The sequence below is a fragment of the Microcebus murinus genome, chromosome 7 (assembly GCF_040939455.1).
Source record: "Microcebus murinus isolate Inina chromosome 7, M.murinus_Inina_mat1.0, whole genome shotgun sequence".
Classification (NCBI taxonomy): Eukaryota; Metazoa; Chordata; class Mammalia; order Primates; family Cheirogaleidae; genus Microcebus; species Microcebus murinus.
This window is the reverse complement of record NC_134110.1, coordinates 53,898,264-53,970,352: the sequence shown is the minus strand read 5'-3', so window position 1 is coordinate 53,970,352 and position 72,089 is coordinate 53,898,264.

Sequence of the window (72,089 nt, the reverse complement as noted above, 5' to 3'; positions counted from 1 at the left end):
AATACATTGACTGATTTCTTAATAGCAAACCAATCTTATTTTACTGTGTTAAACTCTACTTGATCATGATGCATTTTTCTTTTTATATATTGGTGGATTTGATTTGCTTCCTCACACTCCCAGCTCTGTTTAACTCTGGATGAATGCCAAGTTTAAGGGTTTTCCCTTCTTGTACAGATTCTGCAAACTCTCTCAAGGCTGTTATCTGGAGTCTATCTCATTTATTTCCTATCTTTCATGGATCACAGAAAAGGGATGCAAAAATCTTATGGAGAATGGAAATATTCTACATTATGATTGTGATGGTGGTGTAGGAAAAATGTGAAAGATTTTAAATGGATCAGAAGATTTACTGAGGATTTTCAGTAGAAAGCTATACATTGTTTAGAGGGCATTATGCTGAGTTGTTTGATTACGTGGGGGTTGTGTCTTTCATTTTCTTTGAGCTATTTTTCAACTCTAAGTTGTAAATAACTAATAGGAAGATAAATAATTCTTGTCTATAGAAATGAACATTTGCCTGGTGAAAAGCAATTGATTATTGCCCTGTAGATATTTACAGTTTTATCATTTTTGCATGTATTAGCACATTCATTTCAGCATTACTGATGGGCTCATATATATGTCTGGTCTTTCTATTCTCCTTTGAATTGATATAATATCTTTCTGCTTCTCTCATTAATTACTGAGGTAAACAAAATCTTTGAGAAATGTTCATTTTGTATCTGTATGAGAGTCATGAATTTACCATTTAAAAAGTTATCTTTTAATAGCAGTTTACATGATTATACAATTGCCAAACACATCAGATTTGTACATTTAAAATGGCTGAATTTTATTTTATGTAGCCTATATCCCAATTAAAGCTGGAAACATTTTATCTTCAAAGAAATCTTATAGGAAAATAAATTACTAAGGACCTGTCTTACCATCTCTCTGGAATTTGATGGCTATTTAAAGAGCTAGCTTTCATGACATTGTCTCCCTTCCAATATTTCTCTTTAAATCTCTGAACATTCCTTATTAATAGTCTCTTCATGGGACTTGATTTTCAGCATCAATTCATTAAATATTGGAATGATTCAAACATTTCTCTTAGATTATTAATATTTTCTTTCTCTAGGGACTTTCCCTTGATGATCCCATCCCTTCTTCAAAATACAGAAGTTGACTACTCTTAAAGTGAAATAAGTTTCATCCTGATAATAATTAGCACTGTTTCTTATATTTCTTGTATCTTTCTGTGAATATTGTGGCATTAACTCACTAAGTTCTCACGGTAACCCAGAGGCACTTTTATAATCGCCACCACTTTATAGGTGAAGGGTCAACGACTTAGAATTTTTGTGTTATAGATCATACCGTAAATAACTGACAGAGGTGAGATATAAATTCAGATGGTTTCATTCCAGTGGCCAGATGGTTAACCACTATATAATGCTATCTCCCTTCACCTTTCCTGCAATTCCAATCCTAATTTTTTACTCTCTTCAAGTATATTTTTAAAAAATGCCTTTAATTGCTGGTTTCCTGTATTATGTCCTATTCCAAAATGGTTAATATTTCTTGAGTTCAAGCTTCAGCTCTGCCACTAACTGGCTGAGTGAACTTAAGTATGTCACTTGCCTTCTTTGGGCCTCAGTTGTTTTTATTTTTAGTTTTGAAATATTTAATTGGCAAAGATTGTATTAATATATATTCAAGGTATAAGATGTGATGATTTGATATACCTAAACATTGTGTAATAGCTATCAAAATAAAATTTATTAGCATAAACATTACTACCCATGCCGTACACTAGATCCCCCAAATTTGTTCATCTTACAGCTGGAAGTTTGTACCTCTTCGATCACCTTTAACATATTTATTATCATGGTTTTATCCAAATTTGACTACATTAGTCAATTACAGAAATGCAAAACTGCTTTAATATTTCCCAATTGTGTCTATTTTTCTAGTGAAAATTTTTACCTGAGGATAGGTTTAATTTATTTCCATGGCAACAGATTTTTTAAAGGGCAGAAATAAACTATCAAACTAAGTTTTTGATCTAAATTTACTCTCTTTCATCTGTAGAAAATAACTTACCAGAATACAATCATTATGGTTAAAGAAATGTCAGTTACACTGACCTCAATTTCAATCATGTTTTGTTCCTTAATCCAACAAGATGATTGAAGAAAGCATAACTCTTATGGCAATGAAGATTTTATGAACTGTTACTAATTGACTCAGAAGTTCGTGATGCATCATAATTTCCAGTGAAATACAACTCAAACCCTACTATTTAGCATTTTACAATGTGGTATGATAATACCTTTTATAACTTTCAGAAGTTGCATGTTGCCTAGGGGATAGTGAGTGACTCAGTGCCATCTGTTGAGGTTTTGCTGAATTGGGCTTTTTAGGTCAGAATTGGGGGGAAAGTCCAGGTTCTGCCATTTTCTTGCCCCAGGATGGAGGCACATTATTTAATCTCTCTTAGTTTAGTGCCATGAACTATTACATAGGAAGACTATCTTTAAAAAAAAATTCAGTAGAGTTATTAGGAGCAAATTACATAGTGGATAGGAAAACTACAAAGGGCTGCCATTAACTTAGGTATTAGAACCACTCTTCTCTGCTTTTTCAAAAAAATGAATGTGAGACTAATAAACTATTGATTAATAAATAGGGACCATTTTTATATATCATACAACTACAAATTATTGAGACAACAAATACTGATGTTTTACTCTGCCAATTCTTCTTTTGCTTTGGTGTTTCATACATGCTCTCTCATTTATACCTTACAAAAGCTTTTTAAAAAAATGTAATTAATTTTGAACTCTGAAAGAGACGATGTAGAGTAATGTTGAACATGTAGACTCTGGTATCATCCTTCCTGAGCTCAAATCCTTGATCTTCCATGTCTAGCTATGTGACCTTAGCCAAGTTAGTACTCTCTCTTTGCCTCAGATTCTTCTCCTGTGAGATTTTTAATAGTTATTTAACTTAAAGTTTTTTATGGGAATCAAATGTGTTAATACATGAAAGTGCTTAGAATGGTGCCTGGCATGAAGTACTCAATAAAAGTCATCCATTTATTATTATTATTATTATTAATGAATACATTGTATCACAGAGAGGTAAACTGACTTACCTAAGGACATCTTGGTAGTATTTGGTGAAAACATCTTAAATCCAAGTTAATTGACTCCAATTCTGCATTATTTCCTCATTATGTTATAAGATAATTTATCATGTTACTTTATGACATTCTTTACTACATATAGTATAATATAGCATAATGAGAGGAAAATATAGAAATGGATGTATTAGTTTTTAGTATTACCCTTTTACTGTCCCTAAATAATGTGTTAGAACACAGTTATCCATGTAAATATTTTATGTAAATATGTATGTATTTATTTCATGCAAATATGCATGTAAATATTTCATGGGCTGATATAAGTAGAAAATACTGATCATAAAGATAAATTTCTACTGTGCTAAGAACAGGTGATGTGACTGAATGACTTTTTATAAGATGTAAATCATGAGATGCAGAGATGAAATTTAATCATAGTTATCTTATGTGCTCTACAGCAGGGAACATGTTTGCTGCAAACTTTGACTAAATAAAAAGCATATGAAAAACCCAGAAGACATGGTTAGTGGGATTCCTCAACTCACAGTAGTGATGATTCATTCAGATTCTGCATCCTAGTACTTTCTCCTGAAACAATACATTTCTCTTTCTGTAACATGCTGTGTATCCAGGGAAATCATTTTTCTTAGTAAGAGAAGGGCATAACTGGAGGCAAGAATTATATAGGCCAAGAACTGACTGTCTGTTCTTGGCTACCCTCTGAGGTAGTGTGAATAGAAAACTGTCATTGATGCCTGAATGTTGGGGGAAAATAGGAGTGGCAAGGAAACATGAGGGAAGAAAACTTAAATTAATAACAAAGATATTATCTGTTATAATAACATACTGCACATCAAAGTCTGCTTATAGGGATAAATATAAGACAGAATTCTCACAGCAATTTCAACAGGGAATAGAGATATGACTTCTTTTTTATTTTTAATTTTTTTTTTTTAATTTCAGGATATTATGAGAGTACATTTTGGTTATAAGTAATGACTTTGCTTCGCCCAAGGCAGGGCTGGAGGTGTGCCCTTCCCTGACACAGAGTGCATCCCATCCTTTAGTTGTGGGTTTACCCAGCCCCCAATCCTCCTCCCACCTGACCAGTACCCAATGAATATTACTTCCATGTCAATACCTAAGTGTTGATCAGTTAGTACCAATTAGATGGCGTGTATATGTGGTGTTTATTTTTCCATTCCTTTGATACCTCACTTTGAAGGATGCACTCAAGCTCTATCCAGGATAATATAAGAGGTGCTAGATCATGATTGACTTTTGTAATTGAGTAGTATTCCATAGGATACATATACCATATTTTATTAATCCATTCATGGATTGAAGGGCACCTGGGTTGTTTCCATGTCCTTGCAATAGCGAATTGTGCTGCCATAAACATTTGAGTGCAGATGTCTTTATTATAGAGTGTCTTTTGTTCCTTTGGGTAGATGCCTCGTAGTGGGATTGCTGAATCAAATGGTATCCTATTTTTAGCTCTTTGAGATATGTCCGAATTATTTTCCACAGGTTTTTAATTAATCTCTAGTCCCACCAGCAGTGTAAGAGTGTTTCAATCTTTCCACGTCCACACCAGCATTTGTTATTTTGGGACTTTTTGATAAAAGCCATTGTTACTGCAGTTAGGTGATATTCCATTGCAGTTTTGAATTGCATTTCCCTAATGATTAGAGATGTTGAGAATTTTTTAATATGTTTGCTGGCCATTATTCTGTCTTCTTTTGAAAATTTTCTGTTCATGTCCTTTGCCCATTTATTTATGGGGTTGTTTGATTTTTTTTGTTGATTTTTTAAAGTTCTATAAAGATTCTTGTTGTCAGCTCTTTATCTGATATGTAGAAAACAAATATTTTCTCCCATTCTGTAGTTTATCTATTCATTCTAATGATAGTTTCCTTGGCTGTGCAGAAGCTTCTTAATTTGATCAGGTCCCATTTATTTATTTTGATTGCTGCTGTGATATGACTTCTAAGAGTAGTACATCTTGTTAGTTTTCAAATTTGTTTCCAAGCAAAATGGATAATTTACAATGTAAGCAATTCCTTGTCATAATTTCTGTGTACAATTTCTTGGATCTATTTCTTCTCCAGCTTAGCATCACAAATGAAATTTTCTGCAGGAAGACAGGTGACATTTAGTTACTCAAAATGAGCCTGAGTGATTAGAAGTCATTTCTTCATAGGGTGGGCCATGGATGTAACAGGTGATTGGACTTTGCACATTTCAAGTGGCTTCAGGATAATAATTATCTCTTGTTGATCCACTGAAGATCTTCTGGTACATATTATTGGACATGACATTTAGATGATTTTATCAAAATACAAGAGAGCTCTCAATCCAAATAATATGGCCAGCTGCCAACTTAACTTCAAAGACTTTGTCTTCAATAATGAGATTTTTAATGAAAGGTTGATGCTTCACATACAACTGGATGCTTGCATCATCAAATCTAATGCCCATTTAAATATTTGACTTGCAAAACACATTGGAGGAATTCTTTGCAGCCTCACTGAATAATCATAGTTTAGAACTGAGCTTGCAGGGATTCTGTTTCTCTAGTCATTGCCAATGATTCCCTCTCTGGACTACAAGACATTGATCCAACTTAGGTTAAGTCTGTGCCTTTACTATTTCAGATATAGCCAAAGTCAAGAGAGGAATTTATTTTGGGAAGTGTTTGTATGTCTTTGTAGAATAGATTCATTTGTAATATGAAAAATTCCAATCTATTTCTCAAACCCCTTCACCCAAGCTTTAATTTTTACCGAATATGTAAATGCTTGAAGTTTAAGTTGTCATATAGTTCTATTAATATACTATTAGATACAGAAAGCAGAAATTCCCTGCTGCTCTTTTTTCCTATTTTCTTTCCCTAAAGTGATTACACTCACCTAATTTTAATGGGATTTAAGAGGTAAGGTCTTTGTGTGAAATGGCTACTACAATTCTGTTGCTATTTAAAGGTAGATAAGATTAAAGGATTGTTCCTAGAAAATAAATGGGTAGGTAAAGAACCCAGTGAAAGCTAGCATCAACAAGATTTATTTAACTTACAATTGTTAGGCATTTCAGTTCAAATATTTTACTATTATAAGTAATGTTACAATAAATATCCTTGTAAATATAACTATACATTTATGTACATCATTGTTGAGGATAAATTTCAAAAATTAAAATACTAAGTCAAATGGAATGCACATTTTACAATTTTATAGTGATAAAGTATAGACTCATTTATGTTGCCATTAGTAGTGAATAAATGTGAATGCAGGTGTTTTTCTGCAAACTCACCAATACTTAGCATTATTAATTTATTTTAAGTCTTTGCCTATCTAATTTGTCAATGTATTTTGGTAAAGGTAAAATGTATTTTGTTTTAATATAGTTTATATTAGCAATTAAACATTATGAAGTTTATGTATTGCAATGCTCAAATAGGATCTCCCAATATAAAAGTATTGAAGGCAGCCCCACCCTTTCTTCATTTCTCTTCCGGACTCTAGTGACTTTAGCCTACCCTTGCTAAGACTAAGTTTTCAAAGGAAACCATAATTGATTCCTAATTTGAAATGCTTACACATTAAACATGTAGTCAGTCTCTCTTCTCTCAGAGTTTCTCCTGCTTTGAATCCCTTATATCTATCCTTTTCATTAATTTGTTTACTCCTTTTAAGACATGAATTGTATCTCATTCATCCTTTTTTTTAAAAAAAATGAAACACTGTTTTTTTTGGTTTTTTTTCTGTCCTAGTACTTCTGCTATGTACAGAAGCTTAAAAAAATATTTTCCTAGTCAAAGTTGACAGGAATTTGGCTTTGTGATTTTTGTCATTGCCTTTATATACAAAAGTCCTTTCCATTCATAGATCAGGGAAATTTCACTTGGTTATTTCTTCTAAATGTTAAATACTACATTTAAACCTTTAATTTACCTGCAATTTATGTCATGGTATGGTTGCAGAAAAGGATCTACCTTTACTTTCAATTTTACCTGGTTGTATCAGTACCATTTTTAAATAACTCATGCATTTTTTATTTGTTAGTTAGATCTGAGCACCTGTGGGTGGTTTTTCCATTGCACGTGGGCAGTTCACAGCATGGCAACAGGTTCTGAAAATAAGCACCTTGGGAGCAAACACTGTAAGAGGCCAAGGCGGAAGCTGCATGAATTCATAAGATTGAAACCTAGTTATGGAAATCCCAGAATTTCACTTTCACTACCTTTTATATGATAAACAAGTCCCAAAGGCCAGATCAGTCACTAAGGGAAGGAAATTAAGCTTTATCTCTCCATAGAAAGAGTAGAAAAGAATGTTTGGACATCTTTATCACAGCCTGTACACTTGCCACAAATTATTTAATATTCAGTATAGACTCATCCCTTCCTAAGAACCTCAGAATGGAATGAAATTCTTATTCATCTGTATATCTTTCCGAAACCCAGTGTCTAACACGATACTCAATACACATTTGTTATGTAAGTTGATTGCCTATATGGCTTAATCCAGTGAACAAACATTCAGTAGATTTGGGTTTTTAGCCTGGGCATTAAAACCTAACTGAATGTCAGGCAAGTGCTTTTTCTCTGGACCACAATTTTGCAATACATACAATCAGGGAGTTCAAATACATAATCACTAATACTTTGCCTTTTTTACCAAAAGTGAACAATTTATATATATATTATAAATAAAATGTAAATAATACGTTGCCTAATTGCAAATTTCCATCTAACAAATCTACAAAATGTTTTGTTTTTTTTTGAAATGTGGCATTACTTAGCAAAATGGAATATTTTAGTTAGTTGTTACCTCTGCAGTGTGTTAGCCCCATCTAGTGAATGATTAATGAATTCTCAAATACCAATAGCATATGAACATTTTTAAAGCTATTGCTGAATCATATGTCATCTTGTTGGCAGACTCTGGGCCTTTGCTATTTCAGATACAGCCAAGATTGAAAGAGGAATTTATTGTCTCGTTAGTTTGGGAAATGTTTGAATGCCTTTGTAGACTGGATTTACTAATGAAGAGTTGTAATTTATTTCTCAAATCCCTCCCCATAATTTTTATTTTTACTAAACATATAAATGCACATAGCTGAAATAGTAATATAACTGTCTAAGATTAGATACAGAAAGCAGAAATCCCCTGCTATTCTTTTCCCCTATTTTCTTTCCCTACAGACAATTACACTCACCTAGTTTTAGTTGATTATTTTAAATATTTACCTCCATGCCTTAAATAGCATACTGATTGCCATTCCTTGATATTTTTTTTCAGAATTAGGCATTACAAAAGAAGAGGAGTTAACTCTTATTTCATTCTTTCCCGAGGATACATCATATATACCGAGACACATCAACTTACATGACTTTCCTTTTCTGCTTATCTTCTTCCCTGTCCAAGAAGGTGTCATGTTTAATCAGTTGCTTAGTTTTCTATGTATTTATCACTAACTCAGCCTCAAATTGTTTATTTCTTAAAATGAAAGCTGCAGACACTTCAGGTGTGCTATGTATTCCACTTTTCTGAAGAAGTCATTTTGAAAGCCTTCTCACCTGCCCGCCTTGCCTGGGACGCAGCTGTTATCCTGAGTAGACCTCTCACTGTCCGCCATGTTAGGTCTCCTATTTCCTGTTTATATGTTATTATTGTTTCTTTATTCCTATTTTGATGAAATATAATCTCCAGAAACTTCCAGAGAAAGAATTCTTGGGAACTACATTTTTGAGACTTTGTGTGGTAGATATAGTGAATTGTCATTAAGCATCAATTCCAAACTTCTTCTTGTGTATAGTCTGCTAAAAACTATATATATATTAGACTCCACACAGTAGGGTTCTAATAGTGCTATAATTTGTGCCAATGAGATGTACTCACTCACACAAAATATAAATGTGTAAATGAGGAAGATAACGAGGTTTGATGAGAAGCACTGCTGTGGATAGGTCTATTTTGATCATGGAGACTCCCTGAATGTTATGGCTTCTGGTAGAAGAGGAGGCAGTAGTTTCCTTGGTGGCTTGATTTGGCAGCAAAGTTTTTAAAGTCATTCCTGAAAGCCCAACCTAAAGTCTACTGATACTTGCCATACCGAACCTTGAATGGTAAATCTTCTACGTGCAAGCTTAGTTAGATACAGAATTCTAAATTTGAAATAATTTTTGTATACATTTCTAGTGTTCTGTTTATGAAATATAAAGCCATACTAGTCCCTGATCCAATGTGTGTGACTTTTTCTCCCCCTTTCCTGGAGGCTCTGGGGAGCTAGTCTTTGTCCCTAGTGTTCTGAAGACTAGAGATGATGTGCCTGAGTTTGTCTGTTTTCATCCATCATGCCTGGCACTTGGTGAGTCCTGTCAATGTGGAAACTCATGTCCTTATTTGCTGGAAGACCTCTTTATTGCTTCAGAGATTATTTCTTTTCCCCATTTATCTCTGTTATTTTATTTGGAAGCTGCTGTTTTTTGCTATTGGACTTTGTGGACTGGTCTGCCAATTCAGTTTTATCCTTTCTCTCTTATTTTCCATCCCTTTAAAAAGTTTCTTTTTCAATAGATATCCTAAATTTACCTTTTAACCCTTATATTAATATTTAAAAACTTGTTGCTATTTATTTTTTTAATTTTTAAGAGCACTTCTTTTTTAAATATCTTACTGTTTCACTTTTGTAGTATCTTGGTCTAATTTTATTATTATACATTTTTTAAATGTATGTATATTAATGCTGCATAGTCTCTGTTTCCTTTAATTTGCTTTTTTTCTGCTTTTTGATTTGGCCTCGATCTTTTAATAGAGGTTTTCCTCAAGTGGCTGATAATCTTTGATGACTGCTCATTAGTAACAGTGAGGAACTTAAAGGCTGACCGGAAACTCTGAGATTATGATTGGGTTTATCCACTGTGAGCTTCACTATAAGATGTTCTGACAGGGCTGTATAGCCATATTGTGTGTATTCCTCAAAGTAGGGGTTACCTAGTTTGTTTCTGTTTTTGTTTTTGGAGGGCAAACATCTAGATGCCAGTCAGCCTTTTGGGATAGAGAAGTTAAATGGGTCACAGTGCCAGCATCTTGTAGGCAATATGAAATAGGGGGGTTTAGAAGGGTATCCTTCTGCTCTGGAGGGTCCCATTTATTTTCCAATACATAGGAATTTTCTCTTTTACTATTGCAAGGAGTAAAACTTTAGTTTTGCCAGTATGAAGGAGAGCACCTGGAGATGTAACTGTGTTTTAAACTTTCAATTAATCCTCCTTATTAATATTAAATAGCTTATTAATAAGAAGTGGCTCTTTTCACTCCAATCTACAGAAAGACTGGAAGCTGCCAATTCCAGAGCACTTAGGTAATTCTCCATGATAAACTGATTGCTTCTTGGAATTCCTCATTGCAATTTAATATTTTACTTTTTCAAATGCTTTTTAACGTCTAAAACTTTGTTCCTGTTTTATCCCTGTTCTCTCTTTCCTTGTGGATTTTCCATTTAAAACAATTTCCCTTTTTGAGGTATGGAGGTTTGGAAAATAGGACAAACAGATATATGTTTTCAATACTACATAATCCATTTTTAGCTTTGAATTTGATTTAATTTATACTAACATAATTCTTGAGAAAATACATAATTTCATAAATGAATACACATGTATAATATATGTGTGCAGTGCACATATATTTCTATTTGACTTAGGTGAAAACCATAATCATGATGTCAGTGAATATAGAAAAGGAAAGTAATTTGAAAGGAAGGGTTTGTGATGCTTATTAGTGACAATGAAGTAAAAATTAGGGAACAAAAGGAAATTTACCTCTTGTCTAACCCACTCCCTGTTAGGGGCTTAGGCACTTTTGGAAGAAGTTGCCTTTTGTTTTCATTGCCACAAGGGTATGCTTTGGGAAATTAGCCCTTAAAGTGTATAAGTACCAAACCTATGAAAATTTACTGAAAGTAATTTACTAAATAATACTTGAAAGTCAGTATAGCTTCTTAGATCATAGCTAGACAGAAAGGAGAATCTACTACAGAGAAACTTACATTTAGGTAGAAAAAGTAAGAAAGTTATTACCATTTAATCTGGTCACCAAAGTATTTTCATATTCACCATATAAATAAGAACCTGTTGATGTAGGGAAAAAGTAGAATTAGGTAAGACAAATAATATGGCCACAGTAGGGTAAGAGCATAATTTATTTATCCTCCCCTGTATTTGACAAATGCATATTGACACTTAATACTAAACAGGGGAGATACAGCAGCAAACTGCACTCTAAAAAATTTATGTTCTAGAGAGTCACAACAAGCAACAAGCACAAAATTATACAGGAATTGCAAAAGTAAAGAAGGTACCTAACAGACTCGTCTGGTGTTGGTGACTGTGTTTACTTAGAAATCTCAAAGGGATGTGGAAGGAATCCATGCAGATATATGGGGGAAGGGGATTCAGGGGAAAAGACACTTTTTTGATAAGTCGACAAACTAGCTCCAACAAAACAAAACAAAGACGTGGAAACAACCCAAGTGTCCATCAATACATGAGTGGATTAATAAGATGTGGTATATGTATACCATGGAGTTCTACTCAGCCACAAAAACAATGGTGATCTAGCACCTCTTGTATTATCCTGGATAGAGCTGGAGCCCATTCTACTAAGTAAAGTATCACAAAAATGGAAAAACAAGCACCACATGTACTCACCATCAAATTGGTATTAACTGATCAACACTTGTGCACATACAGTAGTAACATTCATGGGGTGTCAGGAAGGTGGGAGGGGAAAGAAAGGGATGGGTATATTCACACCTAATGGATGTGATGTGTACCATCTGGGGGATGGACACGCTTAAAGCTCTGACTTGGGTGGGGCAAAGGCAATATATATAACCTAAACATTTGTACTCCCGTAATATGCTGAAATAAAAAACAAAACAAAACAAACAAACAAAAAGCAAACAAACCAAAACTGGAAGCCTGCTCAAAAGTTGGAAACCCAAAGCTTAAGTGTGCTATAGCTAAAAGGGGTACACTGATGTTATCAGATACCCACCCACTACCTCTAACTCTTTTTCTCAGCTCTGTTTTCTCTATACTGTTTTCTTTCTTGGGCAGGATCTCTCCTTGTGGCGATAAGATGATCCCCTGCAGATCAATATGTATATCATCCTCACATCTAGTGATTCTAGAGAAGAAGAACACAACCCTCCTTAGACCACAATCTATGTCAACCCCCCAAAAAGATGATAGTTAGCCTTGTTTAGGTCCTATGCCCATCCCAGTGCCAGTTATGTTCCACACACAGTAATGTACTCTGACTTGCTAGCCTGGGTCACCTGCATATTTTGTAATATAGAACAGTGGGGGCCATATGATTGACAGCTAAGATCTGTTAGAGTTGAGGAGGAGCCATTCTTAAAATTCCCAAAGTTAAGAAATGCAAAGAAGGCACACACACATACACACACACACACACACACACACACACACACACACACACAGAATACAATTTAAGTATGGAAATTTCTTTGGAAGGAAATTATTGGTGGGGTGGATTAAGTTTATTTTCGTTATATTTACTTAAAAAATAATTGTCTGCTAGCAGAGTAATTAAAACAAGACTGAATGCATTGTTATCTTAGGAAGTGACTTCAGTCCTAGGGGTAATGCTTGGAAAGGGTTACACTCTGGAAAATAACATAATATAAAAAAGGGCTGCTGGAACTTGGTTCTGGCCTTAATTTCAAGGGAGATGGGGAAAGGGGTGGTTGTAAGGCTTTTACCATGTGAAGCCTACCTTTCTATATTAAGACTTGTGGCAGAGGCCCTAGGAAAGAATTGAAAGTTCACTTGGCTTGAGTAGGCCCAGTCAGGATAGGCTAGATTATGTTACAGAAAAAAACAGCCCAGTTATCATTAGCTTAAAACAAGGAAGACTTCTGATTTCTTTGTATCTCAAGCTACATGCTCATCAAAGGTCAGCTGGTGGGCTCTGCTCTTAATGGTCACTCAGAGACCCAGGCAGACAGGGTAGCCACTATTTTGAAAGTTTTTAATCACCATGGCAGAAATAAAGATAGCTCTAGCTGGTTTCACCTATGTAATTACATGCTTTGACTTATGAGGGACACATGTCACTTTTGCTTATAACTCATTGCCCAGAAATAGTCATATGACCTTATCCTTTCTCAAAGGAATCAGGCAGTGCAATCCTACTGTCTAGAAGCATAAGACCTGAAGGTTTTGGTAAATATCGTGAATAACTAACAGAAATCTTTATGCATTGTATTCATTGTAAGCCATGTCAACAGATTATGGGATAGAAGCATGGTTTTAGCAGAGAGAAGAAACTACCTTGATAGCCAGTATAATCAATGGGATGGAACAAAACTTGTAAAAATTATTAAAGGTATCATGGTATGCAAGGCACAGGAATATCAATGCTAACACTTTTCTTAAATTAAATTCTAAAATATTTAGGAATTATTCAAACCAGATATTAGAAATTATGTATGCAAGGGTAAACATATATATTATACTTTGGAGAAGATTTATCTACACAAATTTGATTTGTGATAAATAGCTCTTGGACTCTGGACTGAATCCATCCATCTTCCAGATTGTCAAATCAATGAATGAAATATAATTCAGTATAAAACATTTCAGAATATTCTTAGACTGAATAAATGCTAATTAATATGTTAATTTTAAGTTTTATTGGCTTATAAAGTAGATAAATTGGAATAATGTCAGTTATAACATACAGAGACTTCTGCAGTTTCCTTTCTGTAGCATTTCATATTTTTTAATAAGATTACATTCTTATCACCTTAAACCACTATTGCCATTGACTTTAGTAGGGATTAAAAACAAGTGAATGACAGGCAATTTGCTCTAAGGTGTACAGCTTTGTGGTAATGTGGGATAGAGCACATCTCTGTGAACACCTGATATTTGCTGACCACAATAGATCCAGGGCATTTCTTGAGCCTATTTCTGCAAAATTCTATCTGGTTCAGTGTGCCAGGAACTCATCTCATATGGAGAGAGGAATGGATAAGGATAAATTTTCAGGAGGGTCCAGCATTAGGTCTGGATAGGTGAAGTGTTCACAATTGTGTTCTAATTGTCTCTATAATCATTTAAAATAATTCAGTATAAATAATGTATTGCAGGTGTGTAAAGTTAAGTAAATTTTCTAGTGGAGGAGCAGTTATTTAATATTTGAAGAACGCTAAACAAAAATCAATCTTTTGGTGCTCATAACTTGGACTTCTTGAAATCTATTTCACAGGGCATATATTATCATAAGGGATAATAGACTGTTTTTAATCAATAAAACAGATGGCATTTAAGATAGGATTAGGAAGATGGATCGAGAAGATTGTACAGGTCTCACTCCCTTGCATGAGTAGTTTATATGAACTGGGCAAACCTAGCAATAGCAGTATCATTTTAGTGCTTTAGATTTCTGTTTATTCTATATCCCTCCACATCACAGAGAATTTTGTCAACTGACCTTAGTACGACCTGGCTGTTTTTGCTATCAATGCCTTCTTGCATCTACCTAAGAATGGTCTTTTCATGCAAAGTGCTTAAAGGTGATGCCTGAAGAAGAGTGGGATTCCCTCGACAGGTTATGTGACTGTGTGCTTGTTCTCTCAATGTTTAGATGAATTGCAGAATTTGACCTGAGAAATTATTTCAGTGTAACATATATGGTGGGGGTCACTATGAGGTGGCCATATACATCACCGTCACTTACCAGTGACTACAGCTGATATTCAGTTGGTACATGCCATTTGGCAACACAATACCATTATTAAACTATTGAAATGCTTCCATACCTGTTGGTAAATACCCATGACCTTGAATTCTCCCAATCCTCTCACCCTAAGCCCTATCTGCCTTTCTTCTCATCTTCCTATAATCCAGCAATTAAAAAGTTAACTAACACTTTTCAAGCTCAGTCCACAAGGTAAGCAATGTGACAAACTAATCCAGGTAGTATAATTCCCATTTTTGTAATCCTAAATTCCAATAATTTAAACACTCTATCCAAGGTCATACTTTGCAATGGAGACAGGATTTAAACTTAGAACTCTCTGGTCTCAAAGGTTTTGAGCTTAATTATCATTGTTTATGACTCCTTATGGGGAAAAAATGCTTTCTCTATCACTAGATCACTAGAATAAATGTATTGACTAACCCAGAGGGAACATAAACTTGAAGGGTCAAGAGGCCCAAGTCTCAGCATTAAGAAACTCCCACTCTGAAATCCTTTTCCTTGTCTTCTAATCTGATGTAAGTGTCTCTCACTTAAGAAGTCCATTCCACTGTCTGCTGAACACCCATTATCTTAGTTTTAATTAGGAAATGTAAAAAATGTAGGTGCCTTTAATCCATCTCTAATGAAGAGAAAAAAACCCCAAATAAATAGTCTTTAAAAATTCATGATCCTTGTCTTCAATGTCTTTTCAATTTGAGAAGAGATGGTACAGAGCTAAGGCATGTTATTTTATAATGGCAAGGAACATTAGAGCTTATCTCATATAATGATTCTCAAACATTTTGGTCTCAGGAACCACTCTTCAAAATGATTGAGAGCCCAAAGAGCTTTGAATTTTTTGATTTATATGTGTCTATATTGACTATATTCTAAATTAAAACAGAAAATTTAACGATATTTAATTATTTAATTATTAATAAAAAATCCATTACATGTTAAAATAAATAACATGTTTTATTTACAATGACTCTATCTTTAAAAACAAAAAATTGCAGATATCTTAAATAAAATACATATTCTATTACTCTCATTTGTGCTTATGCATTCAATATGTTCTGATATGTGGTTTTGATTGAAGTCTGTGAAGAAAATATGTCCTCACATAGATATATAGTTGGAAAAGTGTGGACCTCATCGATCCTGGAGTAGATCTCAGATACCAACGCCACCACACACACACACTTGAGGGGACCTCAGGCATGCTTTGCAAAACTTACCCAATAAAACACTGACTTAAAGCAGTTTATTTGGGTCTCAATCACACAGTAATACAAGTTAACTGCTAATTAACTATAAATTAACATAAATTATTCTAAGGAAGAGTGTGACAGCATCATACTTGTTGCTGTAAAGAAGAGCAATTGACTCAAGTGGCACAGGGGTGGAAGCTAAAGGCATTATGAGGACTCTTGTGTGGAGAGTTTGCTTTTATAGGAGAGAGGGAATAGCAAGGTACTCTCGAAGATGAGTGGACAATGTTCCCACTTAAGCTAAGGTTCCACTTCTGTGTAGGGTACTGTCTTCTGCTATTGGCACAAGACACTGGTCCTGAAACTTTCCCTCTCTACTTAAAACAATTTCTCCCATGTTTCTGGATCATCCCATCACCATGGAAACTGTTTATAATATTGTCCATTAAAAAATTGTGCTTTGACCTTATTTCTCTGCTTCCTTTTAGAAGAAAACTATCCAAAATTGTTGTCTGTGCTTGTCTATACCTCCTCACCTACTATTCTCTTTCATTCATTCTAGTCAGGACTTTATCTTATTACTCTACTGAAACTGTTCTTGTCAAGATCAATAGTTACCTTGATGTAATGGTCAGTTCTCAGTCTGCACCTCACCAGGGTTCTAAGCAGCTTTCAGGGAAGTTACTCATCATCTCCTTGAAACCCTTTCTTCACTTGGCTTGCCTGCCACCACAGCTTTATGTTTTAAATTTGTGTTATGATTTTTGTTTTGGCTTGTAACTCACAGGCTGTTCCTTCTCAGTCTCTTTTGCTGACATTCCTTTCCCTGACCTCCATATTTTTGGAGTGTTCAAGGACTCTGTGCTTGGATCTCCTCTCTGAAGTGATCTTATTTAAGCCCATAACTTAAAAACAAAAAGCACTCACATTTCTGTCCTATTGTCCCCATCAAACTCCAGGAGTCTCCAAATGCTGTCAATGTGAATGTATTAGTTCTGCTTGCCTAATAAAGTAAGCACTTCAAACTTAACCTATCTAAAACATAATTTTAATTTCTTGCTTCTTCCTCAAAATTATGGTATTCACTTATAGTCTTTCTCATTATTCAGCTCAGCACCAGAACTTTGAGTCATCTTTAATTCTCTTTTTTTGCTTACATTATACATCAAATCTATCAGTAAATCTTTAGTTTTTTATTTGAAATTGATATTGAGACTACCATTGCCATTACTGCCAGCCTTACTGAAGCCATTTTGCTTGACTTACTGCAATGCAACTCCTTTTCTGGCAATAACTTCCCTTCTCTACTCTTAGTCTACCTGAGTCTATCATCAATTCTTATAGCAGCAAGAATAATATAGTCAGTCCTCTGCTTGATCAAACATATTTGCAATATATCCTGAGCCCTGCCAACTTATATTTTATGTAAATAAAAAGCACAACCACATACAAGTATATTTGACAAGGAATGATATACCTAACACATCATAGTGGATGACTGTGGTGGGGAAGGGAATGCAAATGAGGAGTGAGGTTGAAAGAGAAATGTGAAACAGAAGTGGGATTTTATATGGACCCACAAGGAAAATGTTACATGACTTAAGAAATATGGTTAATCAATTTTTTTGAATTTAATATTCAAAAGAATAAAATAAATAAGTAAATATAATAAATATTGTGCTTTTTAAAAGCTGAATAGTCTGTGACATTTAACATTTTGCTTGAAAATATTACACTTAAATAAGCATCTGTTAATTTTGCTATTATTTTTCTTTTACCTCCAGTCTGTTTTAGTCCATTCTGGTTGCTATAACAAAATATCATAAACTGCGTAGCTTTTAAACAACAGAAATTTATTTCTCCCAGTTTTGGGGGCTAGAAAGTTTAAGATTAAGGTGCTGGCAGATTTGTGTGGGGTGAGGGCTTTCTGGTTCATAGATAACTGGAATCTTCTTTGCACATGGTGCAAAGGGTAAGACAGACCCCTGGATCCTTTCTTATAAGGGTGCTAATCCCATTCATGAGGCAGCCCTCATGACTTAATCACACCAGTGATTAGTTTCAATACATGAATTCTGGTGGCCAGGAGAGGTCAAACATTTTGACCATAGCACTATAGTCTAATTGTTGTCATTTAAACCAGATATTTATTGATAGAGTAAACCAGTGGAGAGTATATATTACCAACTCTTTCTTCAATATTAAAGCAATTGGAATCTCAAATCTGAGATATGTGCCAGATTTAGAAGCTCACCATTCCCCATTCTATTTTTGCTTAAATAATAAAATTTTCAAAAGGCAGAATGTAATTTTAGTACACTAAAGTATAACAGTGAATGTGACATTGAACAAATAAAAATTAATTATACTTAAAAGCTTGGTACGTACAGCTTTGAAGAAATTATAGGCATGGAATGAAACAACAGAGAATACTATATACAAGTTCTATATGAGTTAATCCAAGTTAAAAAAAGACACATTTGTAGTAAATACCATGTATGTAAAAAATACAACAAGCTAGATTCTTTAATTCTGCCATATAAATGTATAAAATGTTTAGCCTATATATTTAGGGAAGGGAAAGCTACAGTTTAGGCATTTTAAAAGTTGCTAAATATTACCATCACAAAATGCTATTAAAAAATTGAAGCCATTTTGTTTCAAAGTAAATGTGAAATGTTTTGGCTTCAAGGGGAAATGAAATCCTTTTTCCTATCAGCAATTTGTTATCTATTAAAGTGATGTTTCTGTGTTTATAGGCACTCCTATGCCTATTACTTTACAAGTAGAACTTTAATAAATAAAAGTTCATGAGTTGAAGGAAATCACATAGGCTGCTATGTTTTTAAAAGGGAAGTTTGACTCATACAGGTTAGGACTCCTGGTTTGATTGACGTGGCTTAACTTAAGATGATCATGATCTGCAAGAGTCTCCTGCTTCATTGTAGCATATTGCATGAAAATTGAAAAGAGAAAATAGCTTCAGGGTGGAAAAATGCTGCCATTTTTTGAACACCTATTATTTAAAAGCTTTGGTATTAAGTTCTTTATAGACAATACTTTTAATTCTACCATCATTTAATATTGGTATTTGTATCACTGTTTTACAGAAGAACTTGTGGCATGGAAAATTTGTGGGTTTCTCCAATTAAAACAGTTAGAAAAATGGAGGCAAATGTTCAACTCAGGTCTGTCTGGTAGCTCAGACCTATCACTAAATGCTTTTGTGTCTGAATCTCTAGACATTCTAATTTGCTTTTGTTGAATATATATGGTATTACTTTTGATTTGCACAAAACATAATCATAGAGTAAGAATAAAGATCTGAGAATAAGATGGTGTCAGTGATGCCAGATATTTTTTAAAAAGCCATTCTACTAAGTGAAATATCCCAAGAATGGGAAAACAAGCACCACATGTACTCAGCAGCAAATTGATATTAACTGATCGGCATCTAAGTGGACATATAGGAATAACATTTATCAAGTATTGGTCAGGTGGGGGGAGGAGGAAAAAATGGGTATATACCTACATAATGAGTGAGATATGCAACGTCTGGGGGATGGTCACGCTTGAAGCTCTGACTCAGGGGGTAGGGGGAGCAAGGGCATTATATGTAATCTTAACATTTGTACCCCCATAAATGCTGAAATTTTAAAAAAGTGAAAAATTTTGTTAATCATTTGAATATTTTATCAGTATTATATGTAAATATCTAGATGCTTCCAAGTACCAAATGAGGTAGTATATGGACAAAACATGAAGACAGGATTGAATTTAGCGTTTTTTTCATTATATTTTATTGTTTTATAACTTCAAATATATTCTAATACTATGGTCCCCAAACCCCAGGCCATGGACTGGTATCAACTGGGCTGCATAGCAGGAGGTGAGCAGCAGGCGAGTGAAGCTTCATCTGTATATGCAACCACTCCTCATTTCTCACATCATCACCCTAGCTCCACCTCCTGTCAGATCAGCGGCAGCATTAGATTCTCATAGGAGCATGAACCCTACTGTAAACTGAACACGCAAGGGATCTAAGTTGTGTGATGCTTATGAGAATCTAATGCCTGATGATCTGAGGTGGAGGTAAGGTGGTGATGCTAGTGCTGGGCAGTGGCTGCAAATACAGATTATTAGCAGAGAGGTTTGGGTGTACAGAGGTCATCAAATCAGTTCCTTGCAGACTCACATCAAAACCCTATCAGTTGGCCGGGCGCTGTGGCTCACGCCTGTAATCCTAGCTCTTGGGAGGCTGAGGCGGGCGGATTGCTCAAGGTCAGGAGTTCAAAACCAGCCTGAGCAAGAGCGAGACCCCGTCTCTACTATAAATAGAAAGAAATTAATTGGCCAACTGATATATATATAAAAAATTAGCCGGGCATGGTGGCGCATGCCTGTAGTCCCAGCTACCCGGGAGGCTGAGGCGGAAGGATCACTCGAGCCCAGGAGTTTGAGGTTGCTGTGAGCTAGGCTGACGCCACGGCACTCACTCTAGCCTGGGCAACAAAGCGAGACTCTGTCTCAAAAAAAAAAAAAAAAAAAAAAAAAAAAACCCTATCAGTTGAGTGGCAAGTAACAATTAAGCTGCATCTAGTGGCAGGCTTTATAGTGGCAAATGAGCATCTGACTTCAATTGTAAAGCTGCATCTGGTAGCAGGATTTATAGTGGCAAGTGAGTGATATACTTTAATTGCATAGCTGCTTCTGGTGGCAGGTTTTAAGTCAGAATCAGACACTTTATTGTAGTCCATGTTTGGTCTTCCAATTATTTTATTTACCACTTCTGTCTGTGCCTCTTTCCTGCACTGTGCACTGTCTAAGTCACCGTTTTGGTAAGCCACAAGCTAACCCTAGCAGAAATGGGTAAAAAACAAATGTCACCGGAGAGCTTCTTTGAAAAGGGAGAAAGACCCAATGATGAGACAGCTGAAGTCTCTAAGACTGCCATTGAAACAAAAGCTGTATTTAAAAGAAAATACCAAGAGTCCTACTTAAATTGTAGGCTCATTGCAACAGGTGATTCATCTTCTCTAAGCCAACTTTGTATAATATGTGTCATCCAGCTATCCAAAGAATCCATGAAACCTTCAAAACTGGAAACCAAACACCTTGAACTTGCATTAAAAGATAAGACTTTGGAGTTTTTGAAAAGAAAAAAGTGTGAACATTAAGAACAGAAGCAATCATTGAAGGCCACCACTTCATTAAATGTGTCTGCACTGAGAGCATCATTCTTAGTGGCTAACCACATTGCTAAAGCTAAGAAGCCCTTTATTATTAGTGAAGAGTTGATCCTACCTGCTGCTAAGGACATTTGCCATGAACTTTTAGGAGAGGCTGCAGTTCAAAAGGTGGCATGTGTTCCTCTTTTGGCTAGCACCATGCCTAGAAAAATTGATGAAATAGCAGATGATATTGAGGGACAGTTGTTAGAGAGGATTCATGAATCACCATGGTACATAATCCAGGTTGATGAGTCTACCAGTGATGACAACAAGGTAACAGTGCTTGTTTTCGTGTGATATATTTTCAGAAGGATGTGCATGAGGATATGATATGTGCACTTTTATTGCCAATCAACACCACAGTTGCAGAACTATTCAAGTCTTTCAGTGATTACATCTCAGGAAAACTGAACTGTTCATTTTGTGTTGGTATATGTACAAACAGAGCAGCTGCCATGACTGGAGGGCTTTCTGGTTTCACTACTTAGGTCAAGGAGGTTGCTTCTGAATGTGAGTCTATGCTCTATGCCACCCATGCAGAAATGATGGTTAGACAAAAAAATGCCACCTGAACTAAACTTTTTGCAAGATGTGATTAAAATTACCAACCACATTAATGTGCATGCCCTTAACTCATGTCTGTCCATGCAGCTGAGTGAAGAAATGGATGCAGAGCACACACTTCTCTTATACACAGAAGTGAGATGGCTTTCTAAAGGTAGATTGCTGGCCAGAGTTTTTGAGTTATAAGAGCCACTCCAGAAATTTCTTTTAGAAAAAACAGTCACCACTGGCAGCACATTTTAGTGACACAGAATGGGTTGCAAAACTTGCTTATTTGTGTGACATAGTCAACCTGCTCAATGAACTCAATCTGTCACTTCAGGGGAGAACAACAACTACAACTGTGTTCAAGTCAATAGGTAAAGTGGCTACATTCAAAGCCAAACTGGAATTATGGGAGTGATGAGTGAATATTGGGATTTTGACATGTTTCAAATATTAGCAGAGATTTTGAAAGAAAATGAGCCAGGGCCTTCTTTCTCCTAGCTGGTGCATGATCACCTATGTGAGCTTTCAAAGAATTTGAGCATTACTTCCCAATCACAAAAGATCCCCAAACTGACCCATTTGTGTATAAGCCAGGTGAATCAAATTTGTCCATGCTAGAAGAGGATCAACTGCTTGAGATCACAAATGATGTTGACCTTTAAAGTATGTTTGAGAACTACTTCAAATCTCCATACATTCTGGATTAAATTCAAGACGGAATATTCTGAGATTGCCGCAAAAGCACTGAAAAGCCTGCTTCCATTTCCAACATCCTGTCTTTGTGAAGCAGGGTTTTCTGCAGTGACAGCAACCACAATGAGATTACAGAATAGACTGGACATAAGCAACACACTTTGGGTGTCACTGTCTCCCATGAATCCTAGATGGGACCATCTAGTTGCAGGAAATCAGGGATCCCACTGATTCTGCATTATGGTCAGTTGTATAATTATTTCATTATATATTACAATGTAATAATAATAGAAATAAAATGCACGATAAATATAATGGGCTTGAATCATCTTGAAACCATCCACGCACATTCTCCAGCCCCATTCATGGAAAAATTATCTTTCATAAAACTGGCCACTGGTGCCAAAGAGATTGGGGACCACTCTAATACATAGTTGTGACTGACAGAACCTCTGAGTATTAATTTTATAATTTTACTAGTTTAATGTACTATAAACACGTAAAAAATGCTTTCAGTGGATTTACCTTGTTGGAATAAAGGTAGCACCTAAATTTTAAAGCTTAAGTAGTGGTAGTCATTTACAACTCAGTAGCTATATCTTAGAGTTGAGGTGGAAAATAACTGCCTAGGTAGCCTGAGGTTTGGCTAGGGCTCTCATTCTTAAGAAAAAGGAGTGAGCACCTTAACCTCCTGTAAAACAAACTAATCTTGAAAAAAGAGATTACTTTATTGTTAGGTAAACAGAATTAGAACAAAATTTTCTATAACACTAATGTATTATATATGTAATACATGCATTTCCTTTGCAGTTCAATAAATACAGAGGAAGAAAAATGGCTGTGGAGGCAGATAAAGGATTCAGAACCTCGCTCAGAGTCTCTGATTCTTCCCTTATGAAATAGAATAATTAATGGTAGCTTGAGGGGGTTGTAAATGTTAACTGAAATGGTATAAGTAAAATCCCCAGTCAAGTTCCAAATACACAGTAGACAGTGGAGAGTAAATAAATTCTTATCGTGTTTTCCTTTGTTAAATGGTGATATCATTGAAATAGTCTTATCCACAGTGAGCAGTTTTTTGTCTCCACAACACACACAGGTCAATAGTCTTGGATTTGTAGCTGTAGTGACTGCCTGAGAATCCTGCTGACATTCACATCACTTACTTGGTGTGCAATATGTGACAGATATTTAAACAATCCTATATACCCTAGTCTAGATTGCCGTAAGTTTTTCTCCCACCTAGATATTCCCATAGTGATATTACATTTCCCTTTGTCATATTGTCTGAAATTATATGTCAAGTCTATATTAACTTTGGTGTATTTTCTGCTAGGATCATTAAAAGAACCAATTGTCTGTTTCTATTTTTTTTTTGACATATTATGGGGGTACATATTTTAAGGTTTCAATAAATGCCCATTTACCCCCTCCCCCACAAGTCTGAGTTTCCAGCATGACCATCCCCCAGATGGTGCACATCTCACTCATTATGTATGTATATACCCACCCCCCCCCCTCCCACCTGCCCAATATCCTATTACTGTAGTACCTATGTGTCCACTTAGGTGCTGCTCAGTTAATACCAGTTTGCTGGTGAGTATATGTGGTGCTTGTTTTTCCATTCTTGGGATACTTCACTTAGTAGTATGGGTTCCAGCTCTAACCAGGAAAATATAAGATGTGCTATATCACCATTGTTTCTTAGAGCTGAATAGTACTCCATGGTATACATATACCACATTTTATTAATCCATTCTTGGATTGATGGGCACTTGGGCTGTTTCCACAGCCTTGCAATTATGAATTGTGCTGCTATAGACATTCGAGTACAGGTGTCTTTTTTGTAGAGTGTCATTGGATCTTCAGGGTAGATGCCCAGCAATGGGATTTCTGGATCGAATGGTAGATTCACTTGTATCGCTTTAAGGTATCTCCATATTGCTTTCCACAGAGGTTGAACTAGTTTGCAGTCCCACCAGCAGTGTAGGAGTGTTCCTCTCTCTCTGCATCCACACCAGCATTTGTTATTTGGAGACTGGAGTTAAGTGATATCTCATTGTAGTTTTGATTTGCATTTCCCTGATGATTAGAGATGATGAGCATTTTTTCATATGTTTGTTGGCCATTCTTCTGTCTTCTTTAGAAATGTTTCTGTTCAAGTCCTTTGCCCACTTTTTAATAGGGTTATTTGATTTTTTCTTGCTGATTTTCATGAGTTCTAAGTATATTCTAGTTATCAGCCCTTTATCAGATACGTAGGATGCAAAAATTTTCTCCCATTCTGTAGGTTGTCTGTTTACTTTTATGACTGTTTCTTTGGCTGTGCAGAAGCTTTTTAGTTTGATCATGTCCCATTTATTTATTTTTGTTGCTGCTGTGATTGCTTTTGGGGACTTCTTCATAAACTCTTTGCCTAGGCTGATGTCTAGGAGAGTGTTTCCAACATTTTCCTCTAGAATTCTAATAGTTTCATACCTTAGGTTTAAGTCTGTTATCCACCGTGAGTTGACTTTTGTGAGAGGTGAAAGGTGTGGGTCCTGTTTTAGCCTTCTACAGGTGGCTATCCAGTTTTCCCAGCACCATTTATTGAAAAGGGATTCTTTTCCCCAGCATGTGTTTTTGTCTGCTTTGTCAAAGATTAGATGGCTATATGAGGATGGTTTTATATCAGGATTCTCACATCTGTTCCACTGGTCAATATTCCTATTTTTGTGCCAATACCATATTGATTTAAGTACTACAGCTTTGTAGTATAGTTTGATATCTGGCATATTAATGCCTCCCATTTTGTTTTTGTTGCCTAGAATTGCTCTTGATATTCGGGGTCTTCTTTGGTTCCATATGAAGCGTAATATTATTTTTTCTATATCTGTGAATAATGCTGATGGGATTTTAATAGGTATTGCATTGAATCTGTAGATCAGTTTGGGTAGTATAGACATTTTAATGATGTTGAGTCTGCCGATCCACGAGCATGGTATGGATTTCCATCTGTTTACATCCTCTGCTATTTCCTTCCTCAGTGTTTCATAGTTCTCCCTGTAGAGGTCTTTTACCTCCTTGGTTAAGTATATTCCTAGGTACTTTAATTTCTTTGTTGCTATTGTGAAGGGAATTGAGTCTTTGATTTGGTTCTTGATTTGATTGTTGTTGGTGTATAGGAATGCCTCTGATTTCTGTGTATTGATTTTGTATCCTGAGACTTTACTAAATTCATTTATCAGTTCCAGGAGTTTGTTGGTTGAATCTTTGGGGTTTTCTAAAGATAATATCATATCATCAGCAAACAGTGAGAGTTTGATCTCTTCTGCCACTATTTGAATACCTTTAATTCCATTTTCCTGTCTGATGGCTGTAGCCAAGACTTCCAGCACTATGTTGAATAGAAATGGAGATAGTGGACAGCCTTATCTGGTTCCAGTTCTAAGTGGGAATGCTTTCAATTTTTCCCCATTCAGTATGATGTTGGCTATGGGTCTGTCATATATGGCTTGTATCATTTTTAGGTACGTCCCTTCTATGTCTCTTTTCTTAAGTGTTCGTATCATGAAAGGGTGTTGAATTTTGTCAAAAGCTTTTTCTGCATCTATTGAAAGAATCATGTGGTCTTTGTTTTTGCTTCTGTTTATGTGGTGAATTGCAATTATAGATTTATGTAAGTTGAACCATCCCTGCATCCCTGGGATGAAGCCCACTTGGTCGTGATGGATTATTTTTTTTGATAAGTGTCTGGATTCGGTTAGCTAAGATTTTGTTGAAAATGTTTGCATCTATATTCATTAGGGATATTGGTCTGTAGTTTTCTTTTTTTGTTGCATCCTTTCCTGGTTTTGGTATCAGAGTAATATTTGCTTCATAAAAGGTGCCGGGGAGGTTTCCGTTCTTCTCAATGTTGTGGAATAATTTCTGCAAGATAGGTACTAGTTCTTCTTTGTAAGTGTGGTGAAATTTACGTGTGAAATCACCCTGACCAGGACTTTTCTTTTTAGGGAGATTTTTAATTGCTGTTTCTATTTCAGCTCTTGAGATTGGTCTGTTCAAGAAATCTATATCTTCCTGATTGAGCCTAGGGAGGCTGTGTGTTTTTAGATATTTGTCCATTTCCTCCACATTTTCCAGTTTGTGTGCATAAAGATTTTTGTAGTATTCATAAATTATATCTTATATCTCTTTGGGATCAGTTGTGATATCTACTTTTTTGTTCCTGATGGAGCTTATTAGAGATTTCTCTTTTCTGCTTTTCGTTAGCTTAGCCAATGGCGTGTCAATTTTGTTTATTTTTTCAAAGAACCAACTTTTTGTTTTATTAATCTCCTGAATAGCTTCCCTGTTTTCAATTTTGTTTAGTTCTGATTTGATCTTGTTGATTTCACTTCTTCTGCTGGGTTTGGGGTTGGTCTGTTTTTCTTTTTCCAGCTCTTTGAGTTGTTTTGCTAGATTGTCTATTTGTGATCTTTTTGGCTTATTTGTGATAAGCCAAAGATTGTCTATTTGTGATCTTTTTGGTTATAGGCATTTATGGAGATAAACTTTCCTCTCAGAACTGCTTTAGCTATGTCCCAGAGGATTTGATAATTTGTCTTTCCATTGTCATTTTGTTCATAGAATTTTTTAATTTCCATCTTGATTTCTTCATTTATGAAGTAATCATTTAGTAAGAGGTTGTTTATTTTCCACGTTTTTGTGTAGAAATGAGTTTCTGTTAGGATTGATTTCTACTTTTATTCCACTGTGATCTGAGAAGGTACATGGTATGATTTCTATTTTTTTAAATTTCTTGAGATCTACTTTGTGTCCTAGGATATGGTCAATCTTAGAGAATGTCCTGTGAGATGATGAGAAGAACGTATATTCAGTGGATTTTGGGTAGAATGTCCTGTAAATGTCAGTCAGACCCAATGGTTCTAGAGTTTTGTTTAAGCCCATTATTTCTTTATTAATTTTCTGTTTGGAGGATCTGTCTTGTGCCGTCAGTGGGGTATTGAAATCTCCGGTGATTAAGGAGTTGCTATTAATGCATTTGCTTAGATCCTGTAAGGTTTGCTTTATGAAACTGGGTGAACCTAAGCTGGGTGCATATATATTTAAAATTGTTATCTCTTCTTGTTGAAGTGTGCCCTTCACCATTATATAATGACCCTCTTTGTCTTTCACTACTTTTGTTGGTTTAAAAACTAAATCATCTGCAATTAGAACTGCCATGCCAGCTTTCTTTTGGCTTCCACTTGCCTGGAATACTGATCTCCACCCTTTTACTTTTAGTCTATATACATCCTTGTAGGTTAGATGTGTTTCCTGAAGACAGCATATACTTGGCCTGTATTTTCTTATCCATTCAGCCAGCCTATGTCTCTTGAGTGGAGAGTTTAAGCCATTCACATGTATTGAGAGAACTGATAGGTAAGGTAGATGACTGATCATTCTGTTGGGTTGGATGTTGTTGTTTGGATTTCTCTCTTGAGCCATTGTTTTATCTGGCCTCTATCTCTTTGGGTTTTGGTTGTTTTTCTATTTGTGTGTTTTTATTATGGTGTTCTGTGCGTAACACTGTTTCAGTACTTCTTCTAGGGCTGGTCTTGTCTTGGTGAATTCTCTGAGCCTTTGCTTGTCTGAGAATGTTTTTATTTCTCCTTCATATATGAAGCTTAGTTTTGCAGGGAATAATATTCTAGGCTGGGCATTGTTTTGTTTCAAAAGAGTGAGAATGGGACCCCAGTCTCTCCTTGCTTGTAAAGTCTCATTAGAGAAGTCTGATGTTATTCGAATTGGCTTTCCCTTGTATGTTACTTGCTTCTTTTGTCTTACAGCTCTTAGAAGGGCCTCTTTAGTTGATACTTTGGTCAGTCTGATGACTGCATGTCGTGATGTCTTCCTGTTTGCGTTGAATCTCCCAGGGGTCCTCTGAGCTTCTTGAACTTGTATATCAAGATTTTGAGCAAGGCCTGGGAAATTTTCCTCTATTATATCTTCAAATAGTTTGTCCAATCCTTGAGTGTTGTCTTCTTCCCCTTGTGGGAACACTATGACCCTCACATTAGGTTTCTTCACATAATCCCACAGCTCTTGTAGGCTTTGGTCTTTTCTCTTGTTTCTCTGCTCTATCTCTGTGACAGTTTTATTTAGTTGGAGGGTGTTATCTTCAATCCCTGAGATTCTTTCTTCTGTTTGATCTATCCTGTTCTTGAGACTTTCCTCTGTATTTTGTAGTTCCCTGAATTGATTCTTCATTTCCAGGAGTTCGGTTAAATTTTTCTTCATTGTGTCTATTTCTTTAGTGAACTTTTGTTCTAGGTCCTGGAGGCTTTTTGTGGTTTCTTTGGGTTGGTTATTGAGTGTCCTTGGAGATGGTTGAGTTTTCTTATGATCCACAAATGAAATTCCTGTTCTGTCATTTTGGTTGCCTGATTTTGGTTTGTGTTCGTTTCTAGGGGGCTGGGGCTCCTCTTTGGGGGTGTGTTTTCCGTTTGGTTCTTCATATTTCCGGAGTTTCTTCGCTGATTTCTTCCCATGTCCATCAGTTATTATTTCTTTCCTTTAGGTTTTTGTTTGGGTATTCACACGCCTCGTTTAGTTTCTGAGCTGGTAGGTGGTGTCTGTGGGGGAGATTTGCCCACTCCCTATATAATGAGTTAGTAGGTGCCATGAAAAGGGTGTGCAGGATGTCCTCTCTGTGAGTAGATGGCGCTTGCTTGGAGGAACAGGCTAGGCTGTTTTTTTGTGTCCTGTTATCAGCTCTTGTTCCTGTAGAGAGGTACTCTAGTGCCTCAGGTGGTCGGTGGCTCCCTCGGACTTCTAGGTGTGTCCTTTTCTCCCCCTCAGTGAGGACTGGTCTAGGAGAGAGTCTGGATGGACCTGGGTTGGGTAAGCCTGCCCTTAGGCACCACCAATATTGTTAGCAGGGGTCAAAGTGCTGTTCTCTGCTTCCAGGAAAAGGTGTCAGGGAAGGGCTGGAATGGCCCCACTCAATCAGAATATCTGTGTGTGGGGTGGGGCTGTCTGAGACGCACAGTCTGGAGCAGGCCTCGCTTCTTTCCACCCTCCACAACTCCGCAGCTACTCCTGGGCCTCTGCCAGCAGGCCAGACCACATGCCACCAGGCCTCCCAGGACTGTGATGCCGGCAGGGAGGTTCCCTGTGCAGGAAAGCCACCTGGGCTGGGCTCACGGCCTCCTTTTGGGAGGAGGCTTGCCCTCTAGGTTGTTGATGTCCCCCTGAAGGCACACACACCTCAGTAGGCTGTTCACGTATATCCCTTCTGTGCCCCGGGCAATGCGAGACCTGGCATGGGATCTGGTTGCAGGTCTTACCTCTGGGCCCCAGAGTTCAAACTATATCCCCACTAGGGAGAGGAGTTCCGGTCCCAATTCGCCCACAGGGAGCCCAAGCTGGGTCTATGTCTCTTAGCCTCAGGGTCTGCCCCATTCTCCTGGGATCACCGTGCCAGCAGCACCTGGGAGGGCTGGCGGGTAGGGAGCTCACAGTCTGAGTTTCCCTTAGTCAGCTGTAGGGCCCCAAAAGGGAAGGTCCTGTTCCCTGGAGGTGCCTCCGGCTGGTGGCTATATTGTCTCTTTGTGCAGCCGTGGGTAGGGTTGGGCGGAGGGGAGAAGGAGGCAATATGGCGCCTGCCGCATGGCTCAGGTCTGTGCACACGGAAGTGCCCCAAGATATTTGGGAGCCTGGTGCTGGGTCAGCTACTGGCTTACTGCTCACTGGCAGCAGCTGTCTCTGGGCTGGTGTCAGCAGGTCTCTCCACCCGCTGGGGAGCCCACCAGCAGTCCCAGATGCAGGGGAGGGGAAAGGTGACTGATCCACCTCCCCTTCCCGCTGGTCTCCGGGCTGCTCCGGCGGTCTCAGCTTCCAACTCTCCTCGGCAGCCTCCTCCCATGGAGTCTCTCATGGTCTCAGGTACCCCTCCTTCCGACCCTCGTCCGCTGTATGCTCATCTTCTTGCTTCTTTCTTCTAATTTCTGCAGAATCTGTCTTTTCTACAGAGACACTCTGTCTGGCGGTGTTTCTCGTCCACCATCTTGATCCCCTCCCTCTATTTCTTCTTAATAATATTTTAAAATGCTATGTCCAGGATTTCAGTTTTATAGATCTTTACCCTATTGCAAATGTTATTTGATTGACTTGCAAGTGAATGTTATAGAAACAAGGATGTAGTGTTTATAGTGCTCCAATATTTTATATTCAATGTGATACAATAAAATCTCATTACTCATAAATCAATGTATACTTTATGTGTGTTACCTTGGGTCATAGATAAGAATCAAAGGATTCTGTATCTCTTTTTCTCATTGTCCTTTCTCTCATTTGGCAGAGGCTCAATCAGTAAGTGGCACAAGCATTCAATGTTTTTAATCATGTGTTTCAACAACAAGGAATGAAACGAAAAGTGTTTTTAAGTTTATCTTTGGTAAACCACAGAATAAAACAAAAATAAACTATTTTGAATCAGCTCTCACTCACCAATCTGTAATTTCATTAGCAATTTTAAGAATTTCTCAATAAATATTTACATAATAAAGTGAAGATTTAGTTATGCAGCGGTGTAAGTTGTTATTTATATACAAATATGAATCTTAGGTATTTATCCATCATTATCATCAAACATCCATCATCTTGAAAGATTTCAGGATTAATTCATAATAAATCAATTCTCATATGAAAGGAAGAGATTCAAGGGCTTAACAAAACTGATGTGATCCTAAGGATTTGTCCTAACAATCACAGCATTTCTGAAATGTTCTAACTAGATATGTGCCTGTATAAATCCATTTAAATAAGCATATATAATTGTTATTTTTAATCTATTTGGAGATACAAAGGGTTTTGATTGGAGTGACAATTCACCACTGCCTTAGCTTCCTTAGAAATGTAGCTTTGTTATTAAAATGTGTCTCATTGATAAAAGACTCTTACAAGTTAATAGGAAAAAAAAAGCTTGTTCTACCTATTCTGTTTGGAAACATTAACAGATATTTTCTGATTTAAAGAAATTGACTTTTTGAGCCTAATTCAGTTGGGTGAAATATAAGAATTTAAAAGTAGAATCCAATTATCTCTACCTTGTACACTTTGTTGAAGAGCTATTAAATTGGAAAAATTTTGAGCTGTTTCATAAGGCACATTTAAGTGTTCTGCTGACAATAAATGCAAAACACAAATAATTTAAAAATGAAAACCATGACAGATTAATTATTTCTCCTTCATAATTGAGGTCTTACATACACATAAAACTAGGCTCTGTTCCTGACTTAGCCATTTATAATATCTTTCAGTTTTTGAACTTGTTTTCTGTTTATGACCAAATATAATTCCATTAACACAAAATTCTGTCACTAGGTGGCTCCATATAGCTTTATAAAAGCAGTTGTATGAAAATCTGTTTTGGAAGCATTTTTCTTTTTTTCTTATTAAATAACATATATTTTTTTTTGCCTTTGTTTTACAGTTTGTGTAGCTAAGTTACAAGCTATTAGCTGTATGAAATCAGAGCCTGTGTGCAATGTACTGCCAAGTCTTCTGTCTATTGAACAAATAAAGAAAAATGACAGATGACAATTCTACAGGACTATGATTATTGGTTGGATGCCATTGCTCAATGCTTGGATTTTTAGTAAAATTATTACCAACTTTATTTTGTCTCACTTCAAAGCTCCATTTGAATACAAGTCATATTCCTTGTAGTGGGAGAAATTCCAAGAAAGGCACAGGGACTTTTGTTTGTTTTTAAATGTTCCTGAGATAATTATGATTTGAAAGGAATACTGTGATTTAGTAAGAAATGGCCTGGACTAGGAATTTGAAAGCTTGGAATCTAGCTAGGGGTCTTGAAGAATTCAACTTTCTTGCCTGAATCTCAGTTTCTCATTTATAAAGTGAAGGGGGTAGATTAGATGATGTTTATAATTCTTCTAGTTTTAGTATTTTAATATATGTGATATGACCAAAAACAGTCCTTAAAGCAAAGGTGTCCTTGAGTGTAAGTATTACTTACTTTTAGATTATAAACTACTAAGGGAGGGGAATTTTCGTTTCTCTAGCTCTAGTGCCTAAAACGGTGCCTGGTACACAGTAAAAACTCAAGATATGTATTTAAATTAACTAATTAACTGCCTAGAAGTACTTAATGATGGAGATCACACAGCAAAACTTTGTTTTTTCAAAGTTGTAGTCATCTTCTTCTCCCTTTGATTGGGCCTCTAGTTTCTGTCCTTGGATTAACAGGTGCCAACTGAAGAAGGCAAGCCACCTGGGAATGTGTTTATTTTTTCCAGGAAGGAAGTGAAAGTTTCTAGGCTTCCAATATTAACACTGCTTTGTTTTTTAGAGGGATAGTTGCCATCTTAGATGCTTTAGAACTGCAGAACAGCAGGAGTTGAGTGGTGGGCAAGTGAGGGAAGCTTCATCTGTATTTACAACTAAACCATGTCCCCTACCCCCACAGAGCATGGAAAAACTGTTGTACATGAAACTGGTCCCTGGTGCCAAAAAGTTTTAGGGACTGCTGCCTTAGAAGACAAAGATCATCAGTAGCAATAAATTAAAAATCCTGGAGCATAGCAAGCTCTGGATAGAGAACTCTGGTTAATTTGGTGGCCCTAAAGCTGCTGCTGGGCCCAGAATGGAGGGAAGGTTCTATAAAACAAGGTCCTAAGTAGGATGTTGAGAAAGGGGATTGAAAACTGGTAGAGAAGCAAAAGAAATGCTTTGTAAATTTTAATGGAACAGTCAAATAGAGCATAGATAAATGCAAACTATTTAGCAGACTTAGCAAAAAAATTTTAACAAAAATATTGTTAAAATACCATTTTTGTGAAGGGTGCAGGGATCTTGACAGCAGGTAGTTAGGGCTCAATTGATCCAAACCTCTACCTCTGAGATCATCTGTAGAGGACTTTGTGATAACAACAAAAGGATTTGTGATAACAAAAGGATAACAACAAAAGGATTGTAAGAGAATCTTCCAACTCATAGTATAGAAAGAGAACAATGTACATTCACAATATAATGATCTTAAATAAATATATACAACAAATTAAAATGCTATGCAATCTGATTCTGGTACATATTTTTCAATTATGACCACCTCTCAGTTTTTAGTCATCTGGAAAGGGAAGTATTTATGTAACATTGCAACATTTTACTTATTTATTTATTTTTTTTTTGGACTCCTGTGTGTTCTACTGTGCAGTAGAGAATTGGAACGGCTTTATCCTGCTTGATTTTTATCCAGAAGAGGAAAAAGTTCACCTGGGCATGATCCCTCATTGCACAGATACTTAGGAATCTGCAGCCTTTACTGGAAAACACTGTTAAATATCCCTATTGACTGCAGCATCCCTGGGAGGATTCACTATTGAATGATACTCCTTGATACATAGATCACCATGGAAGTACAATAAAAGGAAAGACATTTTTTAGAACTACCATATGATCCAGAAATACCACTGCTAGGTATATATCCAAAAGAAAATAAATCAGTATATCGAAGAGATATCTGTACTTCCAATTTTACTGCAGCATTATTCAAAATAGCCAAGATTTGGATTCAACCTAAGTATCCGTTAACAGATGAATGGATAAAGAAAATGTGGTATATACGAGGTCTGTCCAGAAAGTTTTCGGCCATTGTTAATATAAGGAGAATGGTTTGTGCAACATTAATGTAACCTGGCAGCCAAGGGGAGTGGACTGAAATGCATATACATTAACAATGACAGGTTCACTGTACTAGTCAGTGGGGTGCTAGATGCCATTGAGTGAGCTTGTGTACTGTGTGGCCATCACATTCTAAATGACTGAGCAAGTAGAGCCAATGAATCTGCATCAGATTTTGTGTTATACTTGAACATTCCTCGGCAGAAACTGTTCAGATGGTTCAGAAGGCTTTTGAGGATGATGCAATGAGTGTAGCACAAATAAATGTGTGGCACAAATGCTTAAAAGATGGTCGAGAATCTATTGAAAGTGATGCACATTCTGGAAGGCCTGCAACAAGCAGAACACCTGAGAATGTTGAATGTGTACAGGTTAGGTTAAGAGACAAACTATGCGAAGTCCCAAGGTGCCTACTTTGAAGGAGACTGAGGTGTCATTGTCATATGTACAATGATTTTTGTATCTTTTTCAATAAATGTCTCTATTTTTCATATTACATGGCTGGATACTTTCTGGACAAGCCTCGTATGTCCAATGGAATATTATTCAGACATAAAAAAGAATGGAATCCTGTCATTTGCAACAACATGGAAGAAACTAGAGAACATTATGTTAAGTGAAATGAGCCAATCACAGAAAGACAAATTTCATGAAACCTTAAAATCTGTACCCCCATAATATGCCGAAATAAAAAAAAAGAAAAAAAAACTCTATAGCAACAACAACAACAACAGAAAAAAAAGACAAATTTCATATGTTATCACTGGTATGTGGGAACTAAAAATTAAAACAATTGATCTTATGGGAGATAGAGAGTAGAATGATGATTATCAGAGGCTGAGAGGGGTAGCAGAGGGGGGGAATAAAGTTGAGGATGGTTAATGGGTGCAAAAATATAGTTAGATAGAATAAACGATATCTAGTAGTGGATAGCAACAGGGTGACTATGGCCAATAAGAAATTATTGTGTATTTCAAAATGTAACCAAGAGTGGAATTGGAATGTTTCCAACACAAAGAAATGATAAATGCTTAAGGAGATGGATACCCCAATTGCCTTGATTTGTATGCCTGCATCAAAACATCACATGTACCCCATAAATATGTACCACTATTATGTACCTATGATAATTAAAAATAAATAATTTTAAAAAGGAAAGACATTTTTTAAATTGTTGCTATTTTTAATGGGAAAAACATCCACCCATTGACAAATTCTGAGAATTTTGTTTACATGACCTTAATATAAAGCATTTGGGAAATTTAAAACTCATGTCAAGCAACTTTTATCCTTTGATGCAAAGATATTTGTTTTTGGCATGTGACATTTTTATATAGTTATGACCAGTGCTTTGTTATGGTTGGAAGGAGTAGAATAGGAGACATCCCCCTCCCTTAATTATGAAGAATAAAATTTATCATCCTATTTGTAAAACTGTGATGCCAATCTGCAGCACAATAAAAAATGAATGTATCATATCATATAATGTTATCATAAGATATAGAGTATGATATTCTATCTATGATATTACAAATATATAAAAGTTGAATATGCCACAATGATAGGAATTAGATGATGTGGCAAAATACAATCTTGATTCTGTTTATTTGTTTGGGACTATGAGTAATTTTCTAATTGGATTTCTGTCATTTCAATATAATCTTGATGCTAATAATTTAAAGTCATAGTCTATTCTTAAAAGCAGGAAGTTTTATTAGAGCATAAATACAATGTTTTATAGTATTAACTGATGAACACCCTGTTATTTTTATACCATAACTTTCAAAGAGAACTGAAGGTTTCTCTATTTTCATTTCTTCTCCAAAGAGAAGAAACTTTGATATGGTACAATGGAAACAATAAAGTAAAGGATACTGCTTAACAGATGATTAAAGTGAGATGTTGAAGGGACAGGATCAGGGTAAGTTCTGTCTTGAATTAACCTTTCCATTGTTCTTTTATAGACCACTCTATCTCATGCACTTGCTGTGATTCAATGAGTTTGGAACAATGCTCACTTTGAAGACAACTTAGCCTTTGGAGTTCATGCATAATCTGGATAGGTTCAGGGGAAAGAAGACTAGGAGAAGCCATGTATGTCTGCCTACAGGGTAGACATTTAGTGAAGGGCCAGGGTAAATGAGTCTCTGAGTTTTTTATTGGACTCATTCTAGTTCACATAGACAGGGGATCTTATGAGGATCTCTCTCTTTCTTTCTCTCTCTCTCTCTCTCTCACAGACACACACACACAAACACACACACACACACACACACACACACACACACACACACACACACACACACCCCTAGCCAGAGTGGCAGTAGCTATGAACATACCTAGTCAAGTATTTGGGGATTTGGGACCCAGCCATCTTTTACCATGACCAAATAATACTCTACTTTCCTACTAAAATGAAATCAATTTTGCATTCGTATGTTGACCTTTTTAATCTCTTTTACACATTACAGAGCTCCCCTCAATTGTGATATTATTTACTGTAAATGAAGTTAACACATATATTTACTATAATTATATAAAATTATAAACATCTTGCTATAAAAAGTGTAGTCTATTTGATCTTTATCTTAAAAGAGTTATTAGAAAAGCAGTATAAAGTGGAAGAAAAGAAAGTAGACTCGGGGGTAGGTAGGGCTGATTCTAGCCTATTCATTGTTCCGGCCAGCATGACCACTTTCGCTTTAATGACTCAAGTTCTCTCATGGACTAGTTGATCTCCAGGGAGGATGATCATACAGCCTTCTTTGCCTGAGACAGTCCCAGTTTACACCTGTTATCCCCATGTAATTATTAATAGCACCCTTTTCACTCTCAAAAGTGTCCTGGTTTGGATGATAAATTATATGGTTACTTTATCTCTAAAGATCCTTTCAACTTGAGTATTCTTTGATGTTGCCTAGAGATGAGATGTGGATCAATTGTCTGAACACTGGTCATTGAAATTCTAGTCCTTTATTTTGAGCAGTGGTGAGAGATGAAGGTATTGAGTTTGATATGGCCCAGATCATGAAGGTCTGATATTCAAAGACTTAATTTTACCCTGAAGCCTGTGGGGAAAATTTTAATCAGAGAAGAAACTGAGATATTACTTTGTCTGCATTGCAGAATATGGATTTTAAGAGACTTATTGCTGAAGACAGTAAGCTAGCTAAGAGGTTATTACAATAATTCAGATAAGAAATTTTAGTAATCTTAACCAAGATTGTGACAGTGGAGGAGAAGAGACAAATACTAATTAAAAAGCTATTCAGGTGGCAACATGGATAATATATAGCTACTGAATGTTGGTATTACAGTAGACGCTGGAGTTTAGGATGACATTCCCCTATCAATTTCTTAAATGACTGGTTGGATAGTGATATCATTTATGGCAAGGGAGACCATAGGCTTAGCGGTTCTGCATTAAAGATATGATGGGCTGATTGCTTGACTTGTGGAGTTTAGTACATTTGTGGAACATGTGAATGGAAATATTCAGTAGACATTTAGATATAGAATAAGAACCTTGATATTGTATTCTAGTCCAGTGATGCAGATTTGGGAGTGATCCACACATTCAAAGCTTCTGGAAAAGATCCAGGGAAATATAGGAGATAAAACTGAATCAATGAAAGAATCCTAGGGTCCCTAGCTTTGAAGGGCAGGGCAAATAAAGAGAGACACCCAAAAGAGAGACTGAAAAGGAGCTATTAGAGAAGTAGAATAAAATCCATGAGAGTGATGTCATATCACCACAGAAGTAGTTAAAACTTCCATTTTTAGAGCACACACACAATTCTTCAATTCAGTGCCACTCAAACTTTTTGGGCCTAGAACTTCTTTACACATAACAAATTTTGAGGTACCCAAAGCATTTTTGTTTACATAGATGATACTATTGATATCTGTTACATAAGGAATAAAATTGAGATTTAAAACTTTATTTATTTATCTGTTTATAACATTAAAAATTAATAGATGTTAATGAAATAACACACTTGTGAAAATAACTATTCAAAAGTTTAGTGAGATAAGTGACATTGTTTTATGTAAATCTCTTTAATGTATAGATTAATTGAAGGTAGGTGGATTCTGAAGTCTGCTTTTGCATCTAATCTGGTGTAATGTGTTACTTGGGTTAAAGAATATGAAGAAAAACTGGCTGCACATATGTATTTAGTTGGAAAAGAGAGGAGTATTTTCATATTTTTAAAAGATAATGTTGAATATTCTTCTTTGATATTACACCAGAATTTTTCTATTGGTAATTTTTTAAAAGTTTAGATGTGCAATCTAAGCTATATCAATTAACATTTTGTACTTACATTAAAATCTCTTAGTATATTTGAACTTTAAATGAATGTTTAACTCACACATGATTTTGTATCATCTTTCATTGGTCATTTGCAAAATATTAACTCACTGAGTTACGTAGATCTTCCAAATGTTGACATATTTCATTATATAATGTTAAAAACTGCATTCATCAATTATCACAGCTGCTCTTATCATAAAAGTACATAAATATTAGGAAGCTGTTAAGTTCACAAGTGGCAGACACAAGGTTTCCAATATTCCAATTTTCTCTTGAAAGCTCAAATTTTATTATTGGCAACACATACTGTCAGTTTCTTTTTTTTCATTGAAGGAACAAGTTTTCTACACTTATTTTCAACAAATTGTCTGCCAAATACCCAGGTGTGAATAATCATGGTTTACCTGTCAGTGTTACTTCAAGTAAAAATTGGGTTTCACAAACAAAACACCTAATTTAGAAGCTTGCAACTCAATTGCACAAGTGCTTTCCTCCAGTATTCAACCAAATTTCAACATACACTCCATATTTTGTCACATAGAATACTAAAATCACATGTAGTCAAGGGTTGAGATTGAATAAAATTAATAATTTTTATAATTTCATTAAAGATATTGTTTAGCGAAATAGCTTTTTTTTTTTTCTTTTAACCTGGAGGTTGTTGCAGTGAAGAATTATGGTACAGTTTGGGGCCTCTGCCTTGATTTGTGATACGGTACTAGAAGTTTTACCACCATTGATTTTGCACAGTCAATACAAATGTCAGCACAGCAAGAAGGGCCAGTAATGACTTTGTGTTAGTGTGAAAATAATTTTGATTTTCCAGTTGCCCAGAATGGGTCTTGAGACCCTCTGAGGGAGCATAGATCACACTTTGGGACACACTACTTTAAAGTTTGAGAAGTCTGCCTCATCAAATGCTGCAGAATGTTTAGAAGGGGGGAAAAAATCTCAAAACCTAAAAACAACTAAAAGGACTGCATTAAATTTTTCAACAAGGAGGACATGGACAATCTTATTGACAAGAGTTCCAGGGTTCTTGTTTTCCTGCTTAACATATCTTACATTTCAGTAAATATCTACCTGTGTGAAGTGATGTAAAGAAAAAATATACTGTGCCCCACAGTATATTTTTCAGTGGATGTATTTTGTCTACCTCAAATGAAAATGCTTATATGTATGAAGGCATTAATTATGGTTGTCACCAACCTGGAAGAGCATATCAAATTTTTCTGACTAAGAACTAAATGTCTCTTCTCTCTTTGAATTATGGATCTAGCATGTAAAACAATTTGGCATGCCATTTATAACAACTGAAGGAAAAGCAAATCCCAAGTAAAGGAGAAACAGAAACTTTATACTCTCTGGTTACAATGTACAGAAGTCAAGTGAAATGGCTCAATATTTTAAGAACTTACTTTGAAATGATTTGAATTTGGCTATGAGGTTCTCTTGCATATTGTAGGATATATGGGACTCTTAACAGGATTGGTACACATATGAAGGATGAGCAATGTGCTAAGAAAGTAGCAGTTACTGAAAATTGTCTCCGAGCCATTTTCTAAGTCAAAATATTGTCTATCTTTTCTTATCTAAGCCTTTCAAAACTCTTTAATCCAGGTACTATTAATCCTTCCTTTAAGACCATTAACCTTATCTAAAACTGTTAACCTTATAAAAAAACTATCTGAGACCGAAATTCATCTAGAATAAACAATTTGCAACAGTAATGGGATTTTGATTTCCTTGATTAATGTTATCTGAGTAAAATCAATTTCCTTATGAAGTATGAATTTATCCTTCATTCAAAATATTTGTTAAGCTTTGGGTTCTACATGTAGCATATTATTCTATAGTGCTGGATTACACAGTTTTAATTTATAAAGAACTTCTTCAAATACAGTTGTAAGAAAACTGAGGTTGATAGATCAGGTAATCTTTTTATTGTTCACAGGTATTGAATAACTGAAAGGCCAGCTCCAGAAGCTAGGGAATTCATAATGTCATGAGAAAATAAGTAAGAGACATACTTTGCTGTTCTCAGGTCATAATTACTTAGTGTTTTCTCAGAAAGCAATAGCAAATACTATAATATTCCACCTAATCAGGAATGGATATATTTTAATATGCATATCAGCATTTATCTTGTTGTCTAGTATCTGTGTGATTTATTTCTAACTCTTGTTTGTTTGACTGGATACTATGTTTCATAATGGAATATTTCCCACCAATGTTGAATAAATGTCCTTAGGATAACATAACATCAAAATTCAATAATCCTTGGCAGCATTAACCCTCCATTAGCCATTTTTATACCTAAAAATAACTATATGCCTTTACAGTATCCAATAATTAAGTCATCATCTAGGTATTTACATTAAACTTTTACTTTCAGATTCACTGTTTTTTTTTTTTTTTCACTCTGTATGATTCGGTGTTACCTTGAAGTCTAGTATATCTGTATCCTAAAACTACTTTTCTACATGCAACATTATGGCATTGATTTATTTCTGAGAATATCATTTTGAACTTTTCCAATCAGGTCAACAAGATTTTGAGTCATATCTATATTTTGTGTTCACCTCTTCCATTCATTTACCTCTTAGCTATGTCTTCTTTCATGTTTATGTTTTAAAGAGAGAGTCCATGATCACCTTACTTTTGTGTGCTTAGTGCTCCTATGACTAAATTAATGTCTTCAAACTAATACCACAGCATATACCAACAAGTATTCGACTTTTTGATGTGCAGAGGAATCGAGTCCATAGAGAAAGTGACAACATTTCAGGAATTTGGGGTGGAATGAATCAAAGCACAGAAACAGAAAAGATGGGACAGGTACAAAGATGGGAAATTTACTTAATTTGATGAAATGCATGTGATTCCAAAATTAATATTGTTATTCCACAAGGGATTCTTTAATATTAGTCTATAATATTAGTCTTTCCTATTCGCTTATGAAGCATTTGCAGGCAGGCAGTTATAGGGCATTTGGGCCTCCAAAAAGGCAGAACACAGAAATTTAAATTGCATGTTTCAATGATTTCATTCTCACACTGAAAAATGAGCACCCACATACATATGCACCAGAGAATTTCTTCTCAAAGTATTTACCTACTTTTACTGGAGTGTAAGGAAATATAAAATGAAATGTCATGAACATAAGATGGAAAAAATATTAGCTATATAAAAATACAGCAGAAGAAATATTTGAGAAATCAATATAGTTTATAAGATGTATTTGCTCTTAAGTTGACTTGGCTTAAATAAGAATGGAAAAAAAAATACATGTATTTAGCATTGCTCAGGCCTTAATTAATACCCTGTTGGGAATTTAAATGTGGGCTCCACAATATTCAAATATTGCATACTGTGGGACCTCAGAAGCAGTCAGTAAAGGTAATTGTAGAAAATACTTTTCCAAATAAAAGATTGCTTGATGTTGAAATCATTTTTGTTACAGACAAGGATTAGTATAGATAGTTTACTATTTGGAACTATTGAGTAATAGCAGTGAGTAGAAATAAGAATTTAAAATAAAGTATTGTTTAATTTTTACATTATGGTTGTAATAGTAAGTACATGAAAATAAAACTATGAACACATGCAATAGTCATTTGTTATTAAAAAGAGAGACAAAAATTACTTTGTGTTAATTTTCCCTTGAAAACTTCTGTTATTCATGAACTGTTACTTTAAATAAAGGACTGATTTTTTAAAGTGGGTAAGCTATTATAAAGCATTAAGACACAGATAGCTAAATACCAGTCACCACAAATTCTCAGCTTTACCTAAATTTTGGCAAACATTGACAATTTCTTTAATCATAATTCAATTCAAGAACTAAAATAATGAAAATGTTTTAGGTGAATAATGTTAAAAAATGTTGAAAAAGGACAATGTTTTTTCATAATATGTCTGAGTGGAAAAACGAACTCTATTGACTTACTCATGTGAAAAGTTTCATGGGTGATTATAGACTTTGGGTTGATGGCTCCAGATGAAAGTCCATCATACCTGAACTTAGCATTTTCTCATTTCACATCTAAGGTGTATATGAAATTTTAAATCAAAGGTATAAAAGTTCTATATAGCATTGTTCAGAAAATTCAGCGTGGGAAAGAGTGTTATCTAAGTGACAAACATCATTTGTTGAACATGTTATATAATATAATATCACTTAGCCTCAAGAAATTATACATGACAATTATTTTTATTTAAATTTTACATATAAGAAAATTGAGATCCATAGAGTTTCACTAACTTTTCCATATTAATACTAATATTACTAACAAAAGTTGAGATTCACCTCCAGTTCAGTCTGCAGTTAGATGCCATGATTTCCCCCTCAAAACTCCATACTGTCTTTCTAGGTTTGCCCTACAATCTAAAACCACTAATATTTCCCATCAAGTGTATTAAACTCTATTAACTATATTCACAATGGGTTAAGATGTCTTTGCCTTGACATTTAATCGGTCACAAAAGCCATTCCTGATACTGAATGAGAAAGTAAATAAGATCGTTACTTAATTAAGCAATTATTGCTCAGAAACAACAAAGAGCAAATGGAGTTTCAATTTCTTAAGGATTAACAGTGTCTTACCTAATATAAATTAAATAACCATATGAAGTTTGTGAGTGTATGTTCATGTCTCTGTGGATGTCAGTAAAATTTCAAAGATTTTGTTTTATTGCTTTACTGGAAAGAGTATGAGCTTAGGTGCAGATCCAAATTACATTATGCCTCCTAAATACAAAACAACTATGCAAAATTACTTGGAATTACTAGCAAAATACCTATAAAGGACCACTTTGGGTAGGGAATCTGGAGGGACAGCTAGGTGATGGGAAATAACTGTATATACTGGAGAGATCATAAATAGTGAGCATATTTTACAGTATGTGTAAATTTCTGCTTTCCTATTTATGAGACTTTCCCCCCTTAATCATCATTTAACTTTTAGCGGTGTAGAGGATCATTGAGTTGGTGTGCCACACAACTTAAAAGAAAAACAAAATCTTTGAATCACTTGTCTTGGCCAGTCTAGAAAACATAATTCCTGAAATGGAGATAGACAATCTTAAAAGGCTGATTAGAATCTGTATTCCAGGACTGTGGGTCAGACACAGGGAGACATTTTTCTGTCCTTTCTAAATCGCTGTTCTTACGTGATAAAAAGCACAATGCATTTAGAAAATGAAAATTTTAATTTTTTTTCACTTCAAGGTTTATTTTATTCAATTTTGTCTTATAAAATTGGAGGGCAGTGTGTCTGCTGTTATGAGATTCATTTATAGCAGAGAAGTGAATCCTTACACATAATGAAAAGAACCACAAGTTCAGTGATATTTTATAAAGATGAGATATCAGCATATGCATGATAACATTAGAATTAATCAAGAGAGTTATAACTGAGACAAAGTAGAAAGTGAACTTCAATCTGTAATGTGAATAGTGAGGGGCTTTTGAAAACAGTAAAATATTTCAATAGACAAGTGCCTGTGAAAGGAGATATCACTCTTCCACTCTACAGATTGAAATGATGGTATTATTATTATCAACTTCCTCACTTGTTTCCACTCTCAATATCTAATCAGTCACCAAGTTTTGCTGATTCTACGTAATATCTTCTTCCTTTCAATTTCTGCCATATATTAATTACCTTTTGCTGCTGTAACAAATTGCCCCAAGCTTGGTGGTTTAGAACAACAGAAATTTATTATCTTATAAATGTTAGAAGTCTGAAATGAATCTTTCTGGTCTACAGTGAAAGTGTCAGTAGGCCACATTCCTTCTGGAAGCTCTAGGGAAGTTGGTTTTCTTATGTTTTCTAGCTTCTAGAGGCTGACTAGATGCCTTGGCTCATGGCTCATTCTTCCCTTTTAGAACCAGCAGTTGGGATTATCACATCTTTCTCCTTACACTGACACTATTTATCTCCTTTCACTTTATGATGGCATAAAACTAATAATCCAGGGTGATCTCCCCATCTCAAGACTCTTAATCAACTCTGCAAAGTTCTCTATGCCATATAAGGTAACATATTCACAGGACATGGACATCAGTGGGAAGTATTATTATACCTATCACAATTCACCATCTGACCTGTAAAGTCAGATGTACCACTACCATTTTGTACCACTTGCAAAATGCATTCATTCCATTTCAACATTCCCTAACAATCGCAACACATTACAGCAGCCACTCAAAGTTCAACATATTATCTAAATTTCATTAGCTGAAGAGTCTTAAATCCCATTTTGTAAAGCATCTAAATCAGGTATAGGTGTGACTCCAGATATAATGCATCCTTGGGGAAAATTTCTTTCCATTTGTGAACCTGTGAAACTAGAATATTAGTTGTCTGTGCCCAAAATACTATGGTGATATTAGCAGAGGATACCAACTATAAACATTCTCAGTCAAAAAGAAGAAAACAGAAGTAAAAGCAAAAAGCCACTGGTCTCAAGAAATTTTGGAATCTAGAAGGCAAATATTAAGCTTCAAGTACTGGGAATAATGTTTTTTGGCTTGTGGCTCTGCCCTTAGACTTATTCTTCCTGTTCATAAAGAGTAGCACATGTATACAGCTGCATAGTTTTATAATCCTATTTATGTATTAGGATTTAGGAAGTACAACATCCTTCTTTCATTTTGTATTTCTATGTTTCTTTCAATTGAAGCTGGCATAAAACCTGATATTATAGAATTCTCAGGAACCTTTGGTTCTCCTGTGTATGTCATATGGATCATTACATTAGATAGGAGATTCCTTGATAGGTCTTTCATAAATAGCCTCACCTCTTTTTTGTCATTTCATCTGAGATGGCTGAGGGGATTCAAGAGTTACATGCCTAATCTTTCCAAAGAGGTCTCTGTCTGACTTAGTACTCTAATCTTCTGATGTTATAAGGCACTAGTAAAGTGTTGTCTAGCCACTCTTGGCTTTCTCTCTATAGCACACTTTTTTGACATTGAATCTCCTAAATTTGAATTCAAAATTTGAATATATTGAGAATTTTCCTAATCTTTAAACCCTAGGTCTCTTTTGCATTACAGTTCTTCCCTCAATTTATTTATTTCTCTTTACATTTTACTGTGAGCTGCAAGAAGCAGCTACTTCTTCACCTTCAGCACTTTACCTGGAAATCATCTCAGCTAAACATTCAAGTTCATTGTTTACAAGCTCTGTGTCAACATTAATGAAGAGTACAATTGAGCTATGTTGCTGGAACTATATAGCGAGGATCCAATTTCTTTCAGTTTTCAATATCATTTTTTTCATTTTTTCTTTAGCCCTTACCAGCAGCATCTTTGACATCGACATTTCTACCAATAGTCTGTTTATTATGATTTAAGTGTTATCTAAGAAAATATAGCTTTTTTTTCTTTTTCATGTTCCTCACTGCCTTCACCAGTAGTCATTAACATTCCTTATTTCTATCAATACTCTGTTTAAGGCAATCTAGGCTTTTAAAATATTTCTCCTTGAAATTCTTCCAGCCTCTTCTAACTGACCAATTGCTTAGGAATTTTGACATTTTTTTGGTATTTTTTATAGCAGCACCCTACTTACAGGTATTAACATGTTTATTAGTTTTCTATTGTTGGCATATATCTTATAGTCAACACTACTATTGTACAGCAGAATCTTATTATCTTATTTTTAGAGTACTGAAGAAGTATTCTTATAATTACTCTTCTTGCCTTTGCATTTTGTTAAACACATTCACTGCCATTAACAACAAAAACAAAAGCAATTGCTTAGAACTGTTAATAACTACTAAGTATCATAATGTGTCAGGCACTTTTCTAAGTGTTTCATAAAGATTTTCCAATTTGTTCCATACAATGGCCTTATATGGTAGACCATATTCATATCCCACTTTATAGTTGAAGAAATTGAAGCAAAGAGAGATGATTTGTCTAAGACATCTACTTGGTAGGTGGATGAACATCTAGTTCCCTGAAAACAGAATTGTTTTCCTAAAATATAGTGTTCAACTCTCAACTCAAACATTATTATTATTGTCCTTCTTCAAATTGAAGGTCAAATTAGGCCATGATATTGGCCAGATGTTGGTCAGTATACTCAACACAAGTCATGTGTAATTGCTGATTTCTAAATATTCTTGATACCTTTTCACCTATGTATTGTATTTCTTACTTTGGAAGCTTTTCCTTGAGCTTTTTCTATCCTTCATTCTCCATTTTAAATCCCATCTTTTCTATGACCTAATCTAAAAATTTAACTGTTAAGTCTCATAATAATTACTATCATTACCATTTACGTGACCAATAACCATGACTATTTTGTCACTTTTTTGGGGGGTATAGCAGAGATGATACAGGCTTATTTTATAAATTTATTGAGGATTAAGATAATCTTGTGCTTAATAAACATTAAATAATCATTAGGAGTTGTTTTGTATGTGTATGTATGTGTCTGTGTGTCTATAAGTAAAAAAAATCAAAGACTTTGTTATAGGATATCAAAGAATATAAGATTAAAGTTCTACAGTACTAAGTAATTGGCATATTCATTTATTGTAGTTTTCAAAATAGAAGCCATAAATCAAATTATTACAAGAATGTAAATTGAATGCGGCTATAACCATCTCTAGCATTATTTTCTCCATCACAGAACTGTGCTGATTGTTTCTTTTATAACAGCACACATTTCAGCCCCGCACACAGGGTATCAACAGGAAAACATTTTTTTCTTTTTTTGCAAAAGAAAAAATCATTTAAATTAATCTTCCACAGAATATAACATGAGATTTCATTCAGTGCCCTTTAGAGCATTGATTCTCTAATCATGGCCTTGACCTTTTATTAAAGGTTTTCTGCATTCACCAATAGCTGACATAATTCCATCAATGTCTAAGGGTGATTTAAGAAAGAAATTAAATTACATATGCAAAGCCAGTAAGCTGATAAATGTTAGCCTCCAAAGTAAGGGTCTAAACTTTTGTTCTCTATCTTTATATGGAAGAACAAACATTTCAGAATAAATCTCAATTCAAATAAACATTTATTGTGTACTTAATATATGGAAAACACTTACATGTGATAGAAGATATAAATATGTACAAATGAGATTTTTTCCCCAAATAACTCACATTTTATAGGAGAGATAAATGTTTACAAAGCTATTTAAAACATATAATAGTGTTTTAAGCACTATGATACAAATACAAATAAAATATTGTAAGTGCCCCATCAAGAAAGCAGAAAGGGATGAAAATTGGGCCATTTATAAAAGCTTAATAAAGGACAATTTATGAAGATGTGGGCAGGATGTAGAGAAAGGGCAAGGGTGGTGCCACACTGTGACCACCTTGGGCTTGAAGAGACAGAGGAGGAGGTGGTTACGGGGACTTAGAGAGACAGAGGGAGAAGACTATTTAAGAGTTTTTCTTTTAGCATAGGTGACACAGACAAATTACAATGAGGGAGCTGGGAGAATAAATACTTCTACCTCTCCCTCCTCCTTCCCTGTCCTCCTGCCTTTCTACCTTGGCTGATCCCAAAGTCAGAGCCAAGAGAGGCTATGCATGTAGTCAGGTGTGCAGGCACAGTAGAGAAAACAGGAGAGTAGATCTGCAGGAGTATGTGGACAATACTCAGCACGAATTCTGCGAAAGCATAAAAGAACAAATCATTAGTTACTGTTGGATGATATGAGAAAATTACTGTAAATATACATTTAAGTCAGACTTTGAAAGATGAACAGTATTTTAACTGGAAAATAAGGAAGCTACCAGAACTTCATGTAAACGGAACTATATAAAAAACGACATTAGAGTGTATAAGTTTATGGAGTATTTGGGGATTCAGAATGCTGTTAGTGTTAAATTTCAAATGTTTGCATAATTAATAGAACAAAAATATCAACATCTTCAGTTCTTATAATTTGAAGGGTATCTTCATTGAGGTAAAAACATTAGTTTAATTTTTTTTTAGAAAAGATAAGCTAAAGCAATGTTTCAGGTCATTTTTGTAGAAGATTTATTTTCTTCAATTTGTCCCCCTCTGTTTAGAAATAATTGGAAACTGTTTTTTAAGTTTCTACTCACTGTGGCTCTCTCTTTTCATCTGATTTTCTGCTTCATCCTCAATCTTACTTATTCTGGGGGATTCTGGAGGTAGAGGAAAGATAGTTGGAAGGACTTCATGCAGGAATGGATATGACAAGGATGCTGGAAGTGGAGAAAGAGAAAAAAAGGATAAAGAGAAGAAGTAGAAAGAAAGAAGGGGAGTGAGGAGGAGGGAAGGAGGAGGATATATAGATAAAAGAGAAAAGAAGGAGGTGGAGGAAGTGGTGTGGTTTTGGAGTAAAATAATCAGGGACTTTGGAGTGAGATAAATTTTTGAATCAAATCAGAAATTACCATTTACCAGCTATTTGGCCTTGAAGAATTTTTATCTATAAAAGTGGAAAAAATAACATTCAAGGTGCAGTAAAAAGTAAATGTGATATCATTTATGATAGATTTGATTGTATTAAAATCAAAGTAAATGGCTGCTAATTTTCCCTCCCTTTTCTTCTTCTTCTATTTTTTTTTTTTTTTTTTTTTTTTTGGTCTTTAAGTATAAAGATATGGGAAAGAAATTCCAGCATCAAAATCAACAAGTAACCCGTTTTAAATAACAATTCCCAAGCTATCAGCAAGTAGTAATAAAGTTAATTACAAAAATCAAATCAAAAGAAAATAGAAGTTACTATTCAAAGGTATGCTATTCTGTCTGAATTCAGATAGCAAAAAGGAGGTTATCATTCCCACCTCTTCATGCTAGAGGAGAAAAAAAAGACACAAAAACTTTAGAAAGAATGAACTTAGTTACAAATGGAAGCTTGCTATCACAGAGCATTTGACAGATGGTATAAAGACTATCAGGGGATTGGTTGAGCATATACAGCAGCCCATAAGGTCAGCAGAAACTATTTTAACAAACTTATGATCTTCAAGTTCAAAAACAAAGAGAAAAACAGAAGAATGACTAGTGTTTTCTAGAACATTTTGTGCTAAAATTCACCTTCTCAATTCATAAACAATGAAGAGCACAATATCAATAGGCAGACTGTGATAATTCCTTGGGTGATATTAGGTAGCTGCTTCGAATACTGCCTTCTAAAGGCATATAAGGGAAAGCATGGTAGTCCTACCGTGCTCTCTCTTTCTTTTGAGCAGTTAGCTGGATTGTAAGTAGGACACGCTGAATGTGCTGTTATGATCTGGCTTTTTCACAGTTCACCTGACTCACCAAAAATTGATTTTCTAAAGAAAAAGTGTCAGTATAAAGTATAGTCATTGCCTCTATTTTTCTTGCTACTGTTAGGTATTATTTAGTAATATTTCATAATGTATTTTTAATGTCAAAAGTTTTTTTTAACAATAGAAATATCTCAAATTTGATGATAATTCCATTTGACTAGAAGCCCACAATACAATAATATGTTTTAAAATGATTAATTTTAAGTTTTGGCTACAAAGAATAAAATATTTTAATATGTTTATAATAGTTATATTTTGAATCAATAGTATTTTAAATATACTATCAAATTTTAAAAATTTTGTATGATAGAATATTTCTATATGTGTTGTAAATACTATCCTCCCCTTTAAGAATACAGTCATAGGCTGTAAAACAACATTCTGGTCAATGATGGATTATGTATATGATGGTAGTCCTATAAGATAGCAATACTGTATTTTTACCATACCTTTTCTATGCTTAATTTTAAATACACAAATATTTACCATTGTGTTGCAGTTGCCTACAGTATTCAGTACAGTAAAATGCTGTACAGATGTAGCCTACTGTCTGTAGTCTGACTATCCCATACAGCCTACGTGTAGGAAGCTAATACCATCTAGGTTTGGGTAAGTACACTATGATGTTAGCACCATGATGAAATCACCTAACAAAGCATTTCTCAGAATATATTCCCATCATTAAGTGACACATGACTGTATATGGCCTTGTAATAAATATGAAGATGGACTATCATTTGATTATTGGTCTTTCTTTAATCAATAAATGAAATTTAGATATCCATATCCTTTTGCACTTAATCATTGAGGAATTGGCTAGATCTAAAAAATTAACAATTCTATTCTCCATGTCTTTGTGCTTAATTATATTCTCCACGTCTTTGTGCTGGACGTGTCCCCTTCAGTGGAGAGTACCATAAAATATCAATTCTGCTATTTGTAGGATCCATCATCTCAAAAAGTTTGAAGACAGATCTGATTTTAACCTTATTTAATTGCTTTGGCTTTTTAACAACATGCTTCATGCTCATGTTCTGTGTCATTTGCAGTGCCTTAAACTTATTTAGGCATTTATTGTTTGAGAGAATGCACTCAATAAAATTTGATTTTGAAACTGCTTTTATTGTGACAAAAGGACAAAAAAAATGTAGTCCTTTTTCCATTTCATGTGGAGTGTTGTTATTCTGGTCAAAGTCTTATTTTAGAAATTAAATGCTACTTCAGGCTTCACAGCTCATCAGATTTTTCTGTGAGCAAAACAGGACAATTACAACCTGTTATTAAGGCAGTGCAAGTGTCTTCATCAGTACAACTCTTTAAGAGCAAGTGACACAGGGCAAAGACCCTAGTGGCAAATGCATGTTAATGGTATTGGCTTCATAGTTAGCACTGTCCTACATATGACTTGAAAGGAGTAACCTATATGCAATAGACTATGACAAATTCTCAAGTCACACAGGCACTTCATTCCATAATTTGAGTCTAACTGTCATCTCTGATGGTCCTTGATGTTTCTTTCCTAAGGACCCTCTGATATCAATGTGGCATATAAGCCTTTGAGAATTAGAGTATTAGGATGTAAGCTATTCAGGACATGGGAAGATGTGCTTGGAAGATGAAATACTTCAATTTTACAAGAATCAGAAGCTGGGACTCATAAACAGAAAGAGAACAGGTACAGATTAAGTTTTAAATGAATAAACACTCATGCAAAAAGGATATGGCAAAAAACATGACAAGAACTGCTGTCCTTCTCAACAGTTTCCTTTAAAGTTTCTGACAACTTCTTTAACGCAGCCTTGTAAGTTCTACATGATTATTCAAATTGTGATTTTAAATGGATAATTATGTGTAGGTTTTGTATTGAAAATATAAAGTAGTTTGTTCCTGAAGAAGGAAGAAAAAAAACAAACGTACTTTTGAAAACCTACTCTGAAGTACTGCCTACTTTATAAAATTCTCTAGTATTATTATTTCCAGTTTCTTTTGTCTTTTACCCAAATACTCTTCAGATCCTTTTTCCCCTGGTTTCCTTACTTAGCTAGTCCCCTGCATTTGGGGTTTTCCAAAATCTAAACTAATGCAATAGCTTCTTTAAACTATTTGTTTTGAAAAAAATAAAATAAAAACATAATGAATAGTAAAATAAGCATGACATACCTATGACCTATAGCCAAAACTATTTAAATATTTTTATATTTGTTATATATTTCACCTATATATGTGTACATATACATATACACCTATATATGTGTACATATACATATTTTAACTGAATCATTTCAAGTACATTACAAAAATGGTGATAATTCATTCCTAAATACTGTAATGACTCTATTTTATAATATCAAAATTAAAGATAATTTCTGGAAGTTATCTAATAGTATTACTAGATTATCTAATATATCTGACAAATCATAGCCTTATTTCTCCAATATTCATTAAAATATATATATTTTTGAGGGAAGATGTTAGGATCCAACCAAACAGTATTCCTTTCATTTATTATATCTCTTAAATATCTTTTAATCTTCCTCTTTTCCTGTAAATATGTCTTTTAAAAAGATCTGGGGGATGGTCATGCTAGAAACTCAGACTTGTGGGGGGAGGGGGAGAAAGGGCATTTTTTGAAACCTTAAAATCTGTACCCCCATAATATGCCGAAAAAAAAAAAAAGATCAGATCTGTTGTATTTTAGAGTGTTCCACATTCTGAATTTATCTTATTTATCTTCTGATAATATCATTTAACTATAATGTCATTTAACTTTTATTAATCTACTTTTTGTGTTTCAGTATTATTGATCCTATAAACTCTTGTTTTGTTTGCCTGTAGTATTTCTACATTAAACTTTCCTTCATAATGAAGAAAAAATATTTAAGAGGCACAAACCTTTCATGACATTGTCCCTCATAATAATCTTCAAACTCCTTAGAACAATCTTCAAGACCCTTCACAATCTAGCTTTAATAGCTACAATTCCAATAATGGTACCATTATTTGGCTCACATTTCACTATATTTTCTTTAAGTATTTAATGGAAAATTGTCATTCTTTTCCTGAAATCAACATACATTATTTTGATAGCATTTTTCTGTTCTTTCAAACTCATAATCCTATTTTAATAAATGTTTTATACTTTTTCTAAAAATGCCATGCCCTTTGAAAACTTATATTCATTCCTAGTAATTATGTTCTTTTTTATAAATAAATGTTCAAAACCTATCTCAAAAGTTTAAATTATCCAGTTTAAATAATTTGTTAGGTACTTTTTCTCTAACTTACTCAAACCCTTTCTCCACCTTTTATTTCTTACCTCCATCTGAATATTCATGGCATATGGGTTGATCTTTAGATCACTGAAATCTCTTTTATTTTCTCAGCTTATCAGACATAATAATTGATAATTGTTCATATTATATAAATCCATTCAATATGATGGGGATATGATTAAAGTAACTAGGTGCTTAAAAACTATATTTCTCATTAATTATTGCTTTATTTTGGTTCTTAAATTGGGCACTTATATATTTGTAACATAAAATGAAGGTTTTTTTCTTTGTTTCTTTTATTGTCCATTAAACATGTTAGCATTACCAATATTACTTCTACATATATAAACACAATTATTTAAATTATTATTTTTAGCATTTTCATTTAAAATATATTATACAAGTCCTTATTTTTTCTTTTTCTTCTTTCAGCATATTATGGGGGTACAAATATTTAGGTTACATGTGTTGCCTTCCCTCCCTTCCCTCCCCGCTGGAGTCAGAGCTTCAAGTGTGTCCATCCTCCAGATGGTGCGCATTGTACTCATTATGTATATACCCATCCCCTCCTCCCCCCTCTCATCTGCCCGATGCTAGATAAATGTTATTCCTGTATGTCCACTTAGATGTTGATCAGTTAATACCAAGTTGCTGGTGAGCATATGTGGTGCTTGTTTTTCCATTCTTGAGATACTTCACTTAGTAGAATGGGTTCCAGCTCTATCCATGCAAATACAAGGAAAATATCACCATTGTTTCTTATAGCTGAATAATACTCCATGGTATACATATGCCACGTTTTATTAATCCACTCATGTATTGCTGGGCACTTGGGTTGTTTCCACAGCTTTGCAATTGTAAATTGTGCTGCTATAAACATTCAAGTGCAGGTGTCTTATTTATAGAGTGTCTTTTGTTCTTTTGGGTAGATGCCCAGTAATGGGATTGCTGGATCAAATGGTAGATGTACTTGTATCTCTTTAAGGTATCTCCATATTGCTTTCCACAGAGATTGAACTAGTTTGCAGTTCCACCAGCAATGTAGGAGTGTTCCTATCTCTCCACATCCAAGCCAACATTTATTGTTTGGGGACTTTTTTAAAAAGGCCATTCTCACTGGAGATAAGTGATATCTCAATTGTGGTTTTGATTTGCATTGCCCTGATGATTAGAGATGTTGAGCATTTTTTCATATGTTTGTTGGCCATTCTTCTGTCTTCTTTTGGAAAGTTTCTGCTCAAGTCCTTTGCCCACTTTTTGAAGGGTATTTTGACTTTTCATTGCTGATTTTCCTGAGTTCTAAATAGATTCTAATTATCAGCCCTTTATCAGATGTGTAGCTTGTGAAAATTTTCTCCCATTCTGTGGGTTGTCTGCTCTCGTGACAGTTTCTTTGGCTGTGCAGAAGCTTTTTAATTTGATCAGATCCCATTTGTTTATTTTTGTTGATGCTGTGATTGCCTTTGGGATCTTCTTCATAAATTCTTTGCTAGGCCAATGTCTAGAAGAATATTTCCAATGTTTTCCTCTAGAATTCTAATAGTTTCACATGTTAGGTTTAAGTCTGTTACCCAGCGTGAATTGATTTTTGTGAGAGGTTAAAGGTGTGGATCCTGTTTCAGTCTTCTACATGTGGCTATCCAGTTTTCCCAGCACCATTTATTGAATAAGGATTTTTTCCCCCAATGTATGCTTTTGTCTGCTTTGTCAAAGATTAGATGGCTATATGAGGATGGTTTTATATTTGGGTTCTCTATTCTGTCCCACTGGTCAATGTCCCTGTTCTTGTGCCAGTACCAAGCTCTTTTAATACTGTAGACTTGTAGTATAGTTTAAAATCTGGTAAATTGATATCTCCCATTTTGTTTAATTTTTTTTTATTTCAGCAACTTACGGGGCCACAAATCTTTAGGTTACATATATTGCCTTTGCCCCATTTGAGTCAGAAGCCCTTTTTGTTTTTAATCTCTTTTTACTTTTTTTACCTCAAGACACAGGTCTTGCATTATCATATATATCATATATATCATATATAACATTAGTGAAAGTCTGATACTCGGTCAATCTTTTCCTATTGTATTATCTTTATGAATATTTCATTCATTGTCAATTTCTTTTGGAGAAGTAATATAATGCAGACTATATAAGTAAAGGCCATGTGGTCATATAGTCATGTTAAATGGGAGAATACATTTTTATCTCATTAAATTTTACTTCAGTATTACATTAAATTTCTCTTAAATCAAAGTCAAGATTTCCTCTGCTCATGTCATAATACTTTCTTTTCCTTCTTTCTTTATTTCCCTATGAACATACTTTGATTACCCTTGTTCTAAACCTCAAATTATCTTTTGATTCTTTCTCTTTAACCTCAACATATTCATTTAGATACTAATTCATGTCAGCTTTTTTTCCCATACTGCTTGAATTTAATAAAGGTCATAACATGTTACCATTTTCCTGGTGCTACATCTAGTCTCATACATTTTTATTCACTTCACTCTTTCTCAAGAATGCTACTAATAATTTCACTCTTTAGCTCAAAACTATTTCATTGCTTACATATTCAGTCTAGTCTCTTTGTGTTACTATTCATGGTCAGAAATGTAAGTCTTCTTTGTAGAGAGAATTAGGGTAAGCTAAATAAGTCCATGTTTCAACAATAAAATCAAGACTATTGACTGAATTCTTTTCCCAGCCAAAGATCTGTCGAGAGTATTTACATAACAATTTCTATAGCTGATGTGAACTATATTAGAACCTCTGTCTCTCAAATTGTCTGTATCCTTTAGGCGGTCCTAAATTATTCCATTATTGTTATACCCTTTACTATATCCATTATTTGCTTGCTTAGTCCTGTCTTGCCTGCATTTGATGAGGCCCTGCCCTGGGATGAATGTGCCCCATCACTCAATTCACAGATTGAAATCCTAACCCCCAATGTGATATTAACTGGTAGGAAGCTTGAGGGTGATGAGATCATAAGAGTGGAGCCCTCAAGAATGGAATCAGTACCCTTATAAAAAGACATGAGAGATTGCTTTTCTCTGCTTCCAGGCATGAGAGAATATAAGAAGAGGAGGGCTATATGAAAATCAGAAAGCAAATGCTCATCAGAAACCAGCTCTGCTGGCACCTTGATCTTGAACTTCTAAGCCTCCAGAACTGTGAGAAATATATTCTTTGTTTAAGCCACTCAGTCAGTCTGTGGTATTTTTGTTACAGAAGCCTAAACTGACTAAGACAGGTTCAATGCCAGGAATCTACTTTGGCAAGCTCTGACTACAAGGTTTTCTAGCATGTCCAGTACTCTGGTTGAGTTGCAGAAAGTAGAACTTTTTGTTTCCAGTTAGTTATGTGAGAAATTATATAGTTTTCCTGGCTGTGTAAGCTTTTCTATATCCAGAGTTGACCAAACATTTCCCTTTCTCTCTTCTCAAAAATACAAATTTGAACATCATAATTTTGTACTGTATGATATGGTTGCTATAGTCTGTGTGGTAAATAGTATGGAGGTTCCTCAAAATAATAAAAATAGAACTACCATATGATCCAGCAATCCTACTTCTGCGTATTTATCCAAATGAATTATAACTAGGATCTTGAATATAATATATACACTCCTGTTTTCATTCTAGCACTATTCACAATAGCCAAGATATGGAATCAACCTAAGTATTCATTGATTGATGAATGGATAGAGAAAATGTAATATATACATACAATGGAATATTACTCAGCCTTAAATAAGAAGGAAATTTTGCCATTCATCAACATGGGTGAATCTAGAGGACGCTATTCTGTGTGAGCTAAGCCACACACAGACAAATACTAAATTATCTCACTTATATGTGGAATCTCAAATAGTCAGACTCATATAGGCAGAGAGTTGAAATGGTGGCTGCATACTCCTTTTCTTAACCTCATCAACCAGAAGGGTTATATCTGTTTAGGGGAAGCCCTGACATGGAAGAAGAAGAAAACAATCTTTTCATTCTAGTACTTTCACATGGTAGGTAAGAGTGGTTCTCTAAAAATTATTTATTATTACCAATAGTTATATTTTAGTTAAGTGAACCCCATATAGTTCATTACAAAGTGTTTGGCCTGCTTTTTTCCCCCCTCAATGAAGTTACATGTCATTTTCATGAAATACTTAAATGTATGAATCTAATAAGTTATTTGATCAAGATGGATGTCCAGTCAGTATTTCAGGCAATCAGGCTGACAGATAAGCAGCAGCCCTTACAGAAAGCTACCTGCACAAAACCTATTTGTGCTTCATGCATCACACATTATAGAGACAAAATGGCTGTTGGAGTAGAACCAATGTTAACTGTTGAATAAATTTTTATCTTCAGCACAAAGAAATGGGATGACATAAAAATCTCCTCCATGAGATAAACATTGTCATCATTAATAGAAAATGCTCACTTTTATAGACATCTTTGAAAACTTTTTAGAATTTCAATGTGCTAATAGAAAAGTATACTCTGCTTAAAAACATCTTCAACATTTTTATTGCCTTGTCATTACAGTAAATGTGAATGGTGTCTGCAGTATTGTCAGTGGCCATTTACATAGTGTTGAAGTAGTCCCTTGTCTCTTTGTCTAATTAGACATGAGTTGTTAGCTCATTTTATTATTTTTGAAACTGCTCACATTAGTGTAGTAGATTTTTCATAATTTATCTAGTTTTAGACATTTGAAAATTCTCTCTGTACCAGCCAGAGAATTGCTCACTGCCAACTTGTTACTGGTCCATTACCATCTCAGGTTAAATTATCTTACAGAATGATACATTTGCCTGAATAATGAATTTTTCTATGAAAAGAGATTTTTTCCATGTTTTAATTATTAATATTTATATTAAAACACTATTAAAATTTAACAAACAAAAACAAACATTATTAAAAATGTACACATTATTGATTTTGTAAGCATGCCTCATTATTCTAAAAGCAAATTTTATCAGGGGCTCCTAGTTTTTCGTTTTTCAATGAATATTCCAAAGATTTAAACTTTAACATTTCTTTTTAGTACAATTAAATTGTATCAGTGTAAGATTTAGTGATGTGAGTGGCATACAAGCAGTCTTCATTTTGTACAATGCCATGTTAACTGAAACCCTTGAATACTGGGATCATTTCATTTTGCAAAGGTCCTTGGTAACTGAGCCATGCAAAACAAAGATAGTTCCAATATGCCCGAGTTTCAGTTAACACTGTGCTTAGCAATACAGCGGCTGCCTGTAGTTCTGTTAGTGTAATTCTCCTCTGTGAGTCAGTAAGTTGGGCACAATCAAATGTTTTCTATTACTAAACATTGTAGAGTACTTTTTCACTGATGAACTGTCAAATTGACTTAAATATTAGATATTTTATATACATATATCTAATATTTATATGGAATAATTTCTATATTTTTCATTGGCCTTATTTTCTCAAACTGAAAAATATAAAAATATAATCAGTACAGGCATAATGCTATTACTTCATCTTCTGATGATCACATTAAATTTAAAGTGTACTTGACATTGGGGTTTCTTAGTCCATATAACACATATGTTTTTCTCTAAACTTTTAAAATTTGCCTTGAAAACAACTGTATGTAGAACATTTGTCAGCTTTGGTCCATTCATATTTTTGAATGTGTATACCCTTATTTTAGAAAATTAAAGAAAAAATAAGGAAAATGGTGGTTTAATTTTAAATAAAAATATACATTTGAAGATAGATTTAAACAAAATATTTTCATAATTTTAAATATATACCTTAATTATTTTCATTTTTACACATTGTATTACATATATACAACCTTTACATAGTTACAATGGTATTGTTTATATCATTTTTATATTTAATAGTTCACTTGCATTTCCCATTTTTTTGCTATGGTATTTATATTTTAAATTTTGATAATTTTATAACATCCTGATTGGACACACTTTGTTAATACCATCTAATTACAGAAAATGTTCCTTGGAAAATAAGATTAAAAGCTGCTTTTCAAATATATAAAGAATGCATATTCTGTGTGCTATTTTTTCTTCACTTTAGTTGACCATGTATAATCAATTTACCAAGAAGTTGCTAAGAAAAAAGTCAGAACAAACCTTTTGTGTCATCTTGTTTAATTTTCAACCAAATCAAATATGATCTTTGATATTTAGAGAGGTAAATTATATCTTAGATAAAAATATTTTCAATTAATACTATTGCATTATAGAACAATGATTCATACACATACACATAACCATAGTCACGTAAACCTGAATAACTGCCTCTTTGAGTGAAAGAATGAATTACTGGACATAAATACTGAGTTTGGAATTAGGGTAGCTAGAGTTCAGTTCTAATTCTACCATTGTAGTTTAGTACTTTGTGGTCTTTTACAAATCACTTAATCTCTCAAATGAGGTTCCCAATGTCAAAATAGAGATAGTGTTTAATTTTCAGTTGTCTTTCTGTTCTGAAAATATATAATTTTAGTAGATTTTATAAATATCTTTGTATATTGATTCATTTACTGAACACACTTATTACTTATACCTGTGTTTATAAATATAGACTTCAATAAACAGACACTCCTGGATGTCAAAAAGAAAAATAAGAAAACCAAGGGAAAATGGATAGAAGAAAACTGAAAAATTAACAAGTATATGATAAAATGAATATTGACTCATTACAGAGAAATGCAAATGGAAAGTAACAAACCAAGATAAAAGATGTGGAAACAACCCAAGTGCTCATCAATACATGAGTAGATTAATAAAATGTGGCATATGTTCATAGAGTTCTACTCAGCCACAAAAAAAACAATGGTGACCTAGCACCTCTTATATTATCCTGGATAGAGCTGGAGCCATTCTACTAAGTGAAGTATCACAAGAATGGAAAAACAAGCACCACGTGTACTCACCATCAAATTGGTATTAATTGATCAACACTTATGTGCACATATAGTAGTAACATTTACTGGGTGTCAGGCAGACAGGAGGGGGAAGGAGGGAATGAATATATACACACCTAATGGGTGCTGTGTGCACTGTCTGGGGGGTGGACACACTTGAAGCTCTGACTCGGGTTGGACAGGGAAATATACATAACCTAAACATTTGTACCCCCTGTAATATGCTGAAATAAAAAAATTAAAACAAAAAATTGAAGTGCTATCCACTAGCTCTTGTAACTATTAAACTTGTTAGTGTTTTTTGATCAGTCATATTGGTTATACCCCTTCTGAATTAGAGAAAAATAGCTCCTTTTTCTTCTTCTTTTTTTTTTTATGTCAAATTTTATTTTTCTTAAACTTTAAATGTTCTTCTTCTATTTTACCTACCATTATCATGCTGCATGCTTCTTTCTTGAAATGACTGTCCTTGGTTTTATTTCTCTCACAGAGTCTAAAGTTTAGAATTTTACCAAAGCGTAGCAGATAGACTAAGGAACAGAATGAGGAGCCACACTTCCTGGTTTCCCATTGTCTCTCATCATTTAATACCTGTGTAACCTTGGCATGCTACTAAATCTCTGTGTCTTAATCTCCTTATTTGTAGGCTGGGGATGATAATAATAGAAATACCTCATAGAATTGCCATTAGAATGAAATGAGGGAGACATGACAAATGCTAAGGGAGACATGACAATATAAATTTGTTACATAATTTAAAAGCTGCTAGGAAAACAACTGTTGTTACTGAAAATATTATATGAAGTTTACTTTTCAAAGGTTCAGGGAAAACTCTGTTCAAACCCCTTAAAAATTCCAAATATTTCCAAACTCTACATAATTTCAGATTTAACTATTAATTTATTTAAGACATATATGCGAATAATCTGAGCTGTTATTTTTCAAGAACTGATTCTATTCCAAGAATTGTGGTATGCTTTTTATTTTTATATTTTCCAAAATCACTCTGTTATACTATTTTGCTGATAATAGCATGATAAATCTAAAAGGTAAATTATTTCATAGTATGTTGTATATATTTCTATTACCACTAAATAATTATAAGGAGGAGAAAAAAGGAGGAGGAGGAAAGGAAGGGAGGAGAAAGATAAGGAGGAGGAGGACGAGGAAAAGAAAGAGGAGGAGGAGAAGGATAAGAAGAAGAACAAATACAACAGTAACAATGATAACAGGGACAACAGGAGGAAGAAAGAGGTGGAGGAAAAGGATCATGGGGAAGAGAATGGCACAGAAATTTTAATACCTAAAGGGATGGATAAAATAAAAACAAGTGGATGTTACTGGAAAAATACCCATAATCATGTTGGCTTTAATTCAGAAAAAAAGGATCTCTATGCTTCCTAGTGATCCTACCATATTTCCCTTGAGTTATAGTGTCCTCCTTTCCCCGGGAGTGTATTTCCCACCACTCCTCTCCTTGCCCTCTGTATTCTGGCTACAGACATCTGCACACTGGGTTGTTCTCTCACTGCCTTCAGGACTGCTCACGTATCACTGCAGAGAAGTCCTCTCTGAGCACTATACTCACACACTCTAGTACAGTTTATCCCCCTTAACTTCTTTCATTTTCTTAGCACTAATTGTTATCTATTAGAATCATTTTTATGTGATTTAAAAATGATTTAAAAGACAGTTCACTGTCTTGACATTGTGAACTACTTAAGGGTAGCAACTTTGGTTTACTGCTCTATGTCCAGCACTTAGAGGAATTCTTTATTTATATAGTAGGTGCTCAACATTTTTTTATAAGAATGAATGATCTTATTTCATGCCAATTATTGCTCTAAGTGCTTTACATATATTATTTCATTGAACTAAATGAGAATTATCACCCCAAATTTATAAGTACTATTATTATTTGTATCTTACATAAGGAGAAACCAAGTTACAGAGATGTTAAATATTTTGAGCTAAATCCCATAGCTAGTAAGTGTTTGGTAAGATAACCTCAACTCTGCACTGCTAGTAACAAGTTGCAAGAAGTGAATCAATATGTAATAGCTAAGTTATAGAATGAGGAGTTAAGTCAGTTCAACTCTAAAGCCAGTCTGACTCAATACACCTTTCCAGGTGTTGTGCTAGAAGACTCTCATACATATTCTCCTTTATCTATTATTCTCTCTGATTTGCAACTCCTGAAACTAAGTATTGGAAAAATTTTGTCCTGAGAAATGAATTGAAATTGAGTGGTTTTAAATAACACCTCTGTCCTCAACCAACTCAAAGAAAAGTATGAGCTGAAACCATCCTTACATTTAGTATGTGAGAAGAGAAAAATGGTCTGTGTCTTCCCACTAGGTTTTCTGGTTTTTCTTAAAATTAAGTACATCTCTTGAAAGGAAACCGTTCCACAATAGACTGAGTTAGGACAGCAGTATATATATAATATATATATTATATATGTATTTATTTTTATTGATTCATTTATTTTATGAATGTTCAACAAAACTTTCATCTGCCTATAATTTAGTATGAATTATATATCATTTTTAATAATTATATATTCTGCTGCCTGCCATTTAAGAATAGAAAATAGATTTTAGAAAATAGATAGATAGAAAATAGATAGATTCATTCTTCCTTTTCTATTTTCTATATCATATAGAAATCTATATCTAATTTTCTATATCATATGCAATACTGGTAAATAAAATTATTAAAATATCTATACTAAAGAAAATATCACTATATGATTTACTTACATTGACAAAAATTAATGGAAATAATATTCTAGTTGCCACTCCACATTTATTAGAACTCATTATGGTTAACAAGCTTAAAGAATTTATGAAATATTTCTAATACAATCCCTGAAGACATTTAAAACCAGCCAGGATGAAGGATTACAAAGTACATTGAAGAGAATAATTTTGCACAGGGAAGAGATTTATTTAGATTCAATACATCTTTTTTTTCCCTATCATTTCTCCTAATTCTTAAAGAACTATTCTACAAATTATAGTGTGCCTATTCTTTTCATAATTTACATGATTTTTAGTTATCAGGGACTTTATGTTTAGGGAAATGAGAGACAAGAGTGTGGGATATATTCTTTGAGAATAGACTATTTGTTTCCAAAATAAGTTTTTAGCAATTCTTAGTTTTTGACCTTGTACCCTCTGCTCTATGGTCTCCTCATCAACTTATTCAAACACAATCTAAAGGGAAGTGGACACCTTAAAACTCAGGAAATAAGATTCTAAACGACTAAAAAAAGTTCAGATGAAAGATGAAGAGTAGGGCAGATACATGGTAGTTTCCTTTTAAATTGAATAAATACAGTCCTCACTTTGCGTGGTAGCTCAGAACCACAAAATTAACTGTATGTGCTGAAACCATGGAAAATATCCTAGTAATCAATGGGAACAATTATGATTGTTCCATGACTTTTAAAGTTTTTTTGTTACAATATTAAAAACTCTCTTACTGGCAGTTACAGATTTATAGGGAAATGAAAAAAATAATGAAATTAATATTTATTTAACATGCTGTATATTAAAAAGCTAACAAATGATTTTAAAAAAACCTCACAAGGAGTAATTTGAATAGTGCTTGACTTTTTCTTCTTGTCAAATAACTTACACTATGGAGCAAGCCTCTCTTCAATGCCTTGACAAATTGTCATGCTCTTCTAAGTTTGAACGAGTTTCCAGCATTTTATCCTTTGTGCTTTCAACATGTCACTTCCTCTGGGACATCTTCATTCTTTTCTTGTCACAACCACTTTTTTATTTCCTCTGGCTTCATATGCGGAGTATCTTGATTGGCAATAATGTCAGTATTTTTAAGATTAGCTATTATTCCTTTTACAATTGATTTATATTTTACTTTCAATAGATTTTTGTTTCATTTTCATTTTTGTTGACCAGTTTCCTTTGATTATTCATTTTTGCTTAATGCTATGTGGGTTTACCACTGGGAGACAATGTAGTAAGACTACATGCTTTGCTATGTAGAACTGAATAATAGATGTGCAGTGACCAACCACCAATAGACTTGGAAAAGAAGTGATGTGAATGGCTGTTAATTATGATGTGCATCTGTTCTTTATGATTTGTGTACCAAAGATTTCACAACAAAACTTATTTTTTATGCAATTACTTATAGTTAATATGCCATAATAACTAAAATTTGAGCCATCTTCTTGGTAAGACTGTGCTATTTGTATTTTCCTAAGAAGAGGTAATTGAAATTGGAGCATATTGAAACTTTGAAAATCAAGAACTGGCTGGCTGTTAACTTCATTCTTACCACTGTTAACTATCACTGAATGCCTCTTACATGTCAGGCATTATTGGGCTCTTTCTAAAATATATTTCATTTAATTCTCATATGTTGTATACTAAGATGCATAAGGTATAATAATCTCTATTTTCCTAATGAGAAAACTGGAGTAATTATATTTGAGATTTTCCCCAAGGCTCAGTAAGTAGCTGCAACTAAGACAATATAATTTCAAAGCCTAAGGTAGGGTTCAATTTCACTTTGTTAATTTCATTTGATTTGGTCTACTATGTCTACTATAAATGAAGCTTTCTTGAACCATTCATAATTTCAGCTAGAACTCAGGAGACAACTTTTCTTGAAATAAGAAGGTTCACTTATTTACTATTTGTCTTGTGAAAAAAATATAGATCTCATTATAACCAATATCATTTATTAAGATCCAAATGTTATTACATTTCATTAAAGCTTGCTCCAGCACTGTTCATGCTGATCCTTTAAGCCAATGTCATAAAGAAATATTTTACATCAAAAAATATAACAATTGAACTATTAATGGGGTGCTTAATAACTATCTAGAATTTGAAGTCCAATGAAATGAACTTATTTGGTTCTATTCTGTATAATGCCAGTGTTGTATGCAAAATAGGATCAAATGGGATGAACTCAGAGGAACGTTGATTTATTCAAAGTATTGAGTGACAGTGTTGACTCTGTCCTAAACAATTCTTTCTCAGAAAGGATTTTTTTCTTTCATAGCTCATTCACCATCAGAAAGGATTTTTTTTTTAATTTCTAAGTGTTATGGGAGTATAAATGTTTTTGCTTACAAGGATCACTTTTGTAATGCTTCAGTCAGGGTTATAAATGTGCCCACCACCCAGAGAGTGTTAATTGTACCTGTTAGGTAGGTTTTTGCCCATCTCCTCCTCCCACCTCACCCCTAATCAATTAATTCCATTGAATTATATTTCCCTCTATGCACATGCATGCTCATTGGTTAGTTCCAATTTAATAGTGAGTATATGTGGTGTTTGTTTTCCATTCTTTTTTTTTTTGCAGCATATTATGGGGGTACAAATGTTAAGGTTAAGTATATTGCTCATGCCCCCTCCCCCCTCGAGTCAGAGCTTCAAACGTGACCATCCCCGAGACGGTGCGCATCTCACTCATTATATATGTATATACTCATCCCCTTTCCCCGTCCCACCTGCCCGACACTCAATAAATGTTATTTTTATATGTCCACTTAGGTGTTGATCAGTTAATGCCATTTTGCTGGTGAGTACATGTGGTGCTTGTTTTTCCATTCTTGGGATACTTCACTTAGTAGAATGGGTTCCAGCTCTACCTAGGAAAATACAAGAGGTGCTATATCACTGTTGTTTCTTATAGCTGAATAGTACTCCATGGTATACATATACCACATTTTATTAATCCACTCATGTATTGCTGGGCACTTGGGTTGTTTCCACAGCTTTGCAATTGTGAATTGTGCTATTATAAACATTCGAATGCAGGTGTCTTTTTCGTAGAGTGTCATTTGATCTTTTGAGTAGATGCCCAGTAATGGGATTGCCCAATCAAATGGTAGATCTACTTGTATTGCTTTAAGGTATCTCCATATTGCTTTCCACAGAGGTTGAACTAGTTTGCAGTCCCACCAGCAGCATAGGAGTGTTCCTATTTCTCCGTATACACACCAGCATTTATTGTTTGGGGACTTTTTGATTAAGGCCATTCTTACTGGAGATCAAAATGTCCCAAAACAACAAATGTTTTTTGCATTCTTTAGATACTTTACTTAGGAAATAGTCTCCAGTTCCATCCATATTGTTGCAAAAGGCATTAAGTCATCCTTCTTCATGGCTGACTAGTATTCCATTGATATATATATATATATATATATATATATATATATATATATATACTACATTTTGTTAATTCACTCATGAATTGATGGTCATTTTGGTTGATTCCACATCTTTGCAATTGTGAAATGTACTACAATAAACATTCAGGTGCTGGTGTCTTTTTGACAAAATGACTTATTTTCCAGTGGGATTGCTGTATCAAAGTGTAGGTCTAGTTTTAGTTCTTTGAGAAATCTCCATACTGTTTTCCTTAGAGGTTTTACTAATTTGCAGTCCCACCAACAGTGGGACTGCAAATTAGTAAAGTATAAGCTTTGCTTTCTCTCTGCATCCATGCCAGCATCTATTGTTTTTGGACTTTTTAATAAAAGCTATTCTAAAAAATGTAACAATTAAATTAAAATGCTTCTGCACAGACAACAAAATAATCAACAGAGCAAATAGACAACCTACAGAATAGGAGAAAAAATGCATAAGCTATACATCTGATAAAGGGGTAATAACCAGAATCTACAAAGAACTCAAGCAAATCAGAAAGAATAACATCAAAGAACCCCATTAAATAATGGTCAAAAGACATGGGCAGAAGCTTTTCAAAAGAAGATTGACCCATGGACATATGAAAAAATGTTCAAAATCTCTAATTATCAAGGAAATACAAATTAAAACCACTATCAGATGTCAGACAGGAATTGTAATAATATACTCATCAGTTAAGTTACTGTAGCCAAGAAAATAGGGTATCAGAATTAGTAGAACATTTCTCTTCTATGTTTCACTCTGTCCTTTTGCAGTGGTTCAACATTTGCAAGCTATACATTTCACTGTTTTTAAAATAATTCTTAAATGAACTGCATATTAATTAGATTGAGTACTTTTACAATCCATGAGAATGACTAATTAGAATATTTATATTTGGTGTTTGCAAATCCTGTTTCAATTTCAACTTTCCATGAAAATAATAAGAAAATGCTAACTGTATAATGTTGTGTGAGACCAATATGAAAGGTTTTCTGACATCTAAGATTAAGAAACCCAATCTTCCCTAAATGCAGTTGCTCTTACTGGTAGTAAATTAGTATTGGTGTGGTTTAATTTAACTCAGTGGAATTCTGAATCCCCTAGAACCTAATGGTGTCAGAATCCTGATTGAGGCACCACACATATCAGGGTAAATCTGCTCTTGGTTCTTGGTGTGCTCTTAGCCAAAGAATGATCAGACACATGAAAGTGTCAAGTCCAGACCATTATCCCGGTCCTCTGACTTTTTTCTTGAAAAAATCATCAGCAAGGTCAATAGGACAAAGTAACCTCAGGTGGGAAATAGTTTCACAAGAACAGCTGTGTACCATAGAATAAAACAGGTCTCTCTCCCAGATCGGAGAAAGACAGACCAACTTACTCACTGACTGACCCAGCCATTTCCTTACTTCTTCTTCCTCCTCAGATTGTTTCCTTTTATTAGCCCAGTCTGGGGGTGGGCTCTTGGGAGGTGTGGGGTGTTAGCAAATAATCAACAGGTGTCCTCAAAATTCCATCTGTGTATATGAGCTCCCTCTCCAAGAGACCACCTTGGGAGTAAACTACAATGCAGAGTCAACTTAATGCCATATTAGTTACCCTTGGGTTACTCTAGGTCACTTTCTAAGTCTCATTATGCCTGGGCTGGGTAATTCCTAGATTGATAAAGCATCCCTTCCTTCCCCAGGTGTAGCAGTTGCTCAAGATAGGATTAAGAGTGGGGCATCACCAAAATGGAGTGCCCACCCTTATCCTTCTTCCCAGGTGGAGCAATTGCTTGATATAGCACCAAATCAGAGAACCCTTCTCCCAAGAAGAGCCGGAAATCCTCACTATCTACCTAACAGTTGGGACCTCAAAAAAAAAAAAAACAACCCTGGCACCCAGTTTACTGAATGTGATATGGTCAATGACAGACCCAGAAAGAGCTGCCTCCGACTAAGTTTATGGAGATGACAGATTCTGTTACCTGCATCATTGCTCTTGAAAGGGTTACTTTTTGAGATCAAGTGTATGAAATGAGATTCAACAGAAAAGAAAACTTAAGAATGCTTTAAAGACTCTCAAATAAAAGCTCTTAGCTTCGTAATAGATATCTAATCAGTTATTGTGAGGTGATTATATGATTTTATGGGAATGTTTTCCCTAAAATATTCTGTTTTGTATTTTATAGTGTTGTGTGAAACTCTTTGTTAATACATATCTCCTGGAATTTACTGTCACATTTAGTAGAATAAAGTAGTCATCTTATACCAAGCTGATGTGTATTTTGCTTATAAGCTCAGTCATTTCAGGAATTTCCATATCTTATATGCTCCTGCAGTAAAGCTTGTTTATTTATTATAATCTATACATGTTTTCATTTTTATTGTAAGCCATTTTATTTTTGAAACACTATCCTTACAAGTAATGACAAGCTTGGGTGATTTAATATTTTAAGTCTATAAAAGGGTCTTTTACCTTGGGATGTCTGTGCATGCAGAGGTCTATATTTGTACTTCAGGGCAGCTGTGATCTCCCTGCAACTGCATATAAAATTATGTTTACCTTTATACACTTTTCTACAGAGAATTTTCACCTAGTTATAAGAAAGACTGAGAAAGATTATTCTTACATGGACTTAATTTTATTCTTTGCCTTACTTTATTCTTTTGCTCTTAGCAAAAGACCACACCATTGACCCAGTTGCGAACCTTTCATAATCAACTCTGTCTACCATAGTTCACCCCCAGTACTCTTCCCTCAGGGGACATTTGCAGACTATGTCCTAGAAAGGCTGACTTACACTTGCCTGTGTTTAGCAGCCAGCATACTAGATCACAGTTTCCATCTCTGCCCCACCCTTTGGCAGATCTCTGTTTACTTCATAGCCTACTCTCACCTGGATCAAGACATCTGTTCTGCTTTGCTACAGGTTAAAGAAAAAAAAAAAGAAAGAAAGAAAAACAGGAATTTTGCTATGCCAGCTTTAAGTTTTATAAAGTTTGGCTACATTTACTATTGTTTTTTAAATAAATAAGTATATTTTGTATATGTGTTTTTAACTCCTTGAGTTCTTTAGAATAAAATTTAAAAGAAGAAATCTGAGAAGGAAGCAGGTAGAAAAATATCCTTCTGTTAGGAAAAATATATATATCTATAGTATATTCTACAGAGGAAAACACCCTACTATATATATAGGCATTCCTATCCTTGCGCAACACAGAGGCAAGGTTTTGAATTCTATCCAGGCACCCAGCTGGAGGTGGTGGGCTGGAAGTTAGCCTTCTGGAATAATGCCCTTTTCCCAAAAGCATGTATAGTACAGATGTGTTGCTTACCTCTTCAGCATTCATTCCTCCTTTGTCTAATAACACACCCTCAATTCACAATAAGAAATATTATTTTCTTACTCTCCATCCTCATGGTTTTGTTAGGTAGATAGTTAGGATCTCCAGCTCTTTTTGGAATGAAGATTCCCTGCTTTGGTGCTGTCTTGAGCAATTGCTCCACCTGGCAAGAAGGACAGGAGCAGGCATTCCATTTTGGTGTCGCTCCCCCTCCCCCATCTTGAGCAACTGCCACACCTGGGGAAGAAGGGAATGCTTTATCAATTTGGGAATTCCTCAGCCCAGACATGATAGTGCAGATGAAGTGCAAGTGCAGTGCTTTTGTAGAGTTTGTTTTCTTCCCTAGTCTCCCTATTCTCAACTCAAAGAGAGTCGTACAGCTTTAATTTTTGTACACTTTTCTTCCTCCAAGAATAGCCTCTCCGTAACACCTGAATTTTTATGGTTCTCTTTATAATTCTCTGAAACTTCCATTTCTATATGAATCCTTTCATTCTTTCTTGAATATTAATACTGCAGGAGCGGTGTTAAATAAACTTGTCTTTGATGTTTTGCAGACAAAAGGGCTCAGTAGCAATTTGGTAAAACCACCGCTGCTTTTCTATACAGTAAAACTGCTTTCGGGCTTGCTGCATCCTGAAGTAATGCTGAAGGTGACAGCAACTCTTCCCTGCTGAACAAACCTTCTTGGACACACAGCTATCTGCAGGAAGTACTGAATTCATAGGGTGGCACATTTCTGTGTTTCCAGTTTTCTTGTGAACATTTTATGAACAATTTTTTGAATCGGCACTGAAGTCCTACTTTGAGAATCATACTCTGCTTCCCGTGTTTAATGGTTTTATGAAGGTGCCGCAGCAACAATTAGTTCTATTTCTAAAATAGAAGTTTTAGAAATTTAGAAATTTTAGAAATAGTTCTGAGTACTGATGAATCTTCCAGCAGCTTCCCCACACTCCCCAGATTGTCACAACTTTGAGCCTCTGTCAGAACCTTCTTCCCTCACTCCCACGAGGCTGCTCTGAAAAGGGGAATCCCAGATTTAGGCTGACCGCTTTCCCTGCCTGTGAAGATTGTGGGAGCAAATTCACCCTCTTTTCTTTTACAGCAACCAACAGCCTAGGGAAAAGGAAACAAACCCTATAAACTTGCAAATCCAAAAGAGGAGCAAGCATTGGCACCCACGTTTGGACCAATGACCAAAGCCTCCGCCAAAGGAAGGGATCTCCAGTGCCGCATCTGTCAAGGGGAAGGGCATTGGGCTAAGAACTGCCCCAATAAGAATAGATCATCCTAGGTCCCTTGTCATCAGTGCCATCAAACAGGTCACTGGGCCTCACTCTGTGCTATGGGATCATCCTAGGAGGGGAGCCAGTTCCCAGATTGCATCATGGTATAACAATTAAGGAGCCCACTCTTGTCAGCCCCCTGGCAGATAACTGTTACTAGACTGGAGCCAAGGGTAACCCTCCTGGCTGTAGGTAGGTCAGTAAATTTTCTTTTTGATACTGGGGCTGCCTACTTTGTCCTCCTCACCTACTCTGTAAAACTGAGTACTCAATTCTGTATGGTCACCAGTCTCTGGGGTCCCTACCAAACAATTCTTTACTCTCCCTTTGCTTTGTTTGTGGGAGGATGTGAACATTGAACATTCATTTCTAGTAATTTCTGCTTGTCCTATCAATGTATTAGGAAGCAACTTGCTTTTTAATTGCAAGAATGAGTTTCTTCTACCCTCAGAAGGAACCCAGTCTTATAGGTCTCTTAACAGATTCAGAGGTCTCAGGCCAAAGTCAACAAGATGGGGATGCAGATAGCTCTGCAGTAGTTTGGGACATTGGTTCCCCAGGCCAAGCCAAAATGGCCCAGCCAGTTATGATCCATCTCAGACCACAGCAGGAATATCCCCACGTTAAACAGTATCCTTTGCGACCTGGGGCCCAGGTAGGTCTTGAGGCCCTTTTTAGAAAATTCCTAGTTTCAGTTCTACTTATTCCTACTTACTCTCCTTGTAATACCCCTATTTTACCTGTCCAGAAAAAGGACGGTACTTACTGATTGCTGTAAGACATAGGGGTAGTCAATCAGGTGGTGGTGCCTCTATACCCAGTGGTGCCCGACCCTTAGACATTACTCATCAGTCATCAGGCCAGGTGGAGCAAGTTTACCAGCTCATGCTCTGCAAGATGACCCAGAAGACCAGACTTAGTTGGTTACAACTTCTCCCAGTTGACCTTTTGTGATTACATATCACAGCAAAAGTGCCCCCCTGCCATCTTCTTTTGAGTGCTTTTGAAATGCTGTATGACTGACCTTATTCTCTGATCACTTTGGATTTTGACTTTCAGGAAATGGCTGGACACCAACACATACTACATGTAGCTCAGTTCTTGCAGACATTATAAGAACACAAACTACAGCCTAGAGACCCTGCTTCCCCCAGTCCTCTCTGTCAGCCAGAGGACTTAGTGCTCATCAAACAGTAGAAGGATGGGTCCCCCACATTCCAGCTAATTCTGGTATGGAAATGTCCGT